We start from the raw sequence: 72089 nt of genomic DNA on the forward strand, positions 1-72089 counted from the left end.
GCATCAAGCAGGAGACAATACAATAGGGCATTACAATAATAAGTGGCTTTGGTACCAATTTAAAAAACAACATGAAATATAGAGAAGAAAATAGAGCAAGTGAAGAACTCTTTGAGTCTATTATTAACAACATAAATAATGCACATTTATTCATAAACTACAACCAACTACTCTCTTGTATAATTGGACAAAACTCAACATCTAGTTGTACCTAATTGACAACAAGCCTAACCTTATTGAAAAAAAACTTAGTCCTATTGACAACAAACTAAAACTATGAACAAATTGACCATTTCTTTACAGAATCCCATTCAAACTCAAACTATCAATCAATTGTTGATTTTTTTTTAACAATAAATTCCCACTCTTTAGGTAGAGATATTCATGCCTTATCTTCCTCTCACATCTTCAACACATAGTGGTGGGGATGGCAACAAATCTTCAACACCACATAATCCCTTGAATATTGCCCATTTTGATATCATATCACAGATTAACACTGAATCATAAAGTTATGTGAATCTAAGTTAAAAATATATAGACTAGATAATGGTCACCATGTACTTAAAAATAATATTCATGAGATTAACCAAATAACAAACAATAGCTTGAATAGAGTAACAAACTATAAGAAATAAAATAACAAACAATCACATAGGTGTAATGAAGCAATATTCACTAGAGAGAAAATTAGATGTGGCTTGAAACCAAAGTAATCATTGGCCTTCCATCAAATCTAATTCACTTAAAGTTGTGAAAAAAAAAATTGAATGGAAATTATAAAACTTGGCTTCCCCATTGTAACCTAAGAGATTCAAACTAGAACCGTGGGAAACTCATAAGTCAAAACTATTTTGATCAATTATAATTTGAGAGATGATTTTTGAAAGGTGAAACCATTAGATCAAACATTCTCTAGGAATTTACAAGGAAGAATTGAACTGTTTAGACCAAACAAGCTAAAAATTGGAGCTTGTAAAGAGACGATTTTAGAAAAAAGCAAGGGTTTCATTAAGAATAAGGAGGACTTAGTATGTGTGTTGCAATATTTTATGGAAATATAGTTGTTTAATTGATTTATTCAAAGTCTCCAATAGGAGAAATAAATGCAGATTTCCTTGTGAGACATATTTTGAAGGATAAAGATATTCATAATTAATCCAAGTGTTTTCTCTTCTTTGAGGGATGATCAAATGGAAGAGGATTGGCTCAGGGAGATGTAGTTTAAAAGAAGCTAGCCACTTCAAGAGGGGCAAGGTCAAGAAATCAAGTGAAGAACAATATTGATAATACTTCAAGAGATAACATTTCCAAAAATGATTGCAAGATTCACCTAAAAAGAGAGAGTTATATCTAGTCATTCTTGTCTAGTTAAATTATTTAAGGTGTACATGTGGAAATAAGTTTTTAGAAGATGATCAGACTAAATGAGTTGTCATCTTTGAATTTTCTCATTAGTTAGCCTACCATTGAATTTTCTCATTGGCTAATGTGAGAATATTCTATTTTATTGCATTAAATTTAATAATATGTATTCAGTGTTTGTAGCAACCCTAATTAGGGTTTCCATTAAAAATATATTTGTCATTCATAATATTTGGGGCTCTTGTATAAACCACATTCCTCTCATTTGTATGCCAATTTTTTAAGAGAAATGTCATAATGAACCCAAGATTGTAATAAATCTTTGAAGTATGTTAATTTGGTGAAGATTTTAGAAGTATTGTGTGGTTCTTTGATCTCTAAAATTTATTTAAGGATCTATTTTAAGTATTTAGTCTATAATTTGATTTGATAAATTTAGTTGGATGACAACAATTATTGATGAACCAATATGAAACTTTCCAAATTGAGACAACTTGTGGCTCACTAATTGTAAGTAACTTTGCATGTTTAGCTTAATTGAAATGCAAGTTTAACTTCAATTTTTATTTACTCATTGATACACATCTATTGATGTTGTTGGTATTATAATAATGATTTAAACATTTATTCCTCACCTAGAAGACAACACTAGCTTGGTGGAAGTTGATGACAAACCTAAGCCTAATAGAGTTCGGAAATCCAATTATTGGTCTCTTGCATTCTAGGAGTAGAATAAGTTCTCTAACCTATTCTCTTTGCAAATTTATTTCAAATTCTTGTTAGACATAGGATAATGTATTTCATTGTCATATCATTTGTGAAGTAGAATTAATATCTAATTGAGTAAATAACATAAAATCTCCTTGGATTACCAACATATATCAAGCAAAACAAGATTAGATCCATATTAAAATTATAATTATGCAATCAAAACCTTGGAGTCACCTCTATGATCTTTTGGCACTCCTAGCATAGGTGGTGTCTTTGATCAAGAAAGGATGGAGTGTCTTTGGGACTTCATAAATTGTTTGATGTGATGATAAAATAGTCAATAATAAAACCCTAGGAGGTTTTTGAGCTAAGAATGAGAATTCTAATACAAGTAGACTTAAGGGGTCTTATTAAACTACCCAAATCCATAGTCTCTCACTCACAATAATACTTGAATCAAAAAATCAAACTATAACTTCTTACCAAATACCTCATTGTTGTTACTTGTAATTGGGTGTAAGAAAACATATTTTTTAATTATATAGTATGATGGTTCCCTATCGTTCATCTGTCAAAGGTAATAGGTTTTCCCTAAAACTATTTCTTTTGTATGTTTGCAACAAGTTAGTAAGGACACACATATCCCAACTTTAGAAAAGTAGATGTGTGCATGTTTGAGCTAATTACAGTTAAAAGCAAAAAATTATAACTATAAAAGTCTAAAAATATATTCAACAAGTTGATGAAAATATTGTAATTACATTTAAATGGAAATGATTTGTGTTGGATGATAACTATGCTTGGAATTATTTCTCTAAAGATTAGTTGTAAGAAATTTCTAAGCCCTAAAGATTATATACATGTTCGAATTTGAATGTGTTAAACAATTGTTGATGAAAAATGTTAGATAATTGCCATAAGAGGAATCGTTTTGCAAAATGTTGAGGTGTACATAAGATATAATGAGTACTGAGTGAATCTTTGCGGAATGTAACAATTTTTCTTGATTGTTGTCTAAAATGGTTGGTTTTGCAATTGTATTAATAAAGGACATTACCTTTATTAAATGTGTGAGAGGAAGTTTTTGTGTTGTCACATGGAACATAGTATATGGTTTTTAATTCAATAGTTGTTGTAACGCCCCACCAAGGGATCCAAAAGAATTAACCTAAAGTTTTACTAAGTTTGCTAAATTTTTTTTTTTTTAAAAGTAAGAAAGTATAACATACACATCAAACACATAGTAGCAGAACCAATAACATGTAATCATCAACAAACATACATAACAAGTTACATTCCTTAAAGATCCCAAGACGTTGAGTCACATTTAAATTTAATTAATTTCAAGTCTAACAACTACCACATCCGCATGAAAGGATAATCAGAAAGTCCAATGTCCATATAATATACATTTGTTCCAAATGCCTCTTGGAAAATTAATTTGGAATGCTCAATCATCCACTGTACATGTCACAGGGTATGGAAGGCTTAAAATAATATACATATGTAGAAATAAAGATACTCATCCTCAAATCCATGATACAGAATATAGTAAAATAAATGAAATCATTCACCATACATGATACATCCATATATCCGTAATGATAAAACATCCATCATAAAATCTAACCATCCATCATAATAATCCACGAACAGAATTAAGGTAAATGCCAACCAAGAAAGCTCCAGCCACGGTGACCACGGACGAATCTGAATGGTAAGAGTAAAAAAGCACTACCACCCGACCATGTGGAACCTAAATGGTCCACTCCCACCGTGCTGAGGAGATAGTCTCAAGTCCCAAAGAGGATATCAAAACACAAAACACAGATACTCTCTAAGTCTAGGAAATCCTAAAAGTATACTAACTCAAAGGTTCCAACATAGATAGACATCTAGACCCAAAGGCACACAAGACACATAGGAAACCTACTATGTAAGTGGGAAAGTGTCATCACATGAATCACATTGGAAGTTACCCAAGCAATCCCTCAGGAATCTCGGGTCCCCAATAATCCTGCGGCCACTAGTATCCTCTCGTACTGACGAGGCATACTATGGAATGCAAGGTCGCAACCAAGCATTCTATCTACCCCGTCGTAGTCTATACTAGCACTCAAGGCATGGGAGAGAACATACAATTATCTTATTAGGTTCATTTAAGTCAGTATTTAGGTGAGATGTTTGTGAGGAAACTTGGCAACAAAGAATATAACCGTTTCCACATAACCCATAATAAATCTGAAATAATCACAGAATTAAAATCCACATGCAAGAGAATAGACAACATACCCATAAAATGTGACACAAGATATACCCTGAGAAACCCTCATTGAGGGAAAAACCCAGCCTCCAAAAGCATCCATCACCATGTATTATTCAGCAAAAAATACCATTGCCATACAACCATGGAAGCCTTCATGGTCATAGCCACAACTGAACAAACTATGTGAACAAGCATGAATCCACACATCCCATGCCATGCTTTCAACCTTCACAAATGCTCCCTTGGCTAACCTGTCAAGCCTTGTCCCGCTCGACTCTTGCCTTTTGTCTTCTCCTTGTCACTCTCTCTCTATACAACAACTACCCTTGTGGCTGCTTATATAGTAGCAAGTCCCACAAAACCACTAAGTGGTATTACATAAACCATGTGCTAAAACCATGTGCTACCTAACCCACTGACCCCACATTTAATATTGGGCATTTAATTATTTTCCCCAATATTAAATAATTACATGAAATATTTTCACAATGTTACAATACAACTCATCAAGAATATTTCATGGGAATCTTTACATGTTGCATGTCCATCTCGACACAACATTACATAATAAAATAATATAATAAAATAACAATATTATGCAATGTGTGCAACACCCATTATCTCAACAATCTTCCACTTGTTGTATACATTGCATAGGGTCAATCCGTAGCCACATAAATGAACAAGGGAACAATCCCTCCTAGCACATCCACCATCATGGATCAAAATACACCAAGTGCTCCATCCTGGTACCCGCAACAAAATCAAAGTATCCAGCATCTCAAACATGAATGATCTCACCTCCTATTATGCCACTACCACTGGACATACATAGAAGCCATCCAAAGAGAAAGCCACCCAACCTGTCACATTAGAAGATCATAAAATCCTATACCAACTGAAATGCCAAGCACAAAAACCTAATCCAAAGGTAATCACATGTATCCGTAGTTGTCAAAATATCCATAGCTGAAATAGCACCCACAACAAAGTGCCAAACCCATCCAACTATCCATACCTCAAAGGTATAACAAGTGAATCTCATATCACCGACATATCCAATCTACAACCTGCAATCACAAGCCTCAAGAGCAATACCTGCCACATATATACCAAGAAGCTCCCACTGCAAAAGATAATGTCACATCTATAACCAATCCACTCAACAACATCTCAAAGAAGTGAATCCATATAGTATCAAGGACATCCACAATACATAAACTAATATCCTACAAGAATAACTCTCATAACAAGTCTCCAATGATCTCCCAAGTTCACCACAACCAACAGAGGAAAGAGATAAAGGAATAACCATGTCATCTCTCACACGACATACATGAGCACAAACCAGTGATCACAATCTCTAACCAATCTCAAATCCAATGTAAGCAAAACTGAACATCCAGGAAGATAACCAAGACGAGAGAAACCATGCAAATCATAACCTGTATCATGTCCTTCTACACACACCTCTAGATGTAAACTGTGCAAGTTAGATCTCCTCCATAAAACCCCAACAAGAAGCCTCAACAACACCCAAACCATACCATATAACTAATCATGGATGTAAGTCTCTCACAAGAAGATCAAACTCATAAAACCATTCCTAAACCAAGGAATAACCATTCCTAATCCAAGGAATATGCCCAATAAAACCATCTCCCAAACTCAACTAGCATAACAACATATGCACATGGAGATAACCAATGCTAAACCATCTCTCAAATGAACTCTTTAGAACTAACTCATGTACCATAGCTCGAGATCCATATCCATGAAAGACAAACATAAATATAATGCAACTGAGAGAAAACAATGGGCTATACCTCTCAAGTAGCAAACTGCTGAGTAGACCAAGAGTGGGGAATGAGAATGCTCATCAAGATACCCAAGTCTCCAACCAAGACTCATCTAAGAACAATCTCCTATCAAGTCCATATCAGGTGACTTCCCCTTGGACTTTCTACTGAAACCATCAACCATCTCAACAAATACTTCTCTAATCCAAGAGAAATCAGCGTCACCACCGTCTCTAAGTATCCATGAGCACCTGTAACCAATCAATCCATGCCAAATCCAAATGCAACATAGCAATATCATGAAGTATCCAGCTTATGATCAGTGTACTCAATACCAAGAAACTAAATCAAGATCAATGTCAAAGTTCCAACCATGGCCTCAGGAACATAAACATGACAACATGATCTAACCATCTCAACTAAAGAGATAACATGCTCCATATGAACACACCATAACATGTCACAACTCTAAACACGTATCAAGAGTATACCATGACATAATAATGAAACCATCCTCATACCAAGGATAACATGCCAAATAAAAGCATAAACCACACCTTTACCAAGAACCCTGTGAGCCCTCAAGATGCAACCATCTCCACACACCATGAAGAAAACCATCTCCACACACCATGAAGAAAACCATCTCCACATACCAGAAAGAACCATCTCCATACACCATGAAGATAACCAAGAACTCCATGAGTCCTCAAGATCTAACCATCTTCAAACACCATGAAGATAACAAGTGCACCATGCAAATATCAAAGACGCTTCTGCAACAACAGGATCTAAGAAAAACCTCCAACATCTGAAAACACTCAATAAATATATCAATGCCAACAACTCCCACTCAACTGTGGTACCAAGTCACCTATGGCATCATAAAATCCATCTCCTACACGAAGATCCAAACCAAACCAGAAACTAATCCTGCACTGTCACCCTATCACTGTCACAAGCTCCCACTAAACCGTGTATCCAAGCTATCCATGAAATCATGATGAAAATACCATCCTCTAACCATGAGAATCAACCAAGGCATCAAACCATCAAAGAACTCAAAGTGCACATCATGAGCTCCTCAAAAGAAACCAAATAACTATGATCCTCAACCAAGAAGATATACCACCATAACTAAATCAGAAATTCAAGCTAATGAACATCAAGGATGTACCTGTATAACCAATCATGTCATGCCAAAATCCATGGCACCATGATCACATCCATGAACCGAGCATCTATCTCTCAAAGTGTCCAACCTGTCAGCATAGTCAACCACAAACCTCCACCATGACTATACCTGGTAACAACATCTCATCCCTTCTACATGAAGAAAATAGTAAATCATGTGACTTAGGGCATAGACAACCCAAATCCAAGCCACCAATCTGAATATGCATCGATAATGAAAGATCAATGGTTAAAGACAACCCATAACCAAGCTATAAATGCAACCTGTAAGTATAGACCACTTACAACACTGCACAACTTGTAGACCCAACAAGTCATCATGCCTATCCAAACCAAACACTGATAACCATATCATCATGAGACCAATCTAAAATATGAACTGAGTATACAATGACATCAAAACTTAAATCTCCAATGTCATAAATTCACAATGTTACCATAGTCAAAATATACTTATAAACTATTCAGATCAATATATCAATAAATAAATCATGCCAAACCTGCATCAAATCTAAACCATTTTGTAGAGCTCTCCAAGAGCTTTTCGTTGACTACTTGAAATCCAAAATCCGACTCCGTATGCCCAAGTTATGCCCTAATCCGTGCTCAAAATAAATAACATCTGACTTTAGGGCTCTTAAAACTTGACAAAGTTTCAAAATCACAAAACCAAACCTATACCATGTTGTAGTGCTTTGAATTAGCTTTCCAACGCCTGTAAGAACTCTGAAATTCGATATTCTGAGAGAAAGTTATGGTCATTTTACTAAGACAGTCTTTTTACCATTTTCAGTACGATTTTTCATTTTTAAATTTTTTTTTTCAGTGACGAAAATTCCGATGGGATTAAATTTGACGGCCATCATGGGCTGAAACCAAAAAACTCTTTCATTTCCTCTGAACATGGCCAAACTAGAGCATATTATATATCAAAATTTATGGAAATGTTGACCCGGATCCAATGGTGAGGTCTGTTTTTACCTAGGAGGTCATTTCTGCATGCTACCCCCTAAAACCCTCATTTAAATGAAACATCCAAAAAATCTTTTTGCCCAACAATTTCACATGCCCAAATATTTTAACATCCCATCATAACAGCAAACCCAAAACCCTCAGATCTGCAATAAATCATTCATATATCTTGCCCTTTCTTTTATCCTCTCATGCATTCCCATGGATTCAATCTAGGGTTACAAACAATAAAACCATAGCTTTGATACCACTTGTGAGGAAACATGGCAACAAAGAATATAACCGTTTCCACATAACCCATAATAAATCTGAAATAATCACAGAATTAAAATCCACATGCAAGAGAATAGACAACATACCCATAAAATGTGACACAAGATATACCCTGGGAAACCCTCATTGAGGGAAAAACCCAGCCTCCAAAAGCATCCATCACCATGTATTATTCAACAAAAAATACCATTGCCATACAACCATGGAAGCCTTCATGGCCATAGCCACAACCGAGCAAACTATGTGAACAAGCATGAATCCACACATCCCATGCCATGCTTTCAACCTTCACAAATGCTCCCTTGGCTAACCTGTCAAGCCTTGTCCCGCTTGACTCTTGCCTTTTGTCTTCTCCTTGTCACTCTCTCTCTCTATACAACAACTACCCTTGTGGCTACTTATATAGTAGCAAGTCCCACAAAACCACTAAGTGGTATTACATAAACCATGTGCTACCTAACCCACTGACCCCACATTTAATATTGGGCAACCGGAAGTAATCCAACAATACTGATCAATGAATCATAATGGTTATTCAGGCATCTCATAGCATACATTCCACTATTTCACAAAGACACTGAAAACATAGTAATCAACAAAACAAACATACTCATCATAAACATACCATCACATACATGGTTGAGCAATAATGATCAAGATCGAGTCAACATGATACCACACTCACAAAACCCCCAAGCCTCTGGTAGACATCCTATAACTGGTCAACAATTTAGTCAACTCCAAACACATATAGCATAAAGAAACAAGGTGTAAGTTTCACATTTTGGTTTGAGTTAAATGTATGGTTTTAGTCTCCATTTCAGTGTATGTTTTAAGTAAAAAGATTCTTCGATTACCCTATAGTTTAACTCCTCTTTTAATCATTTTAAATATAGAATTACCCCATTTTATTTTAAGTCAATTACCTAAATTATTCTAGGGAATAGTTATATTCTCCTTTGGAAAATCAATTAAAATATTTCTCATCGAATTGCAATATTTGCCATAAATTAAAAATACATTCCTAACCTTATAACAATTTTTAAAAAATAAATAAATTATTAAATAATCAAATCTAATTTAATTTAATTAAACTAAAATATCATTTAATTAATTATTTTTAAAAAATTAATTGATTAATAAATTCTATTAATAATTTATAATATATAATTTTTTTATAAATAATAATTAAACTTTTAAATGATATTAACTTTACTCATTTAAAAATAAATAAATTACAAAACGTTTAAAGCTCGCCGGCTGTATTAAAGGCCTGCGACCCTCCTGTGATGCAAGGATTGCTATTGCAGTCGTCCTGCATCAGCAGTCGTTGCCGTGCGCAGAGGTGCATAGATCTGAAAATGGGGTAGGGGGTGGTTTAATCCGCCCCTCCCCATTAATTTTTTTAATAATTTAAAAAAAAAAAACTTGTTTCCCAATTCGAATTTGACTATGACGTTTCTCCAAACAATTAAAATCAACGTTTTATAAAAACATTTTTTAATATACTTTGCCAAAAGAAATTTTCTTTTAATAATTTTGGAGATAATGAATTTGATTCAACTAAATTTATTTTAAATGAATATATATATATATATATATATATATATTCTTTTACCAAAATTCAGAAATAAATCTGATAGACGAATACTAGGTACCCATTCTTTATTTCCTTATCATTATTTTAAAGAAGATTTTGTAGTAAAATTCTAGCCTTTCCGATAAACTTTCTCAAACTATAATCTGCTGGAGAGAAATTATATTGAACAATTAAAACATTCCATGTACAGAATAATTTCCCAATATCCAAAATTCACAACATGATATATATATTCTTTACCAGAATTATCCAGACAATCATCTAACAAACACAAAGAAGACAGGAATGACACTGATGCTAATTTGCTACGCTCCAGAAATTTGTAGAGAACAATTCCTCTTTTAGAACTTTCTCCTTCTCTAAAAATTTCCTTCCTCTCCTCCAAAATTCCCCAGCCTCTTGAAAAATGAACCCCCAATTTGTGAAAAAGGAGTTCTCTCCCTAAAATCGGGGCACTAATTGTGCATTCACCTCAGAGAACTCTTTGCTCAAACCTTTTTAACTTTTTATTAACTTTTATTTATCTTTCTTTTATCTTTTTCATGCACATACAATAATCCATTAAATTAATTTATTTAATTTTTACTTGACCTCTTTTAAATTGATTTATTTAATTTAGTCTCATGCACGTATTATGCAATCATAAAACTTTTTAATAATTAAATATCTTTTTCACTTTTTAAGTTATTTTAGAAACTTAATTGATAAAATATCTATTAACTTAAATAACAATAATATTTAGCATTTATTTAAAAATGAACTCTAAATATATTAATATTAAATTGAATAAATATTATCACGTTCTAAAATTTATCCTTACAACTTTAATCTCCAAATTTAATTCTTTTTATTAATTAATTTCTCAATTAACTAAATACCATTAACTATTAAAGTGTCATAATAATTTCCATTAAATTAAATCATTAATTTAATCTTTTTAATTAAACTTAATTAATAGAAAATACACCAAGAACTCATGAAACAACATACAAAAATTCAACATAGAAAAACACATACTAAATTAAACAGAAGGGTTATAATCACAAAATTACATCATTTGATGCATTCAAAGGGTACTCAACTCAGATACTTGTCCTAATTATCAATTAGGACAAATGGCTAAAGGGTTTAGGATTTGGACTTAAGATTTATCTCCCCTCTCTTACCATTGAGATAATGCGATAGGGTACGCTCACTCTGGCAATTCAGGGAAGTCGATACCCGTACCTGCAACCTGCATAAAATCTATGCATGTATAGACACAATATTCTAAGCTAAACAAGCAATGGCAGGAAGTGGTGCATCGTGTAGATCCCGACTAGCAGGTGACTACGACTCCCTTCCTTAACCACATCAGAAATGCAATACATAAAGAAAACAAACACGCACACCATACACATGCAGTATGGGGTAAGTATCCATAAGAAAACACATGTGGTAATAGATCATCTAACTAATTATCATCGATGACTGAAAATACTGAATAATCATCATACATGCATGAAATATAGAGTACCAAGTAATCTCATCATATAATCAACTAAATCTGAAACAATATCTAAAAATTTGAAGGTAATGCCACTAAACAGATCAAGTATAAAATTGGCCAAAAAGAGTTTGGCAATGAAAACTGAAATGCGACTTAGGGGTAGGCACTATAGTTTTGGTTATCCTACTCTCTTGGGTTGTAAATTCATTAATTAGTAGATGAAATATTTATTTCTCAATCCAAATACATCAAAGAGTTGTTGAAAAAGTCCAGATTGAAGGATTGTAAGGTCAATACTCCAATGGAAATCAGTTGTAAGCTAAGCATAGAAGATGTATATAAGGCTTCAAAAAGTGCTACATTATAGAAATTTAAATGTAAAAGAAGAAGGTAACAACATTCTTATTGTGGTTGTTTATGTAGATGACTTGATTTTCGGACATGATTACACTAGAATGACAATGAAATTTGTTGCTTGTGTTACCCGAGTAAAAGCTTTATGCAAACTGCTCAAAGTTCAAAGTTCAAAGTTCATTTCCTGTGTCCATATGTTTGTCTGAGTTTGGTGAAGTCAATGTTATTTGTTGAATTCTGGGCATCTTTGAAATTGAACCTTGGGTAATCATTTGTTTGAGTTCATAGTTCAATGGTCACATTTTCCTTCCTGATGTCATGATGGTTTCATATGCCAAAATTCGTATAGTTATCAGCTTTGAACCTAAAGTCTTGAACTTCAAAATAGTTCAAGAGTTCAATTCGCTAGCCCAAAATATTCTTGAAGGATGACAAGTGGCAATATGGAGATTTTTTCAAAATCTTTCTAAAAAGGTTGAAGTAACACTTTTAATTAATGATTGGTATGAAGGGTGGTAGAAAGATTTATTATGTGCAAAGGCAAATGCACTCATTAATGATTAAACATTCCTGTCAAATTGGTACCTTCCATATTGAATCATGATGGGATTACATATATAAGGTTGTTTTAATATGTCTTTCTTTTTCATTATGTCATTTGATGAACAAGGAAAACATTCATATTTTCTATGGAGTCATAAGCGATCTACAATAGGGTTTGTCTGTGGAAGTACATTGTCATTTATCCTTATGGTGAGTCCTTTTTCTCTCTTCATTGGTTTCTATTACATTTTCATCTCTAAGCAGGGTAGCCCATTATACCTTTTCAATTCAATTTCCTCTTATCGATTTAAAAAGGGATTATTTTAGTTATTTTCCCATGGTTGGGTCTTGCCCAAAATTACCTAAAGAAAAGCCCACCACATCTCTTACCCATTTTCTACCCACACTAAAAAGACACTTTTCTAGCTGACGAGGAAGTTGACAAGCTACTAACTAGGTTTTCAAAACCAAATACTGGCTCTATCACAAAGAAGATAGCCAAGAGTGGTTTGTTGTAGGATGTTGGTTTTCCAAAATTAGTTCTTTTCCCTGAGCTTGTGTTATAATGTAGATATGGGTATGATGCCACCCAAAAATGTATTTGTTAGAGTGGGGTTGTCGTTGCACCAAAAGATCGATCTGTCAATGCTCGATACAACCACTCAACTTATAGTACATAGGAGGCGGTTAAGCCCTTGTCATGAATCCAAAGGGGAGCACTAAAAGAATTTCCAACAGTATTAAGGAATACCTAGGAGAAGTTCTGGTGTACGTGAACATAGTCACAATCATGGGTGCCTTAAGGATTCCACTGCACGAAGAATATGAAGCATGGACAATTGATCTTTCAAATGAAAAATTTGCATCAGACCCGAACACATTCAATAATTCCATTACCAAAAATTGGTTAATCAAGCCAGAGAAAAGAGGGTCATGTCTTCCTTTCCCTTTAACCAGAGAACACATGATTCCTGAACTAAAGGATGTACTAAGACTACTAAACAGGGTCAAAGGAAACCAAAAACCCTTCCACTAGGAAAATTGGATGTTTTTCCTTATTCAAGCTATCCTGAGTGATAATAAGCACATTGACTAGGGATAAATAATCAAAGAAAGGTTTCATGATGAAATTTCCCAAGTATCTGGAGTGTTTGGCTTTTACATGAGCTTGTATTTGTTCTACATATTGGCATGTTGCAAAGAATTGGTCAGACTCCCTTATGCAATGTGGGTTAATAACATGCCCATATTTGAATATTTCTCTTCCTTGCAAAGATAAAAGAATTAGAGTGATTTTAAGAGAGTAATAGATACTTTCCTTGCTAAATTGGTTTTTGGGCTACATGCGAAAGAACATAAAATATTAGTTAAAGAAGCTGCTCAATTTGTATCTATCTATGGTAGTTTCTTAATTCATTTCTCAAAATTTACATAGATTTGAGTTGGTCATTATGAAGGAAAGCCTCTTAAATTGCCTAGACAGATAGTGGAAGTGGATAAGAGTTGTAAAGCCAAAAGGGATTCTGGTTCTACCTTTCCCATATAACTTGGTCATTACCGGTGTAAAACTATACAAGATTCTTTTGCCCTGGAACATGAACTAAAGATGATGAACCTAGGAACATATACAGTTTGTCTTGACTTTGATACCAAGGATTTTTCTCAACCCATGTTCGAATTGCGTCCTGCATTCTCACCTGTTCCTCATTTAGAATATTTTTGGGTTGATTGTGAAGATGATTATGAAGTAAGAAAGAGATGGTGGTCTATGCTTACTTTAAAACAGATAAAGGAATATAAATTTCAAGTGAACATAAAAAGTGTGAAAGAAGACAGAGATGAGGAAGTAGTTGACCCTTTTTATATAGCCCAAGTTGAAGCTTTCCCTTTATCAGAAATAGATTGGAATTCCCTTGAAGAATATGAATTACAAGCCAGGACAGACCCAGTTATTGAAAAAACTAAAAATTGGTTTAAAAAGAAAAGGAAGTCTAAGATGAGAGATTTAGAGCAAGCCCTACAAAAAACTTTCATTAGTTCTAGTTCACTTCTGCCTATTCATAGTACTGATAAAGGTGTCACCTTTCCCTTTGTAGGTATTTTGAACTTTGAAGTTGAACTTGAACCCAAAGTTCAAAGTTTGATTCAACATTCAAGATCAGCAAGGCAGACCCACTCTCACACTAAGAAGGAAAAGTCCCAAAGAGCTATTGTGGAGAGCACTAATACAGATCCAATAGAAGTCAAGGTTGAGACTGAATCCTCAAGGGAAAGAGTGCAAGAAATCATGGATCAAGGTGATCAGAAATCAACAAGTGATGTCAACACTACTAGATTGATGATTTCTAGTACTACTTCGGGTGATCCCACAATAATGGGTTCCACTTTTTGACCAATTTTGACACTGAAATCAATATTTTTGAAACAAAACTCACGTTCAAGTGACTATATCTCTAAAACTATGAATAATTTCAAGATAACATAAACTAGTGATTTCTAGTACTTTGTTCCTACTTTGTAACCATATTTTTTAATTTAAAAAATAATATATATTTATATCAATTTTTTCTTCTCCTTCGAAAAGTGGTATATATTAAAATTCAATTTTTAAAAGAGTGACAATCTGTTTGACACACATAACTTTTTTTTCTAGAAAAGATAATGATGTAATTCTTTTGGCGTTGGATTTGTAACATCAAAATCTAGAGGATTCATTTGGTTTGATTCAATGTGGTTGAATATTGTATAGTTTTTGAAGTTTTGAAGTGACACTAATCATAATTCAGACATATGTTCATTTTGACATAGATAACTTGAACTCAATTTATCATAAATCTTTTTTTTTTTTTTTTTTGAATAGAAAGCTATCTCAATAACCTATTTCCTAGATATTTGTCAAATTTTTTTTGACCTAATTTACTAATTTTTCTGAAGTGTTGAAGTTAGTTGATGTTCAATCGATAATGAACCTATAATGAGTTAAACTCATATTTGAAAGTCTTAATGAATATAATATGTATTACAATTATAGTCATTGGAAAGCTTGCTCCAAGAAGCACAAATTGACATTTTTTATTTTACAGTAGGAGATCAACCATTTTCAATTTTGGGTGTCAAAAGAGGCCATTTTTTTTAAAAGAAAAGAGAGTCAAAAATTTGTAATTTGACATGTTAATTGCAAACATACATAATGGGTTTGCAGCGAACGTGTATTCTTGTGAACACACATCCTTAAGTTTTGTGAACATATTAATGAGGTATGTTCAAACTGAACATGCCTACTATATGTGAAATATGTTCGCTACAAACATGGTTAATATGTTCTGGCGAACAATTGATAAACACAATTTGTTTATTTTGTAATTTTTTTGGATTTTCTTTTTCCCACAAAAGTGGAGCTCATTATTGTGGGTTCACCCCTTCCTCTATTTTACAAACCCTTCCATCGAAGGGCACTTAATCAGTGTTGAATTGGTTTGACCTATCAGTGAATACGAAAAGAAGTATAGTGTCGGTAAGCATCTCAATGGAAGAAATGGTTGGGAAGTGTTTAGGGAAAATGCCTAAAACCAAGAAGCCAAAGATAGAAACCATACTGGGGGTTGATGGGTAGATAGGGGACTAGGTTGCCAATGTGTTTAAAATTGCCAATGATAAGACTTTAGATAACATCACACCTCAAGATTACACTATAGAGAAGAATGTTGTTGGACCAAATTCTAGGGCCATGGATATGAAAATCTTGGATGCGCGAAATGCTAAAGTCACCAATCCCATTTGTAAAGACTAGAAGGAGAAGAAAGATTCAAAACAATCTATTTGTCTACTAGCAAAGTGCATCTACACCTTACAAAATGTAGAAGTTAAATGCTAACCTCAAGTCATTTCTATGGTCGATGTGACTTCTCCAACTAACCATCAATTTATTGACCAAGTAAAAAGGGATACATAAGTCTCCAGGGCATTTGACGGATGGCTTGAATTTTTCATTTCTCATGAAGTCAACTATATCATTCACTTAGTTGAGACAAAGGTAAAAGAGAAATAAATGATTGTCAATCTGGAATCTAAGCTTGGCGCTTGGGTGGAGGAAAAGGAAACATTATCATAGAAGTTCAAGAGTATAGGATGGACAAGTTCCTAATGGAAAAATAGAACTTTGGCATTGACACATACTTCTTGTATGTCTCTAGAACCAATCTAGAGTGAAGAAACATGGTCATGGAGCAATGCTTAGAAGAATGTTTGAAGCTGATCAAAGAGCTTGATTTTCTGAAGTTGATCCTAGATAATGATGTGAAATGCATTGATGTTGAAATCTTAGGCAACAAGGATCAACCTAACAAGAACCTAAAGGAGATAGAAGCAACTCGGCAAGATAAGCCACGAGTCCTGAAAGACACCAAGGAGGTCATTGTTGCAAACTTCACTGTCACCGCTTGAACATATTCGATAATCATAATTAGTGATGATCATCTAATTATGTGGAATAAGAAGCTAGAGCATGCTTGCTGAGTCATCACCATCTGGCAACTAAGGATAGAACAAGTAGGAATCCCACAACAAAAAGAGAGTTTTTATTGAAGTCACCTACAAAGAATGAAAAGATGCGAGAGGCAACATGTCTATTGGGCAAGGATAGCCTAAAAATCCAATCAATGCCATGACTACTTAACTTAGGATTAGGGCTTCAACCATTTAATATTTCATATTCCTAAGTTAATTTCTTTACAGTTCTAGGATTAAAATTTATCAACTCTAGGTGGATTTAGTTTTGTTAGAATTCTTTAGAATAACTAAGAGGGGGGGGGGGGGTGGGTGAATAAGTTATTCAAGGTCCAATAATGTCTAATCAAAACTTTCTAATAAAATGAGAGTGAATAAGAAGTACTATCCTTTTTACTTTCTTATCATTCATGCAATTAAACATTAAACAATCATGAAAAGTAAACATGCATCACACCATAACACAAAGGATTTTGGTAACCCAGAAACCCTCCAAGAATAAGAAGGTAAAACTAGGGTGGGGATGACACCCACAAAATAATTGTGCAATTGATTTCAACCACTTCTGATGGTTTTCCCTATTAAAGGCTTTATACACTATAAGATGTGACCCTGTTAAAGGATTTCTACACCCTGTTAGGAGTGTGCCCTGTTAGAGGACTTAAGAACATTCAACTTAGAATACCACCCTATTAAAGGATTTACATTGAGTTGTTAGGCTCACCCAAGTCCATGGGATTTATAGTTACCTTCTCAAAAGAATCTTTTATCCCTCTCTAAGGATCTCTTATCCTCTTGCTAAGGATATCCTATCCTTCTTCTAAGGATCTCTTTATCCTTCTCCCAAGGATCTCTTTATCCTTCTCCTGGGGATCTTCTATCCTTTAACTGAGGTTTATCCACCTAGCTGTTAAGCTAACCTAGCAACATAGGATTTCAATATCTAATACAATGGTAAGAAAGTATTAGAAGGGTTTTGACCTAATAAAGATTGCAACCCTATCCTTGTAGATTTTAGATCACTCTTCAGTTCTTTTCTTTTCTTGGCTTTTCTTCCTTGCAGTGCTGATAGCTAGTTCACCCTTCAAGATCTATCTCCTTGAGTTCTTCCACTTGTAATGCCAATGCACTCTTATGGTCACTTGATCAACTTAGAGTCTTGATGCTTTGTTCTTACTCCTTACCGTGTCCTCTTCTTGACACTTCACACTAGCCTTCTCTTGGCTTCTTTGCATGACCACACTTATGACCAACTCCCTCATGCACTCTCTTGATCTCTGACCTGTAACTCCTTACAAAGAAGTTCTATTCTTCATTTCCCACTCAAATATTAATTTGATATGAGAAAATGATACTGTTTTCCCTCCAAGTTGTTTCTTCTAGAAACTTCATGATAAATCCATTAGCATTTTCCTTGAATTGGTTTGTATGGTTCACATGAAATTTTGTGAAATCTACTCATCATCCTTATCATCCAACTAATTCACAAATTTTAATGTAACAAACTTATCATTACTGATCTGGCAAATCTTTGACTTAACAAATAATGCAGCAACTTGACATCATTGGTATACTGATGCTTGGTACCTTCTGTGTTACTCGACTCCTACTATATTTACTGATGCTTGACACTTGAAGAAACTTGCTCAACATCCATTACCTTTTTTTGATACTTAGAACCTGAAGGATTTTGTGTTACTCGGCACCTGAATAATCACTCGGCTCACACTGAAGTTGATCTTGCTCAACTTCAACTAAGAATCTACTCGACTCTAACTAGCTTCCTCGGCTTTCTCCAATGAACTTAGTTAGGCTTTACAAATGACTTAGTTAAACCTTACATCTTTGATGTGTCTCAGTGTGTCCATCCTCTTAGAGTATGTCATCAATACACTATTTCATCAATGGCTTAGCTAATCGTTATACTTCATTACAACATCATAACTTTAACCTTTCTCTAGGTGCTCTAGTTACATCTTATTGATCGCCTCCTCCTTGTTAATCAAACAATTGATAGTATTTGGATCACTTAAGCAATTGTCATTCCTACAAGTAGCAAGTTTGACATCAATGACAAAACAATGATTGAAAACATTCTTTACCAGTTCCATTATTCTTCATTCATGATCTTTTCAATCATTTCCAAAAAGTTTTATAACAATTTTTCAATGCCTTTTATGGATATATATTGTATGACTTTTAATGTTTTTGGTATCAATACTCTGGTGATTTTGCTATAAGAATTTAAGTTATTAAGGTAGGTTTGGACTAAACCATTTTGTGGTGTAATTAATTTGGATGATAAAATATAAACATAAATCTTTTAGTTTCTGTAACATATCATTTTTCATTTAAAATCATATGGTTTTGGTTATCTTGATTCATTTCATAAGGAATGGTTTCTTGGTTGTAATTAATGATTGCATGCTCTATTCTATAAATGGTTTTTGATTTATCTTGTTTAGTTGAATCGATCACCTCTTGTTCTAAATAAATATTATCTATTTGATTAAGTCTTTGGGATTAGCATTGAATCAATAGTAATTTTGCAACACTTTTTCATAGAGATGGAAAAGTGTTTTATAACCTTAGTTCTTTCTAGTTAAAAGACCTCATGTGTTCAATTCTTTTGAAATAAAGGAAATTATTGTTCATCATTCAAGGAGGGAGGTGTGCAAAAAATACAAAGTTTTAATAAGAGAACTCAGTTGTGGTGGAAGTTTTTCTTATTATTCATTTCTCATACCCCATTTCTAAGAAGGAAAAACTGTTCGCTAACAGCTAGTATGAAGAACTAGTTTGAAACGTCTATGGTGGGGGAGCTATCCTACTCTCTTGGGCTGTAAATTCATCAATTAGTAGATGGAATTTTTTTCCCTCAATCCAAAGACATTAGAGAATTGTTGAAAAATTTCAAATTGAAGAATTGTAAGGTCATCACTCCAATGGAAACAAATTGTAAGCTAAGCATAGAAGATGTATCTCCATGTGTTGATCAAAATTTTATCAAGTTAGTGGTAAGAATTTTATTGTTTGTTATAGCTACTAGCCCTGACATCATGAAATTTGTTGGTTAAGTTGCGTGATATCAAGCCAAACCTAAGGAAACTCATGTTTAGGTTGTTAAAAGGAATTTCAAATATTCAATAGGAACAATTAATATTGGTTTGTGGTACTCAAAATATTCCAATTTTACCTTAATAATGTATATTGATTTGGATTGGGGTAATTTAGTTGAAGATAAGAAAAGCACTAGTGGTGGTGTCTTTTTCCTTGGTGACTACCTTCTTGTTTCATGGTTAAGTAAAAAATAGTCATGCTCTTCATTTTTCACCACTGACACTGAGTATATTGTAACAGTGTCATGTTGCATGTAGGTAATTTAAATGAAAAAATACCTTGATTTTAAAGTTGAGTTTTCTGATCCTATTTCTATCTATTGTGGCAATACCATTGGTATAGACTTTTCCAAGAATCCTAAATTATGCATTCATGTACTAGGCCCATTATAATCAAATTTCATTCATCGAAAGAGAAAGTTACTAATCAAGTTCATAAGATGGAATATGTTTGTACTAAAGATCATGTGGCTAACATATTTACCAAACTATTACCTTAAGAATGATTTGAATATTTGAGAAACAAGCTTGGTATACTAGTATCTCATTGAGTGGCTTACTTTTTTTAAGGGGGATTGCTTAGTCGTTTGATCTTTTGCCCTATTCTTTTAGTTTTGTTTCATGATCATTGATGTCAAAGGGGGGAGTAGTATACCATTCGGGGAAAGCATATGGGATTTCTATCAATGAGAAATAAGGGGACATTGTTGATATTCTTCCTTGATGGTGTGTTGATTTGGAGACATCAAGTGTCATGTGTGTTTATGTAATGTGAGCTGGCATGTTTGGTTGGTATACTCTTGTCAACACTGCTATGTCTTCTTGCCACCAATGATTAGATATAAGGTTGTAATTCTTTAGATTCAATAATGATTTGTATAAGGTTGTGATTCAAACTATTGTATGAAGTATGGTGATTAATTAGTGACTTTTGAAGTATGTAAACAATTTATAATGTCAATTTAAAATGATTATCATTCTACCTATGAAAAAATGACATTGGAATCTTTCTCACCAAATATCTTGTTGTAGTTTCTTGTAATTAGGTGTAAGAAATATGTCTTTATTATAATTATTTAGCATATTGGTTCCTAGGTGTTCATCTGTTAGAGGTAATGGATTTGCACTAAAACTATTTCTACTATATGTTTGCAACAAGTTAGTAATGACACATGCATCTTAGTCTTAGAAAAATAACAATATACATGTTTGAGCTAACAAAAAAATGTAACCATTGAAAATATGTAAATACATTTAGCAAGCTAGTTCAAGAAAGAGGTGAACTATGATAAGGAAGAATATTATCAATAACTAAGATCAAAACAGTTAAAAAAGCTCTTGTTAACTAACAACATTTAATGCTTGATACAAATATTTGTTGAACACCTATTCTACTACATATGAGGATATCTATCACATTATTATCATATTAATTCAAGAGATATTGTTCAAACAAAGATCAAGTGTGATTTATGGTCTAGTTAGATATTCGTCATACATAAATAAATTTGAAACTATCAAATTGATTTGGCTGCAAGACCAGTTTTACAATTTTTTTTTGAGAAAATTGAAGAAGTTTGGAATGCCTATAAACACAACTCACAAAATTATCATGGTTGCAAGCACAAACCCCTAGTGATGATCATGAAGATACAAGAATGTAAACCTGAATACTAGCTACACCCACTGAAAGCCATAGAAATAAACAAGAGTAAAAGTACAAACTTGTTTTGCCCTTTTATAAAGGAAAAAGGTAACAAAAGTAAAAATGTTCAACTTCTATAACATAAAAGTTATATTATTGTATAAATTTTGGAAATGAAGTTAACTAATGAAATGTCTAATTAAAATACTATAAAATCTATATGAGCATATTCTTGACTTTGAGCTCTACAAATTAGTATTTTTATATTATTGAAAAAATAACATTAAAAAGAGTAAGAATTATTGAAATATCACTTTTTGGAAATAATTTTATTTTTTTAGTAATTGGACACAAATTGATGCAAGAGCATCTTGGGGAAGTTGGCAATCCTACATGTTGGAGTGTTTTTGACCTTGGAGTTGGAGAACTCCATCAAAGAAGAGGTGTTGCTCGATCATTATTGGAGTAGTTCTTGGTTGTTGTGTTGGTTGAGGTGCTCAGTCACTGAAGGAGCTGAAAAAATCTTATGGTGTTGAATAGTACCTATTCTTGGTGATGCTTGTGGGAGTTGGCTCAATAATGTTTTCCTTGCTCGATAATGCTTGGGAGTTCGATTGGAGTGCTTGCTCAATAGTTTTGCTGACACTTGAGAGTTCGACTTACCAAATAGAGTTCTTGTGGATTTGATCAGTCAGCTTGGTGCATTTAATGCAAGTAGCTTGTGATCATGAAATGGATCAATCTAGGGATGTGTGTGGACCTATTTGGGTCTTGGATCTTTATCCTAGGTGCATTTAATGGGTGTTGTAAGATGACTAAGTCATTTTGTATTTAATTTGTTTTCTCGAGGGTTCTAATTGCAACATGCTAACTTGTAGTTGTGTGAGTATATAAGGTCTTGGGTAGAGTTGTAGACATAGATTCAGAGAGTGGAGTCTAGTGGGTGGATACAATGGAAAGATGAGATTTGAGTAGAATGTGGAGTTGTGAATCATAGCCGAGCTAGTAGCTACAACTTAGAGACAAGGAGATTTCTTGGTGGCTTGTGAACATAATTTTAGATCTTGATATAGGTTTCTACTAGATTGTTGTGTTGTTATAGATCTCTAGAGCTAGGGTTTGGGTTCAATCTTGAGGAATCTTGAAGAACTATTACTTGCTTTGTATTTGGTTGTAATCGAGAAGGCCTTACAACCTGACACATTGTATGTAATTGGTTATTTTATGAATAAAGCATTGAGATTGGTATTAGAGCTTGTATTTGGATTGTGTTTTTAGCTGTGGTTATTGTTAGGGTCTTAGACATCTCGTTTGGGGATTATCTCAGCCTTGCACTACATGGTGGCATCAGAGCCTAGTTTGATCTGGTGAGGGATTGTTTGAGTGTGATTGTAGATAGTCATGTAATTTATATTGTAGATTCATGTTCTTGGACTTATGATTGATTCCTAGTTGTTCATGCAATGATGTAAGAGCATCCTTGGTTGGCAATCAATCCTACAAGATGGTGTGGTTTGACCTTGCAGTTGGAGGACTTGGTTAGGAAGATGCATAACTCCATCATTACTAAATAGTTTGTAGTTGTGGTGTTAATTGAGTGACTCGATTAATGAAGGCATTTTGGTGATGCTTGTAGCACTTGACGTACATTGGGAGCTTTGTTCGTACTATATGGGTTAGTTATTTTTGGTTGTAGTGTTGACCAAGTAGCTTGATCAATGAATGGAATCGGTTATTTCTAGAGGAGTTGGCATATTTTGGTGCTCGATCAATAAAGGAGCTCAGTTATGTCTAGTGGAGTGCTGACACTCTGATGCTGGAGCATCGAGATTAGATTTTGGTGGAGCTATGATTTTCATGGTTAGGGATGTGTTGGATACACATTGGGGAACCTTTCCTCATGATTTCATAGAGATTGGATGGATTGAGTTGAAGTTTGAACTATTTGAACCTTGCTACTGGAACTATGTTTTTTTTTTGGTTTCTGGGTGCATGTTGCAGAGCATATAAATAATTATCCTTAATGAATGAGAGATTTCACACTTTAGGGATTGAAGAGGGCCTAGATTAATTCCTTTTATCAAGAGGTGAAAATTATAATTCATTATAGGTTGGGAGATATGGAAATTCTCTTGGAGTATCAATTTTTGGTAGTTTCGCACCACAGTCTGCTATGTGTGACTTTCAAGATGGATGCATGCTTTCCCTTGGGGAATTAGCCTTTGAAAATTTAAGGAGTTGTAGAGGACCTAGATTTATACCTATTATTCAAAGAACACTTTCTAATTCAATAGGATCTAGGAGATATCATGATTTTACTTGGATATCGATTTATGGACATTTAATTGTTGTTGCAAGTCAACTTGTGGCATTTAATTTATGTATTTGTATTTAATTTGTGTTCTTGGATGACTTGTGGCTTAGAATGGTATAAGTAGGGGTTGTGGGGAAGTCTTTTGTAATTATTCATCCATTATGGAGAAGAGGAGGTGGTAGAGGAGTGAATTTGGAGAGGAGCTAGTATTTGGGGCTTGGAAAACAAGGAGATTTCTTGGTGGGCTTGCAAGCACAAGTCGAGATCTTCCTTTGGGATTTCTATTAGAGTGTGGATCTGGAATAGCTAGTGTTTGATTGGATCTTGAGGGATCTTGAAAAAACTATTACTTTCTTTGTATTTGGACATAACTAGGAAGGCCTTATAGCCTGACACATTGAATGTAATTAATTATATTTTATGAATAAATTATTGTAATTTGGTATCAGATCTTGCATTGTTGTTTCGTGGTGTTGTGTTTCTATTGTGTTTTAATATAGCTGAGAGCTAGGACATTTCATTTGGGGATTCTCTTACCTTGCACTATGTTAGATGGTATCAGAGTGAAGGTTTTACCTAAGTGTGTAGACAGATTGCCGAAGCTAAGCTAGTTTTCTCTAGGATTTGGGTGGAGAAGTAGATATAATTTGATCTTGATCTAGTGGTGGATTTTCTTTCTGGAGTCCTAGATTTCTTAGTTGCAAGGTGGAAAATTGTGGTTCTAACTTGCAATTTTAGAGGGCTTTTAGGTGGATCGATGGATTCAAAGATGGAAGACTGATGGTGTTGAGGCATGATCGTAGAGAGTTTGTGCATTGCAGATCCGTGGTCCTAGACTTGTGATGTGGTTCTTGATTATTCATGTGAGGTGGTAGGTTGCGATTTGACTTGCCAAAAATTTGAGGTTGTCAGAAGGAGCATGCAAAGGATTTGTTGCAAAGGGTTTACAAAGATCTTGGAAGATGGCTCCAAGAGAATTAGACCCTGAGATGATTGTGAATATCCATGGTGTGGTGGAGAGGAATTTTTCTAAGATGTTTGCTCGATTTGAAGCTAGTTTGGCTGATCAAACTAAGAAGGTGGTTGCTTAGTTTGAAACTAGTTCGGCTGATCAAGATAAGGATAGGATGAGGGAGGCATTTTGTAGATGTTTGTGGAGTTGGAGTATACCAATTTGGAGGAGAGTTGTCTGGTCAATTAAGAGACTTTTCATGAGAGAAGATGGCACGACAAGGTCAAGGTGGAAGAGGTTGGTTTTGTTGATCAGATTGTGGAGTTTGATGCAAAACTTGTAAATCAGCTAGAGATTGTTGCTAAAGATATTCCAAACCTTGTTGATGCTAGGGCCAAGATTAGTTTTCATGATCAGTTGGTTGGATCTGACATGGAAATTATAGAGCATTTGGTCATAGATGATTCAATTGTTGTTGGTGATGAGTTGTGTGTTGCAGAGCATTTTGTTGTGAGAAATGAGGTTGGTAGTGATGAAAGTTTGGCATATGTTGCTAAGGAGTTACATGTTGCTATTTATGTGGAGTTTTTTGCTACTAATGTGGGGTTTGTTGCTACTGGTATGGATTCACTAGTTATTGATGTGGATGAGGGTTTTCTAATGAAGCATTATGTTTAGTTTGTTCTTAGGTGTGAGCATGCTGATTGGGTTGTTGATATGTATTTGATTCTTTTGTTTCAGTGGATGAAGTAGAGATGGTTTATTTTTAGATTTTTTTCATTGACTTTGATGAGGTGGAAGCCTTTGGTAAAGATGAAGTTGGTTGTAGATCTTTCTTTGGGCATCAAAGTATGGGACATACTTTTCTATTTACCTAGGGAGTCTGATGTAGGAGCATCGAGATTGGATTTTGGTGGAGCTATGATTTTAATGGTTAGGGATGTGTTGGATACAAATTTGGGAACCTTTCCTCATGATTTCATAGAGATTGGATGGATTGAGTTGAAGTTTGAACTATTTGAACCTTGTTGTTGGAACTGTGTTTTTTTCTAGTTTCTAGGTGCTTGTTGCAGAGTATATAACTAATTATCATTAATGAGTGAGAGACTGATAACTTCAAGGATTGAAGAGGGCCTATATTAATTCCTTTTATCAAGAGTGCAAGTTCTACTTCATTATAGGTTGGTAGATATGGAAATTCTCCTGGAGTATCAATTTTTGGCAGTTTTGCGCGATAGTCTACTGTGTGTGACTTTCAGGAAGGATGTGCACTTTTCCTTAGGGAATCAAACTTTGAAAGTTTAATGGGTTGTATAGGACCTATATTTATACCTAAAATTTGAAGCACAAGTTATAATTCAATGGGAGCTAGGAGATATCATGATTTTACTTTGATATCAATTTATGGACATTTAATTGCTATTACAGGCTGACTTGTGGCATTTAATTTATGTATTTGTATTTAATTTGTGTTCTGGGCTCACTTGTGGCTTAGGTTGGTATAATTAGGGGTTTTGGAAAAGTTTTTTTGTAATTATTCATCCATCATTGAGAAGAGGAGGTGGTGGAGGAGCAAATTTGGAGAAGAGCTAGTAGTTGCGGCTTGGAAAACAAGGAGATTGCTTGGTGGACTTGCGAGCACAAGTTGAGATAGATTCTTTGGTGGTTTCTACTAGAGTGTGAATCTAGACTAGCTAGTTTTTGATTAGATCTTGAGGGATCTTTCAAAACTATTAATTTCTTTATATTTGACCATAACTAGGAAGGCCTTACAGCCTAACACATTGCATCTAATCAATTATATTTTATGAATAAATTATTGTAATTTGGTATCCGATCTTGCATTTTTGTTTCTTTGTGTTGTGTTTCCACTATGTGGTTATATAGATGGGGGCTAGGACATATCCTTGGGGGATTCTCCTACCTTGCACTACATTGCAATCGGTGTGGTTTTTCTCTAATGCTCTATTTGGTCTTGGTTCTGTGTTACCCAAGCTATCCATGGTCAACAAACTTATGCATTTAATTTAGGTTGTAGGTATTTAATTTCTATTTTAGATGACTTGTGCCTTATGTATATATTTAATGTAAAGGTTTATTTTAATTTTTAATGGGCTAGGCCAACTTGTGTCTTAGTTGCATATAAGTAGGGAGGCCTTGTGGAGTCTTATGTCGTGATTCATCTAGCTTGGGGAAGAGGATGTGGTAGAAGAGAAAATTTTGAGAAGGCCTAGTAGCTGAGGTTGGGAAATAAGGAGATTTCTTAGTGGGCTTCCGAGAACAAGTTTAGATCTTCCTTGGAGATTTCTACCAAAGTGTGTATCTAGACTAGCTAGTGTTTGGGATTGGATCTTGAGAGATCTTGCAAAACTATTTTTGTAATTGCTATTGTATTTGGCCAAAACTTGGAAGGCCTTACAAGTGGGCATATTGCATGTAAAAAATTATTTTTATGAATAAAGAGTTGCACTTGGCATCAAATTGTGTCTCTTGTTGTTGTGTTTTTTTTGTGTGGTTATTCACAAGGATCTAGATTCCTCCAATAGGGGTACCCTTAGACTCTCACTACATCAAGTGGTATCAGAGCACAATTGTTTCTGGGTGTGTAGATCGAGTGCCAAAGTTGAGGTAGTTTTCATTAGGACTTGGGTGAAGGCTAGAAGAGAAGGTTGATCTTGTAGAGCCAATTGATCTTCTAAATTTTTTGATTTATTTATTTGGGATTGTGAAGATCTTGGGAGATGCCTCTGAGAAGATTGGATCATAGAGTGATTGACAATCTCTATGATGCTATGGAAGTGAGACTCTTAGAGAAGATGACATTGATGAAGAGCAATATGATCACTAAGATCATAAGTGCTATAGGTGGTGTACCTCAACATGTGGGTACTAAAATTTTTATGAAGAGGTTGCTAAAGAATTTGAAGTTACTGGATCAAGTGGTGAGGAAAAAATTGATCATGTGGAGAGACCTATGGGAAATATAGCTGGTCAATTTGGTAGACGTGGATCTTAGTTGAAGTTTAAGCATAAGATGGATGTTTCTAATTTCTTACATACTTTGAATCTTGAAGAACTAATTTATTGGATGTTTGAATTGGAAGACTACATTGAGCTTGATGATATTGAGGATCGACTCAGAGTAGGGCTGGCACAAACTACATTGAAAGGACATGTTGCTCTTTGGTGGAAAGAATTTCAAAGAGATAGAGAGTAGGTAGGTGTAATGAAGATCACTAGGTAGAGGTTGATGGAACTCAAAGGCTAAGTTCATTCCTATTTATTATGAACTTGAGTTATTTAAGAGGCTAGAAAATTTGAAGCAGAAGGATATGTTTGTGAAAGATTATATCGAGGATTTCTACAAGTTGACTATTTGGTCTAGACATAAAGAATTGTCAAAGGAAAAGGCAACTTAGTATATTAATGGTTTGAGATTCAATATCCTAGATGAGGTTGGTATGTTGAAGGTTGATTTAGTTGAGGATGATTATTAATATGATTTGAGATCATAAGAGAAGTTGAAGAGGAAAAGTTAGGATAATTCCAAAGGGAAGGAGAAGTTGGACTACTCTACAAAAGCTAAACCGAGTGTAGAAGATGAACCAAAATGTGTTGGAGGTAAGTTTAAGGGTACTTGCTACAGATGTATTGAAGTAGGACATAATGAATGTTTGCAAAAGGCTTGTGACAAAAGAATTATTGTTGTGAATGAGGTTGAAAACCCTACTAGTGAGCCTGAGAAAGGAGAGAATTTACTAGCTCAACCAGTACTGATTGGTTAAAGGACACTGGAATCTTGTTAGACGAGTAATTTGTTTAGGACTTAGTGTAAGTCTAGTGGTAAAGTTTGCAAGGTGATTGTGGATGGTGGTAGTATTGACAACCTTGTTGCTAAGGAGATGGTTCAAAAACTTGGTTTGAGAAGAATGAGACATCCTTGTCCTTATAGGTTGGTTGGTTGCAAGGTGAGCATGCTTTGGAAGAGAGGCAGCAATGCCTTATTGATTTCTTGATTGGGCAGTATAAGGATAAAGTGTTCTGTGATATTGTGGACATGAACAATTGTCACTCATTGCTTGGTAGACCTTGGCAGTATGATTGTAGGGTTGTGCATGATTGTTTCAAGAATGTGTTTACTGTTGAGAAAGGTGGCATGAATCATTCTTAATTCCTTTGCAAAATGAATAACTCAATAGGAGGAACCTGAGTATTAGCAGTCGAGTTGAGTTGGTAGATTCTGAGAAGGTTAGAGATTAGCATGTAAAGAAGACCTAGCACATTGAGGATGGATGTGATGAAGCAAAAGTGGAATAAGGAAAGGAGTGTACAAGTTGAGGACTTGGAGGACATGTATGTGAAGACCCATTTTGGGATTTATATTTTGAATCCCAGAAGATGTTCTTCCAACTATAAGGAACATCATTTTGAACTTGGGGTGTCTATTGCAAGAGCATCCTTGGTTGGCTAGAAATCTTGCAAGATGGTGTGGTTTGAACTTGAAGTTGGAGGACCTGGTCAAGAAGATGTATGGGGGTGATCCCACAATAATGGGTTCTGCTCTTTGACCAATTTTGACACTGAAATCAATATTTTTGAAACAAACCTCACCCGCGAGTGACTATATCTTTAAAACTATGAATAATTTCAAGATGACATAAATTAGTGATTTGTAGTAGTCTGTTCCTACTTTGTAACCATATTTTTAAATTTATTTATGTCAATTTTTTCTTCTCCTCCGAAAAGTGGTACATGTTAAAATTCAATATCTTTAATGAGTGACAATCTGTTTGACACACATAACTTTTTTTTCTAGAAAATAAAATGAGGTAATTCTTTTGGCATTGGATTTATGACATCAATATATAGAGGATGCATTTGGTTTGATTCAATTTGGTTGAATATTGTATAGTTTATGAAGTTTTGAAGTGACACCAAGCATAATTCAGACAAATGTTCATTTTGACACAGGTAACTTGAACTCAATTTATCATAAATCTAAATTTTTATTTTTGAATAGAAAGCTATCTCAATAACCTATTTCCTAGATAATTTTCAAAATTTTTTTGACCTAATTTACTAATTTTCTCGAAGTGTTGAAGTCAGTTGATGTTCAATCGATAATGAACTATAATGAGTTAAACTCATATTTGAAAGTCTTAATGAATATAATATGTATTATAATTATAATCATTGGAAAGCTTGCTCCAAGCAACACAAATTGGCATTTTTAATTTTATAGTAGGAGATCAATCATTTTAAATTTTGGGCATCAAAAGAGCCAATTTTATTTTTTCAAAAAAGAGGGTAAAAAATTTGTAATTTGACATGTTTGCTAGGAACATGGTGTTTGTAGCAAACATATTTTATGAGTTTGCCGTGAACACATGTTCGAAGCGAACTTACACAACTAAGTTTTTCGGTTGCTAGAAATTCAATTTAGCATGTTTGTGTGAACATGTCACATTGTTTATGTTCATGTGAACATTCAAAAAATGCTGATATCACCAGAAGATAGGTCAGTTTTAAAATACTTGCGAAGCCATACTTGCAAAGTCATACCAAGCAACATGTTTATATAGTTATTGCATGAAATTTATCTTGAGGCAAGGGGTAATTTTTTTTTAATGATTTTATAATGGGAAACAAGAAAGGAAGGCGAAGAAAATGTGAAAGGAAGAGATTTGACGAAGCATAACAAAGAAATCTTTAGAAGACTGTTGCACGTTATCATCGAATTAAACAAAGTATGCAATTATATATATATATATATATATATATATATATATATATATATATATATATATATATCTTAAATTTAATTTTGTTTTAATCTTTTTTATTATTATCTAATTTCATTTATTTATAAATTTGTTGCAGACAATCAACAAGGTGAAGGAAACATTGAAGAAGGCTCAACCGAAGTAGAAGAAGTGCATATGGGAGAAAGGTTAGGAACACTCCCTATAGAATCTAAAACAATGAATGTTGAAGAAGGTTCAAGATCACTCCCTACAAAGGTTCAAATAATAGAAGTCAGAGAATGGTTAGAATCTTTTGCTGTAGAATCTCAAAAAATGAATGTTGGAGAAGGCTCAAGATCGCTCCCTGTAGAAATTCCAGTAATAGAAGTCAGAGAAGGGTTGGGATCAGGTGTAGGAACTGTTATGGAAAAACTCCTAAATATTTCCCAATCTATAAATAATGGTATTTCTCATAAAAATTTAGATCATTTACTTATAATGAATGTGGATAAATTGAGAAGACTTGTAGATACTATTCAACCCTTAAGTTTGTCTAAGAAAAGGTCAATGAATAAGAAGATAAGATAAATTATGACTAAATTTTATAACACTGAAACACTTGTACAAGCTCAATTGCTTTCACTTTTTCTTACATATAAGAAGTTGCAAGAGGCATTGAAATTGTTAGGTGTAGACAAACATCAAAGAAGAGAATATTTCTAAAATGCAAACTAATGTGATTGAAAATGTTAAACAAGGTTTGAGAAACATAGGAAAACACTCTGGAACTAAAGATAAGTCCATGGCAAGAAAAGTGATGTTGATGTCTATTGCAAATAAAAATATGACCCAAAATAGACAAATATCTTCAATTTTGTTTGAAATGGGTTTTAGTAGGAAAACAACGAGAGAATATGTTAAGAGAAGATTAATTGTGGATGAAAGTACTACAGAGGGTGATTGGGAAATCATGTGCAGAGAATCTCATTCTGATAGGATTGAAGAGTTATCAAAAAATTTAGTCATATCATTTTTGATTGATAACACTTGTCCTTCATCAAATAGTAGAGATGTTATCAGGCATAGGATTGCATCTGGTCAATATGAACATCATAGAAAACATTGGTTGGACACAACACAACATGAGTTATATGTGTCATTTTGTAGTGAACATCCTAATGTAAAATTTGGGCAAACGTTGTTTGAAAAATTGAAGCCATACTTTGTGAGGTCAAACAAAGTGTTTGAAGCATGTTGTTGTTGTCATCATATTGAGTTTGATCTCCACTATGAGGTATTTCAAAAGTTTGTAGAAGACACATATGGTTTTCATGTTGCTCCTCCTAGTAGGAGAAGTGCGTTTATATCATCCATTCTATGTGACAAAATAGATGATCCAGTTGGTCAAATAAAATGCATCAAAGGATTATGTGAAACATGTGGTGAATTGGCTCTATTTCCTTTGAAAATTGAAAATATTGATGTTACAAAAAAATTGAATTTCAAAAGTTACAAGTATGTGAAGAATGAAACAAATTTGGGGAGAGAGACAAAAATGTTGGAATATGTTGAAGAGGAGTTACCCATTCTAACATTTATGGATAGATTTAAGAATTTGATTCAACCTTATATTTATCATGCATTTTTTGCAAAGTGGCAAGTACAACAATTCAAACTTTGAGAGATAATTTCCCACTTGGAACGATTGTATCAGTTGTTGATTTTGTAGAGAACTATTCCTTTGTTCATCAGAAAGCAATTCAATTAGATTATTACTTTTCTAAGTAGGTCACTATTATGGTACGTGTTTGTTATAGATATACACAGTTAGATTTTGATAGTTTTTAGAGTAAATTTCAAGCACAAGTAATTAAAAAGCAATATCATTTTTATATAACTGATGATAAAGAACATGACATTCACTATGTAGAACATTGCTTCAATATGTTCTTTTCTTATTTGAAAAAAAGAGAATGAAATGTTGATAAACATTATGTTTGGTCTGATGGATGTGCCACACAGTTCAAATCATCTAGATAATTTTATGCATTATGTAGATATCATCGCAATGAGAATATAAAACACACATGGAATTTCTTCAAGAGTGGCCATGGAAAAGATGAACATGATGGTGCTGGAGCTTGCCTCAAACATTCTATGTGAAAGTATCAAATGAATTATCAGGGAGTTCATGTAAATGATGCACATGATGTTGTTGAATGGTGTAAGATACATTTTTCATTAGACGAGGTTGGGACATCATCAACAAAAAGTTGATAGGTACCATATAGAGTCTTTTGGGAGATAATAGGTATGGATGTGTACATCTATTTAAATTTTATGAAATTAAGTTATAAAATTTTATTGTTAAGTTTTATCTTTCAATTCATTGAAGTTTAAATTTAATTTGTCCATATTTTCAATTTAATGAACTTTCAGATGTTAATAGAAAAAACAAGCATGGTTGCAAGAGGATAGAAAAGACACGTTCCTTACATTTAGTCATGAGTACAAATAATTACAATTAGACATTGAAGACAAGAGAATACTCATGTTTTTGTGATAGTTGCACTAATGAAGACTATCAAGAATGCATCAATCAAAGACATGGATATACAGGTGCATGGATTTTGGTACCACTTAATGTTACCGATACATTTGATAAAGATGATGAAATTTTTGATGATATTCCATTGATTTCTAATGATTATAATCATATCTCTGGATTGGTAAAAGTGGGTAAGTATCATAAAAATTAATCTCAACTTGTCAGTTAATTTCAACTTGTTATTTAATTATCAATTTGAACTATCTTATATATACTATACACATGTATGTATACTTGTTATGTAGGAGATGTCTTTGCAATGATTGCTAAGCCTGGAAATCATGAAGGTGTTAGTTATTATTTATTGTGATGTACTACAGAGAGAAAAAAAGTTATATGATCCTAAAGAAAGTGATGGAATGTTGTTCCCCTAGGTATTATACATACATGTGTGCATGTACATGTTGGCATTAAGTTATTATTTCCATTAGTGACAACACTTATTTGTATCAGTATAGCTACCGAGCTCATCACTCAGTCTGCGATGTATACCGAGCATTTATTGGTTACCTTGTACATTCATCACTTAAGTAGTTTACACTAAGCTTCATAGTTTACATCGAGCATTCAAGTGTTAACCAAGCTGAGTATAGCTATCGAGTGAATGTGGAATCGAACAGTGCCTACCGAGTGATGGAAGCACAGTGTCTACCGAGTGATGGAAGCACAATGCCTACCAAGTGATGGAAGCATAGTGCCTACCGAGTGATGGAAGCACAGTGCCTATCGAGTGATGGAAGCACAGTGCCTACCGAGTGATGAAAGCATAGTGTCTACTGAGTGATGAAAGCACAATGCCTACTGAGTGATGCAAGTGTAGTGTTTACCGAGTGAAAGCAAGGTAAATGAAGGATTTAGTTTTTATCGAGTGATACTATATCCACCAAGTCTCCAATGGTTATCGAGTTCAAAACTATGTTAGGTGATTAGTATGAATCGAGCCTTCACTTCTATCAAGCGCATGACGATGCCGAGTAATGTAGTGGATGTTGAGTATCATAAGGTCACCAAGTCAGTTCAGTGAACTCGAGTTATTTACTGTTTGGCCGACTCAATAATATATTTTTCACTTGTGTTTTAAGTCAACCTTGCAATTGTAATTATTGGAATGGTATATATGTAATGTATTATATCATTTGCAATATATATGTGTGGATAAGAGTATCAAGAGAGACATGTAATGTTTTGAGAAGTAAATGCTAATCATAAGAAGAATAGAATATTCAACAAGGTCTACAAGGAGAAGTAAAGATTTATCAGTCACAAGAGGTGATCTATACATCAAGGATCTAATCAAAAAATCAAGATTGTAAGTAGATCCACTATTTTATCCTAACAGGTGAATCAGTTTTGTAAATCCTTTAACAGGGTAGACTTAATAGTCTTTGTATAAATCTGCTAACAGAGTGCATACTTCAATGTATGTTTGCAAATCCTCTAACAAGGTGGACCTAGCAGTCCTTTATGCTCCTAATAGGGAAGATCACCAAAAGTGGTCAATGTAAGCCTTAACAGGCCAACTTCATATTGTAGTAATGAAGTTTTGTGGGTATCATCCACACCCCAGTTTTACTTTCTATTTGGAAGGTTTTTGGGTCACCAAATCACTTTGTACATGTGTTATGGATGTTTGATTTCTCATATATGCAGTAGATTATATGAATCAATGATGAATGGTTAAAGTGCTGAATTTTTTAAAGTTTTGAAGTTATTGATTCACCCCTCCCCTCTCAGTAACCTATCATATCTTGAATATTTCCAACAACACACACACACACACACACACACACACACACACACACACACACACACACACACACACACACACACACACACACACACACACACACACACACACACACAACTTTATATCTATCAAATTTTAAGATATTTAAATTTGTGGTGTAGGTTCTATTGTGTTAGAGGGAATATATTTGAAGCAAGTCAAAATAGTCCAACATGGAATACACTTTGTTGATTATCAACCTGAGAACAAGGTTTTACAATATAGCCACCCAGTCGTTGCTACTAGGCTTTGTCTACATCTAGTCAAACTTAAGCATGTACATCACAAGTGGAGACTAGAAAGTGAAGATCATGAGAAGATATTACATGTTATAAGTGTACATCATGGTTGAATTGACCTTTGATATTTATTTTATAATAATTTGAATTAATTTAAAGTTGTTAGTTTACTGTACAGGGTCATAACTCTTAGTTTATTAGTTTATTAATGTGTTTTTAAATGTACATACATTTTAATAATATTAATTACCACAGTTCATATTGGGATCCATTCTCTTGGAAATAAGGTTAATATATTGTTCTGTGAACTATCTTATCTTATTGCCTTGTGTTCTTGGATTTATTTATGACCATATTTGGTTCAAATTAGATTGACTAATGCATGTGTTTGGAATAAAAACCTTTATCATAGTTGAGATATTTATACTTGATGGGATCTTGAGGTTCTTTTACTCTTGGTATGTGACCACTTGAGTTCTTCTAATATTGTGGTTGTTGGGACTCAAAATCGAAGCCTTGATTTTGAGTACCATTGAAAAATAAGCACTATAAGTGCCTTTTGATACATTTGTACCCGGTCATCCATTTGAGGCCTAAGAGGTGTTTAATGTTTCTAATACCTTGGATTTAGTGCATCTATGTGTTTCATGCTGATAAATTGTCATTCCGAGCCATTTCGTGAAGTCCCGTTTTGAGCAATTTCCAATTCTGCAGTTTTGCTTCTCAAGTGTCAAACAACAATAGGAGGATTTGTTTGCAATTGAATATCTCACACCCAATAATGTGTCATGACTCACTGCTTTGGGAATGTTTAGTGTCCATACTAGAGAACCTTTTTTTTACATTTCAAGTCGTTTCAAATCTGTTTGACTAGGTTTTGAATCCCTCAAAGTTAGTCATTTATTGATGTCATGCTGATGTGAATTATTCTAAATTTTGGAAAGCCCTATTTGACTTGTTATAACTTTGACCCAGTTGACCAAAATGCTAAAATTCCTTTTGCATTGCATTTTAGAGGTCAAAGAATTGCTATGTTTCAATTTTAAGCCTATGAAAAATCTATTTGATCAATTTTCAAACGTGATTCCAAATGCAATTTGTAACTTTTTACTGGTGTCAAGAAGTGCAGATTTGTTAGAACCCTTGTTCGTGATGTCATATCTTGAAATCTATGATAGATGAGATCAAATAGATTGTACCACTGTGTGCCAATTTTCAAGTCTTCACGAATCCATTTGCACACTTTTCCAGGTCAATTCCATTTGCAAAAAATGCTTTTCTGCCATTGTTTCCAAGACACAAATTTTGAGTAGCCTACTTTGACCCCTTGCCATTTATGCCCAATTATTTGTCATGAGATGAAATTGCATATTTATATTTTACTAATGAAAGTGAACCAATGCCCTAGTTTGTGTTTTCCCAAGTGTTAGTTTACCCAGTTTTAATAGCCAAATTGGAACACGATTTATGGTTTTCTGACATGTTTTCATGCAGGTAATTCTAAGAAGGCAATTTTGACAGTTAATATCTTTTGATTGAGAATTTTTCATGAGACGAGACTCAACAGGGTAAGAGATTGCAGAACAAAGAATTAGTTTGTATGGTTTTAGAGCCTGGTCAAGTGTTTTGATCAGTTTTTAAGGCCAATCAATAGATCTCTTGGAATTAACTTGATAGTTGGCAAAAAGAGGTAAAGTGATTTTCAAAAGTTGAATCAATGATGCAAATTGATTCCAACTATAATCAGGCATTCATTAGATCAATTTGGAAATTCAATTGTATGAAAATGAAAATTTATTAGTTGGAACCACTTTGGGCTTGACTAATTTCATCAGATTTATGACATTTGTGAGGATTAAGGATTGTTTTAAAAGAAATGATTATAATGATATTGACTTTATAAGGTCTTGATGTATGCATATTGTCATGCAGAGTCAAATGGATATGTGGGGGATTTACATATCTTTATGATTATTGTATTATTTTTCTTTGTGCCTTTTTTTGATAATAAGATGAGCTTGGTTGGTGTTTGGGTAATGGAGTGGAGTATCCGTCCATGCTATCCTAGAATACATATGGGTCATCATGAAAGTTAGAAGTCTAAATGAAGTAAAAATTAAATAAATATATAGGGTAAAAAATTAATAAGAATTAATATGACTACCTAGTAATATGAGGACATTGATTGAATGTAAGTCAATGTATGCAAATTTGAAGACATTGATCAAAAGTATTGCTCCTAGTCATCTAGTAACTTGAATTGAAGGTGTGGTATCTATCTCTTTCTATATGTTGATTGAAGATATACAATGATTCTAATAATTTTCAAATGTTGATCATTGAATTAATGCTACATGGGCCTCCACATTCTTGTCCTAAAACTCAATTCTTGATTACCTACACCAAACCATTTATAGTATTGAGTAGTAACCCTAGTGTACTATGATTTTATTGCATTGGTATTGCATTATGGGTGTTTGGCAAGTCTAGAGTATTCTCCATATGTTATTGACTATTTTAATTGATTTCATTAATTGGCATGAGTGTATACCTATATTCCCTTGTGTGATTTATTCCTTATTTAGGTTGTGAAACTATCTTTGTAAGCATGGTAGGGTGAGCATGTGGGTCCCACATGGTTAGGTGACACGGTCAGCAAATATTAGGGAACAATGCATAGATGATGAACTTTATTGAGAGACTTTGTGTGAAATGGATCATTATTTCTTCCCTTTCTCTCTCTTCCTCTCTCTTTTCTAATTATATACCCATATTGTAATTCTAATTAGCAAATTATGTTTATATAATGTTTATAGATGAAATTAAGTGTAATTCACCTTGATTTTGTTTATTTGACACTCCTTGGTGTAGATATAGGTTACACATAATTAGTATTAGTACTTAGATTTATGTATTTTGCCTCAAATTAGATAGAACTACACATATGGTTATTTCCCCATGCATATATCTAATCTTGCTATGCACGAAACCCTTATCTATATGCATATGTCCTTTTATTATGTGCATTCCAACTAGTGAACTACTCTAAGCTTGCACATTTGGAATAGAATGCACTTGGTTAGGGTAACTTGTGTATTAATGAATGTTACATTTGATCTCCCTACATTCTCAAGAGTATTTTCATGTGTTTAATTTCACCTTTAACATGTTAATTAATTTCACCTTTTACATTTTACTATTAATTACATTAATAATAATATTAATTATATTAATAATAATATTAATTACCATGGTGAAATTAATCACATGAAATACATTATTTGATTATTTTATAATGATCACAATAATTACTAAAATCTAAAGTTTAAATATGCTTACAATAAAGTTTTATAATGATCATGTAATAAAATCTAAAGTTTAAAATCTATAATCTAATTGGTGAAGAATGTTCAACTAATTTTTTTAAAAATACACATACATGTACATCTAATATAGACTAGATACTGAAATGCATAAATATGAAAATTGTAAGTCTCAAATAAATATGTATACATGTAACAAAATATAAAAAGTCATATACATGTGACCATCCAACTACTGAAGTACTAAATAGTCAAATAGATAGTGAAACATGTATGTATGCCATCGAGGTACTAAAATAGACATGTGTAACATGTAAGTCTCTAGAATATATACAAAGTCTCCAATATATAAATGCATGCATCTAATGTATAAATCTACTACTACTAGAGGGACCCCTCAAGATGCATATGAATAGAACAACCCTCTGATCGAGTCTCCTGTACATCCTATGGCTGAGGTGCATCAACCGAGCCCTACACGCACACACACACATTAGAACTATCTAGAAACATTAAAATATATATATATATATATATATATATATATATAGACACATGTGTGTACATGTTCAAATTAAATACGAGTGCATATATATCTAGTTTGAAACATAAATAACTTTACAAACTATTTAAAACTCATACCTGAGCACTACTGGGTGCCTCAATATAATCATCTCTTTGATGTACTTGCCTTGAACCAACACTAGATGTAATCATGTGCTTGGTCACATGTGCCTAGATGATTTATTATAGTTATTAAATTAAATATCTATCCAAGCTGAATTTTTCAATTTCATATAATTAAATTTAAAAATAAATTATGTGTGTGTGTGTGTGTGTGTGTGTGTGTGTGTGTGTGTGTGTGTGTGTGTACCTAGGTCTCCAAAGGTGAAGGATGATCTAAAGCAGACTCCATCATATCATTTATCAATGCACCTCTACTGCCTAAAACATCAATGTATCCTAATACTCTAGCATCATCTTCTGAAACTCTGACATGTACTGAACCACCCTCAACACCACAATCTCCAACTGCTAGTAATGATGAGTGAAGTGGACTGTGTAACTGGATAGGTAATGGTGTAGAATCAGTGCTAGGTCCGAATAACATGTCCATGTATGATGATAATCCAATGCTCAGACTAGTATCAATCTCAGAAAGCCCTCATAACTACTCACCAAAATCATCAAGGTCCTTAGCTGTGACCCTAACATCTCCAAATCATATGCCCAAGCCATCTGTAGAGTGTCGTGAGCCTAGTCCAGAATGCTATGAGCTATGCACAAGTGTATTGACTATCACTAGTGTAGTCTATGCTTGTGGAACTATGGGGCTCTGATGGTGTCTAATGGCATCCATCACTAAGTGAACTGGCATCCCCTATGTATTAGAAATATAATTGATATTGTGCAACAGATCCTCGAAAAAACACATTGCTAAATCCATATGCATATGCTATCCTAAAAGAGCATGGACATTGCCTGGTACTAGTAATCTAGTAGCTCTATATGCATCATTAGAGGAGGTGCCTAAAGTGCTACTAGATTCCTCTAAAGATGGTCGACTTGGATGACTCTGTTGATGATGAATATAATGACCAAGAGAATCAAATGTGATACTAGCAATCATAGATGCAATGTGTCCAATATTGTCAATTGCTCCCCTCTGATAAGCAATGAAAACTCTATCTGCAATAGGTGCATATGCTAGAGCCACTAGAGGAAGTCTCTATCCAACAAACTATCTCACATCTGGAGGTGGTAGACCTGTGCACTACAATACTGGTCATGATCTGTGATCTGACCACGTCCTTGTCTGCAATAATCTGCAATGTCTAAGTAGTTTGCATTGAGCCCTATGCATAACTCAACATACAATTGCTATGCAAAATAAAGTGATATCTGGTCATTATTAGGATAATGACCATGTGCAACTAAAAAAAAAGGATAGATCATGCTAGCAATAATAGGATCTCTTCATCGTGTGACTTGGTAGCCTCTCACTCTACCTTGTGCACCCTCATATGATGGAAATAGATCTCATTTGATGATATCTTTGGGGGCCACCCTCTTGACATCATAAAAAGATGCATCTCATGAAATCTCAGCCCTAAGCTCCCTAGATATGGAAGCTAATATGTCAAGGGTAAATGAATAGTGGGAAAATGTAGCAGTCAATTCCTTTGAACTCCTACATATAGTAGCACATATGTCTTTGTATAGACCATCATCAGAGGACAATATAGACTGTTGTAGTGTAGCAACCTATTGCTCTAAAAATGCAAATTATGCATTGATATCGATGCATGGAGGTGGTGTAGTAGGACCTCCAGCAGGACTTGTAGGTGTAGGACCTCTAATAGGAGCTCTAGGTGTAGGACCTCTAATAGGAGCCACGTTAGGACCTACACCACCTATAGCTGCACCAGAACTTGCAACATGAGCCCCATGATGAGCCCTACGATGAGGTACAATAGGAGCCCCACCACGAGCTATATCATGAGCCTGACCATGTGCAACATGATTAACTACATGAGGAGCCAAAACAAGAACTACATCAGGTGCTACAACAGGAACTGCATTAGGTGCCACAATAGGAACCACAGTAGGAGCTATAGCAGGAGTCGTAGTAGGATCCATAGTAGGAGCTGTAGCAAGATGATGAGCAAGCTAATCATGTGAAGTCATATTTTTACAACATTTGATGGAGCTACTTTATATAAAATTTGTAAATTATATATATAATACATATTAACTAACATGTATGTGTATGTCTGTCTAAGTCTAGTACAAACAATTTTTTATTTAAATTAAAAGATATATGTAATCACATACATCATGTGTCTAGATAATCTATAACACATGTACATATCAATAAAATTTATATGATCACATACATATATGAGAGTTAGAGTTAGAGTTAAAGAACTTGAGTTTTCAGGACTTTAGTCCAATTAAAGATTAGTACCTAGGTTTGACTTAAAGGGTTTGAAATGAGTTAGATCAGGGTTTCATTAGGATTTCATTTAGATTAAAAAGGGTTTGAGTTTTCAGTTCTAGATTACATTAGAGTTTGAGTTAAAGAAATTATGGTTAAATGAGTTTTCAATTACATGAAATCTTACATGTTAGAGTTAGAGTTAGATCAAAGGGTGACATTTCTAGATAGATAAGGGTTTGAGTTTTCAGTAAGGATTGTAACATTAGATCTAGTTTGAGAACTTAGATTATAGTTTGAGTTTGAAGTTAGGATATAATATTTATTAGGGTTTGAAAATGATTTAGAAATACAATTTAAGGCTCACAACTAAAAAGTGTAGAACTGACATAAAGTAAAGTTATCAAAAATATATAGACAATAATAGTTTTTTGTTGTCTATAAAATAGGTCCTTGAATATAATTTATTTGAATAAGTTGACACTTGCATCACATATACATGTCTTACAAGTTCATACTGGACTGCTCAAGTTTCTAGTGGAAGCAAGGGAACAAACTATGAACATAATTTAAATATATGTATATATAGATAACTTAATTAAAAATAATCTATTGTAATCCTATTAATATTTAAATTAATAGGAGAGTTTTTATCATTCTTATTGAACTGAGATTGGATTTTTAGGAAGAGTGGGTCAATATTGGAAAAATGCTCAAAGAATTATAGGCCTTAACCTAGGTAAGATCCTAATTTTCCTTATAGTTCCATCATCAATATATAGGGGGAATGAAAGTGAAATTTAAGGAAGGATAGTCAATGTCTTTTGAAGAATCCTAGGCTAAGAACAAAACAAAGAGATACTATTATGAAACTTGTTCTATATAAAAACATAGAAAATAGGATCTTATTAGCTAATTTCTAACCAAAACAATTATCTAGAGTATGGAAAATGGAAGTCCACGAAGATCAAAATACTTGATATCAAAAGATATCACAATTATACTTGACACATCAAGAGTATTGAAAGAATTGCAACCTATGTATTGTAAGAGTTTCACATCAATATTTAAGAATCTTTATATAGGTGATCTTGCATGTCTCATTTGATTAAATGAAATGAAGTTTTTTGGCTACCTTGATGTAATTGGGTCATTATATGTTGTGAATTATTTCCAAATGGGATCAAATTTTTATTTGGTTTTTCCAACTAGCCACCTTGGGTGGTGAACCAAAAATTGGGTATAGGGTCCATGTATTAACCAACATGAACCCTTGAAGTTAGGGTGCACACATTTTGTCTCTTCTCCCCTAGCATGGTTTGAATGTTAGATCTAATGTGAACATGCATAAAAATAGAACTTTTTGATTTTATTTTATTATTCATAAATTGAATCCAAAAGATAATGTCTTTAAATTGATGAATGTGGTAAAATAATAAATTTGATAGTATAATATTTCTAATATATCAATACAATTATTGAATTAGTATATATCTAGATGTAAAGTGGTTTTAAATGAGTATCACCTAGGTGAAACCTACAAGTTACTGCTCAAGGTGAAATAATTGAGTGCTCATTCATTTTCATACAATAAAAACTCTAGTAGTGGATCAAGTTTATATGTAGAAAAAAAATGTTATATATATATATATATATATATATATATATCTTTTTGGGGTCCTGGTTGGTCCATTTATGCACCACTACTAGAGATTTATGAACCAATACTTGGACATTTGTCCATAACAATTGGTGATGATTGAAATGGTTTTTGGTGAAATGGAGGTTTTGTATTAGTTGACATATTTTTAAATCATGTTTTGACCCTTTTGTGTATAACATCTCCTATAGAGTAGGTCATTATTGGCTAGAAGCTAAAACCTTAACTTTAATAAGTTATGTTGCCATTACTAGTACCTTTCCCCTAGATAAAATGAATGGTAATTTTTCCATTTCCTCTCATGAGAGTTGGGTTGTTGTGAACATCTACTCATGAAACATGACTTAACAAGTTTTTCTTATAGGCCACCAAGTTTAATCCTAACAAAAATATCATAATTTGAATATCACAAATTGACTTGTTGTAAGTAACACCTACTTAACTATGGTTGTATGTGGTAGTAATTATTTTAAATATATGTTATTGCTTCCACTATTTTTGAAAACATATGATATTTTAAATACCTAGCAATTTTAGAAAAGATTTTATTTAAATTTCACTAACGACACTTGCATTGTTAAGATGGTTATGTTTCTTCTTGCATTTAATGACTTCTATATGGATATTTTCTCAATGAAGTATTATGATGCATATAAAACTTAATGTTAGTGTACTTTAGTGATATTATTAAAATGTCAAACCATTTTAAGATGTTAATTCATAGTTATACACCAAGTTTAATAGAACGAACAAGCCATTAAAATCTCCATTATTTAAAATTTGATTTTTTCCAACTAATTTATTTGTTTTTCTTTACTAATATTTATTTATTACATTAATAAAAAATATGCACATTAAACTCAATAGTGGTGAATTAAAATGTATTTTTCAAATGACTAAGTATATTTTTTAAATTTTAATTCAACACATAAGTAACATTTTCATGCATTGACATGACTTGGTATTTAAATTATATTTCATTACAACTTTATATTACTGCTTGAGCTCTCTTTCATATCTCCAAGTGAAATGATCAGAAATAATATCTTTTGAATATAAATAATAAACTTCTCTAAGACATCAAAATCCTTGCAAAGACCTTTGAATGTGAATAGTTTTGAGCATTATCTACTTCTACATTTGTCTTGATAGAGAAATTTTTTAAAGGGAGTCAATATTATGAAAGATATCATAGTGACTTGAAAGGTGTTAAGGATATATATTTTCCTTCTTCCTTCTTACATATTTGTCTTCTAAAGCTATTCTATTGTTTGGAGGGAGTAGGAAAAATATTTTGGAATCCGTTAGATCACCATGGTTAATGACAATTATATTTTTGGAATGTCATGCAACATGAATCTATTTGAAGTTTTTTTGTTCATTTATATCTTACATTTTAAATTAAATTTTTTTTTCGTACACTTTAAAGTGAAATTTTAGTGAATCTTTGGGTTGTAAAAGGGATAGCTCAAGTCACCTTCTCTTACAACCACTATATGAAGAGGTCTAATCTTCACTTGTTAACATTATAAAGGATTTAGCAAGTATACTCAATGGTAAAATTACTTAGATAAAGGGTTTGATTATGGTTAAAATGGTTTAGATTAAAGGGTTTTCTGAAAGTTAAAGATTACCTCACACATGATTCTAGGGTTTGATAAATAGAGATCTATCTAGGGGTTTGGTTACCTGGTTTGATTTATAGGGAACTTATGTGGTTAGATTAATAGGGTTTGTGTTAGATTCAGATTTGATTAGGATTTCATTTTAGGGTTTGAGCTAGGGTAACTTGAGTTATATTAGGGCTTCAATTTGAGTTAGGGTTTAAAGATTAGGATTTAGTTACGGTTAGGGTTAGGTTCTAGGGTTATCTAGTTATCTATTAAGATTAGGATTTGAGTTAAAGATTAGGGTTTGATCTAAAGGGTTCAAATGATTTCTAAATTAGGGTTTGAGTGAACTAGCTTTTAAAGGGTTTGGTTGGGGTTATAGTTGTACATTATTTACTTAAACTTGGTTTGAGTTAGGGTTTGATTTAAAGGGAACTTTCAATTTAGATTATTAATTTAGGGTTTGAGTTAAAGATTAGGGTTTGGTTAGCGTTTGATTTAAAAAGAAATTCTAGGGTAAATGAGTAAATATTAGTATTTGAGTTTTCAGTTAGTAAATTAGATCTAAAGGTTTGATTTAGATTAGGGTTTGAGTTAGAGATCTAAGGGTTTCAGTTAAATTTGGTTCGGACTAGATTATGGTTACGATTCAACCTAGGGTTACATTAGCTCATTTCAGTTATAGAACTCTAGGGTTAAAGAGTTTTCAAATTAGGGTTAGACTTTGAGTTAGGGTCAGGGTTATGGCTAGTGTTATTTTTAGGGTTATAATAAGTTTTAGGGTTATGTCCAAATCTAGCTTGTTCTAATATTTTTTAATTTTCTACACTAATTTTTTTTCCTAATATTTTTCTAATAATTCAAGTTTAATGTTTTTTCTAATATTTTGTAATGTTTTTTCAAATATTTTATAATGTTTTTCTAATATAAAATGTTTTTTTCTAATATTTTGTATGTTATATATACTAATTTATTTTCTTTAATGTTAAATACTAATATTTCCTAATGTTATAATACTAATTCATTTTTCTAATATTGTACAAGAAATTAATATTTTTTTGATATTTCACTTAGTAATGTTCTCCTAATAATTCTACACTATTTTTAAAAATATTTTTATAATATTTTCTAATTTTGAAGAAGTTAATATTTTTAAAAATATTTTCTAATATTTTCTAATATTTTTTCTAATATTTTTCCTATTATTTTTCTAATATTTTCTAATGTTTTTTCTAATATTTTCTTATAGTTTTAAAATATTTTTCAAACTAATATTTTTAAATATATTTTCTAATGTTTTTCTAATACTTAAAAATGTAATATTTTTTTTTTAATGTTTTTCTAATAAAATTAATATTTTTCTAAATTTGTTTTTTCTAATGTTTATATAATAAAACTAATATTTTCCTAAAAAAGTTGTTTCTAATTGAACTAATTTCCTTTTGTAATAAAACTAATATTTTTCTAAATTTTATTTTCTAATATTCTACACTATTGGTTTTTAATATTTTATAATGTTTTTCTAATATTTTCTAATTTTCAGGACTAACGTTTTTAAAAATATTTTCTAATGTTTTTCCTAATATTTTCTCATAGTTTTCTAATATTTTCCAAATTGATATTTTTAAAAATATATTTTCTAACATGTTTTTCTAATATTTAGATGTAATGTTTTTATAAGAAAAACTAATATTTGAATGAAATGTTTTTTCTATAATATTTTATGTAATGTTTTTTTCTAATGTTCTGATATTATAAATTAACGTTTTTAAATATATTTAATGTTTTTCTAATATTCTAAACTATTGTTTTTCTAATATTTATCTAATTTAACACTAATTTTTTTCTAAATTTGTTTTCTAATGCTATATTAATATTTTTCTAATACATAGCGAACATATACAAATTTTTTTATAAATGTTAAATTAATAGAATTAAGTAACGTAAATAAACAATAAACATATTATATTAACATTAAAATATGCTTTGAAAACACAAAAAAAATTCAAATAATAACATATAGACATACCTGAAATAGTGCAATAACGAGAATCTGGAGGAGAATGACAGGACACGCTAACTCGGTCAAGCATGTTCACTCCAACGTATAAGTCAAATTCAACGGGCCATAAAAATGAACAGTAAATTAAGAAAATGACATTTCAAACTATCACAGTTGTCATAAAATATGTTCACAACGAACATATTAATTAGGTATGTTCACTGCGAACATAGCTAATAAATGTACAATATGTTTTCCGAAAACACTGTTACAACATATGTTCGCTACGAACATACTTAATATGTTTGCGTAAACAAATGATAAATGCGATTAGTGCATTTTGGAAAGTTTTTGGATTTTCTTCATCCTACAAAAGTGGAACCCATCATTGTGGGTTCACCCCATCCATTTGATACAATTTAAAACCTTTATGTGCTACATATGCTAGTAAATTCTTAACACCTTCTTATCTTGCAATGGGAGCAAAAGTTCCACCATAGTCAATACGTTCCTCTTGAGAATAACCTTTACAAACTAACCTTGCTTTGTTTCTTGAAACTTCTCTATCTTCATTCAACTTATTTCTAAAAACTCATTTTGTGCCAATCACATTCTTATCCTTGGGTCTTGGAACAATAGTCTAGGTCTTGTTCCTTTCTATCTATTCTATCTCTCATTCATTGCTTCAATCCAAGTTTCATTAGCCAAAGAATCTTTAACATTTCTAGGTTCAAATTTAGTAAGCAAACATGTACCTTTCAATTTCTTCTTGTCATTATACCATCATATTTGTCTCCAATGATCTGATCAGGTGCATGATTCCTTCTGACGTATCTCGCTAATACAGGTACTTTGGATTTAGAACTTTTTTCACATAGCTTGGTATGATCTTCAAACTTGGGTCCCACTATCTATGACTTGGGTCCTTCTGATGACTTGAGCTACACTGGCTACAACTCGGTAGCTTTTGACTACAAATTAGGTCCTTCAAACTATGACTCAAGCTGTACTGGTTGCAACTCGAGTACTTTTGGAGATTTTGAGGATTTAGGAGATGAAGTTTCATGACTTCCAATTAGATTGGGCAATGTATTAGGTTCATTATACAAAAATCTTTTGTAATTCTCAGGTTTTTTTTTGCTTTCTTCTTCACTCTTTTCTGCAAAATCATCAATTCTCACATGTGCACTTTCTATGATTTTTTGAGTAGTTAGATTCAAACACTTATATGCTTTACTTCTGTAGGAGTAACCTAGGAATATGCCTTCATCACTTTTCACATCAAGTTTTCCTTTCCTAGATTCCTTCAAGATATAACATTTACTACCAAATACTTTCAAGTAACTTACATTGGGTTTGTAGCGATAACATAGCTCATAAGGTGTTTGATTTGAGTCTTTCTTCGACTATAATTTGTTCAAGGTATGCATTGTTGTGCTGATTGCTTCCTTCCAATATTTGATTGCAACATTCTTTTATATCATCAAGGTTCTTGCGCAATCCATGATAGATATGTTCCTTCTTTCTACCATACCATTTTGTTATGGTGTACTAGGCATTGATACTTGTCTTTTAAATTCATTCGAGATGAACTCACCTCCTATGTCTAACCTAAGAAATTTCAATTTCTTTCCTTTCTCTTTCTCAAATCTAACTAGATACCATTTAAACTTTTGAAAAGCTTCAGATTTTTCTTTTAGATACATTATAGTCATCATTTTGGAATTGTCATCAACAAATAAAATAAAATACTTATCTCCACTGTAGCTCTCTATTCCAATATGCCTACAAAGGTTTGTATGAACTAGCTCCAAGACTTCTTCTGGATGATAGTTCTTGCTTTTGAAACTAGTCTTTTCTATCTTTCCAGTTTGACAATTTTTACATAGGCCCATATCAGGTTTCCTCAAACTAGGAATACCTCTTACTCTTATGTTTTTACTTATCTTGACCAGATTGTCAAAGTTCACATGACACAACCTTTTATGCCATAACCAACTTTCTTCTATTGAGTAATGAAACATGAACTTTCACTGAGATCTAGGTAGAATAGTTTACCTTTTGTCTGATTTCCAGACCCAACTAGATATCCTTTTCCATCTAGCAACTTGGCCTTCCCATTCATGAATTCACTTGGCCTTCCCAATGTTATTCATCTATGCCACCCTTAGTATATTATGCTTCATTTCCTCAACCCAATAGGCATTGTCACATCTAAGTTCATTGGTTAGTGAAATACAACCTTTTCCTTTTATGCAATAAGGTTCATTAATTCTAAATCTAACACTTCCACCGTCATAATGTTCCATATGTTCAAAATTTGATTTGTTACTAGTCATATGATGAGAGCAACCACTATTAATAATAAATGTATCATTCTTACTAATATGAGAATTAAGTGTCATCTTATCTAATTCATCTTTTATAGCTATATAAACCATTTCATCATTATCAATGCTATTAGAATCTTTAGCCAACTTACTAATTTTCTTTTCATCTTTGCCTTATCTATTTGGGCACCTCAGAACAATTTGACCAACTTCTTCACATGAAAAATAGATTGGAGGAATCTTACCTTTATACTTTCCTCTACCTTTGGAATATTTTCTTGCAAGTAGTGCTTCAAGAACTTCAAGATCACTGTTAGAACTTTCTTCCTCTTCTTCACTTTTTGATTGCTTGTCTTTTGATTTTCCACCTTTCTTTATAAGTGAAAGCTTGGTTTCAAATGCAAACTCAATACCTTTGGAACTAGGGATATAGTTATCATAGCTATCCAATTCAAAAGCTGTCAATCTTCCCATTAGAGAATCCATATTTATCTTATTATTTGGATCACATCTCATCTCTTGAATAGAAAATACTCTAATTACATAGATAGGAAGAAGGGTACTGAGTACCTTTCTTACAATTATTTTATCATCAATGTCTTCACTAGATGCTTTCATTGCACTCACACTTTCTTTAATTCACTCAACATATTTTGCAATGTTTTCATCCTCTCTCATCTTTATTTGATCAAACTAGCCTCTAAGACTTTTTGCCTTGGTTCTCCTTACATTGTCATCACCTCCATAGATATCCTTTAGTTTGGTCCACATTTCATGAGTAGTAGTGCAACCTTTGATGTCATCAAAGTCAACATAATTATGAGAAGAAGCAAAATCAATCATCATGATGTTATGATTTTCTTTTTAAAAATCTCTTCAACTGGAAATATTCCAGTAGGAGCCATGTATTGATTATCAAGATATTTCACACCTAAATCAATGATAGTTGCCAAATGCATCTCATAAGTTCTTGCCATACTAAAAAGTTTTCTTTGTTTAACTTGGGAATCTCTCTTCTATAAGACATCTTGATCTTTAGCTTACGTACTTGAAACCTTCTTTGGAAGAACCAAAAGCTTTGATACCAATTTTTGGAAATATAAGTAAAGGATTTGAGAGGGGAGGGGTGAATTAGTTACCACAAAAATAAATCATAGATCCCTTAGATGTCAATACAAATCAAAACATAAACTCTGATTAAGTTGTATTCTATTGTAACTTGGCAAACACACAGGCACTTGGTTAACACAAGAAAATACTGATCTTAATGTGATTAACTATGATTAACCTTATTTTAACTTAGTTGCATATACATAAAAGAAATAGCATGAACACAAGTGACACCAAGATTTAACGTGGAAACTCAATTTGGGAAAAACCACCAATTGCAACTAGTTACAGATTTTCACTCTTCTAAAGTGAGCCCTGTTAGAAGCCAACCATGTTAAGGGTTACAAAACACACTGTTAGGTGTGAACCTATTAAAGGGTTTAATCACCCTATTAGGAGTGGCCTTGTTAGAGGTATTCAAGACACTTCAAGTAGAAATTCCATCTTGTTAGAGGATTTACAAATAGTTGTTAGCCAACTCTATTAAGAGATTTAGATCACTGCTACATCAATTAGAGAGTAACAATGAGATGCCCTGAATGCAACTGAATTGCTGATTATAGATCTAAATTTTTGCTTCAATACTTGATCCTTCTTGATCAGTTGTATTTTTGTAGCTCCATAAGCATATTTTTCTTATCCTTTAAATTTTTTTCCTTTTAGCATTCTTCTTCTTCACACACATTCTCTTCTCAAATCCCACAACTTGAACTTATATTTATATCGTACACATTATCAAGTCGACTTGAATATAAATTAGAATAATTAATATTCATCTCCTCAGTCAGCTAGAACCACAAACATATTCATTTAACTCAATAAGATAAAATAAGAAAAATCCTTCATTAGCCAACCTAGCTCAGTAGACACTAACCAAAATAGTTTTTCATTCTTTAACCAAGTAACCTTGGTTAATATTGGTTTTCATGCCAACTTTCTTTGTCTCTCGAGTGAACTCGGTAGACACTATCTTCTGTAAATTCTCTTTGGTAACTGAGTGAGCTTGTTTAACACTCATTATCTTCCAACTTTCCTTTGTCTCCCAAGTGAACTTAGTAGACACTAACTTCTAAACTTGGCATATGCAGGAATGCTCAACAAAATAGAGAACTATCTTCATTTGAGTGAGCTCAACAAACACTAACTTCTAAATGTATGAGATTTTTTGTAATATCAAAGACAATATAAAATTGATCAATTGTTTTTAGCATAAACATGTAGAGAGACATCAACTAAGGTTTATAAAAAATACAGGTCCAAATGTGGAAAATCCACCAACTGTGGTCTGCATTGCTAATGATTAGCATGGGAAAAGCCCCCATACTAGCTATATTCTTAAACAAAAAACAAAAATAAAAGACCTAGGTGAGCCCTTTAAAACTAGCAACAACCACCTGGTCACAAGAGGGAAGGAAATAAAGAGAGGGAGACAAAATCATCCTTAGATTTCCCAAAAAAAAACCTTAAGCAATAGGTGGCATGTTCTTCTTTCACCCTTATAGTTATAGGTCCATCGCTAATAGCACCACCACTTTAGGTCAACCTTCCCAAGAAATTCCCCCCTACCTCACAAACTCCCTTCCCACCTCAATAGAGAAGGGGTACTCCCCATAGAATAGTATGGGCCCACCCATTTGAATAGCAGGGAAAAGAATGAATAAAGAGTGAGGTTCAATTTGAACCAATACCAATTATAGAAAAAAGGGCTTTTGAAAATGAATAATTAGCAAGTAGAGAAAAAGAGGATTGGGGGAGCAACAAGAGTAGGAGATATTCAAAATCCAATTATGGGGGAGAGAAACTCCCAAACATTTTCACTATCTCTAATGATAGACCAAGTACCTCCCTCTTTAATACTAACCCACACCACCAAAAACACAAGAATGAACTCCATCTCTTAGAGTTAATCTCCCAGTCAAGATCATGGAAGAATCAACTAACAAAATCCAAGTCCACTTTGGTGGAACACCCCAAACCCATAAAATAATAATAACAAAAGTAGTCCTCCTAGAATATCTTCCTTCGACCTTAAGAACAAAGAATCCCACATAGATAGGGATAATGAGGAAGGAGATAAACCTTGAAAACACCTTCTTCTGAAACCACTTCACCTTCTAAGCATCAACCAAATGAGGAGGTTTGTTCAACCTACTATCAACAACATCCAGATAATATATCTCCACCTCTATAGATGACATCTCTACCTCAATAAGAGTTGTGCACATTACAAACAATAATTTGAGCTAGTCTTTAAACCCAAAATCTAGTCGAAGGTACCTTTGAAACCAAAGGTGAGAGTTCATCTCTATAGAAATAAAAATCACCTGATAGCTATCATGAAGACCAAAAAATAGAGCCCACTTAAGGAACTAGGTAATATGCACTTACAAAAGCATGAAAGAAGAACCAAAGCTTGATAAGGAGGTAAAATGGAGAGATCCATGATTGCAAACTACTAAAATAACAAAGAACCCCAAATGTAGTAATCCCATAAGCAAAACGCTCCTTGATGTATCAAGAAGGGACACAAATAAGGCTTCCCATAAGAAAAAATAGCTTCAAGGAAGTTTCCCCACTATTTCAAAGGGAGCACCAAAAACTCTTAAGGAAATCACTAAAAAGGTAGAATGAAGATACCCAAAATTTCCAACCAATAAAATAGAACAGGGCCCCCATATTTGGATAAACCAACAACAAAACACCCCTAGATGCATCATGGAGATGTATATATCCCTCCAAAAAGAAGTGAATTGGGGAAAAGGACATCCCTTGGCCTAAAGAACTAGAAGGGAAATGACAACCAAACCCCCCACTTGGTGGCTGAATCCACCCACAATTCACAACAACAGATAACAAGCCAATGGGGCACAGGCATAGGGGAGGCCCTCCTTTCGTCTATCTCAATATCTTTGAGTTCCCCATCATCTCCATCATTGAATTCCACATAATTTGAAACCCTATCCACATGCAAAACCTTTCTTGCACTCCCACTCATCATCCATTAGATTCAACAAAGGTGAAATAGTTCTTGAGATAATCAACCATCTTTTTCTAGGGCATCAATTTTTAATCCTTTGTTCGATATTCATTAATTTTTTTGATTGATGATAAGTTGAGTATCCAAAGATGTACAATTAAATTATATTGCATTCAATAGCATGATTAATGTCATTCTTTAAATCCTCATATTCAATAATATTATTAGTGTAAGGAAATGAAAACTTGTAATCTTTAGGTATGGTATACACTTGAGGTGTAATGAATAGGATGCTAGCACGTGCATGATTGTTTGTATAAGAACCATCAAAGAACATTTTACAAGTATGCTCTATCATGTACATGATGATTGAATCAAGAAAATCAATCTATATAGCCACATTCTCTTATAAAGGAAAATCTGGTAATTGATCAACAAAATCTTGCCCCTTGATAGTGTTACAGTCGATGTAATCAATGTCAAATTTTGAGAGAATCATCATCCATTTAGATGATTGATCGGTACATGTAGCTTTAATTTATAGGTATTTCAATGGATTAATCTTAGGTACAAGATGTGTAGTATGTATAAGCATATAGTGTCTAAGTTTTTGGGACACAAACACTATTGCAAGGCAAACCTTTACAATGTTATTATTGTTGATCTCATAAGCCATACATGTCTTTTTGCTATAGTAGATGGCTTTTTTCTTTCTTGTCTCATATTGTTGTCCTAATAATACCCCCAAGGGTATTTTTTAGCTAAAATGTATAGATTAAGAGGTTTTATCAAGATATGAAGCATCAAAATAGGATTATTTTCCAAGTATTCGTTAATATGTTCAAGTTGTGTATTTGTTTTCTTAGATTTAGCCAAGGCACCATCTACAAAATATTTCATAGTTTTGTGCATCATGTCATGAAATATGGTGGTCATATCTCGTTGATATGTACTTCTATGATTTTTAAGTCTAAATGGCATGACATTCTAACAAAAGGTTGCATATGTACACGTGAAGGTTGTTTCCTCTCAATCTTTAGGAGCTATCTTGATTTGGTTAGCCAAGAATCCATCTATTAAAGAGTACATCTCATAGCCCAGAGTCATGTTTACTATCATATCAATATTAGGAAGTGGAAAATCATCCTTAGGGAAAGCATTTTTTAGATATCATAAATCAATGTAAAAATGAATGGATTTATCATGTTTATAAATAGGGACAATGTTGGAAATCCATTCAATATTGATTAATAGCTTGTCTATATCTAGTAGTAAGGATCCTTTCTTGTTCTACTTTAAGCAATAGAGCTACATGTGGATACATCTTTCTCAATTTATATTTAGCAAGTTTGATACTAGGAGCTACAGATAAGTGATTCATGATAAGGGTAGTGTCAATCCCTTGCATGTCTGGATAAGTCCAAGAAAAAATTATCTTTTTCTCCATTAAGAATTTATTGAATTTTTCCTTTTCCTCTACTAACAAAGATTGAATTAAATGTATGATACGAGGCATCTCTTTTGTTTTGATTTTCATTGGCTTAGTAGGCTCTACCAAAAGTAATGTTTTTATTTTAAAGTAGTTGGGAAAACTACCAAGTATCTTACCCTCAGTCACTTCAGGAAGGTTTTCAATCTTGGATGCCTTTTCCTTTTTACTATTATTTACTCTGACACTGCCACAAAGTGTTTCTTCCATTAAAATGCCTATTATTATTTTATTTTATTTTGTGACTAAGGTACTTTATATATGATTTTGTCATATTTGTAGCTAGTTTATTGGTGTAAGAGACTACAATTTTAATAGAATTTGGGCAACAAGCAATTCCATAGTTAATTTGGAAGGTAATAGCTCAGGTTGTTGATGAGGTTGGGGTGCATGAGCGAAAAGGATGTGGAAGATTTCAAGAAGTTGATATGGTGAGAATCATCTCTAGTGATAAGTAACTCAAAGCCTATTGTATATGTGAAAATGAGGCCTCTGATCTTTCACCTACACTTTGACATGGTCATTGTATGCAGATTCATCCTAGAATGAACATGGAAGAGTTCATCCAAGAGGTCTGACAATGCAATCTGTTGCCTTCTAACTAGAAGGATTTTGCCTATGTGCTCTCAGAATGAGATGTAAGCAACTAGACCTTTCTAGAATGAAGGATCTATGCAAAGTATGAGTGTGCAAGTAATCTATATGATGTCGTAGAATTATCCTCAGAATGAGCTTGATCCTTAGGAGTCAAGGTTTAAACTGTCTCGATACCTGTCCATCGAACTCTAATAAAGAATGTGATCAGTTGATGAAAAGATGATATTAGATAGAGGGGAACAAAATGCCCCTAGTGATGAGATGCCCTGAGTGATAAGGACATAATATGAGAACAAGATGGCCCGAGTCAAAATTCAAATTCAATGATGTAATCATCCTACCCCTTCGAGAGCGAAATCAAAAGATGACACACCATAAATATGAGGTAAAGTAATATAGAGAGAGATATAGAAGAAAATGAAGAGTCAATAGGATATAGAAGAAATTAGAAAGATCAGAAGAAAATTTGGAGTCAATTCAGCATGATTTCGAGCTCTAGAAGACCAAGTTTGACCAAAACTGGACCATGTTTGACTAGAGTTGACTTTTTTCAAATTAAATTTTGAAAATTTGAAGAAATTTGAGTTTAAAAGGTTCCAAGATTCTCAAAGTAATAGAAGAATTTGGACTGCACAAGCATTCAATCACGTCGGTCCCAAAATTTTAAAATGCATTCTTGAGCCACTTAAGTGTGTCAACTTTCAAATTCAATCCCAAAAATGGATTTTGAATAGTCAAATTAGCCAAGGGATGATTTTTTGCACAAATTGGAGCACTTTGAAAAATTAGGTCAAAACATATATAAGGGCCCAAGGGGTCATTTTCAAATCATTTGTGTATTTTGTCTTTAGTGGAGAAGAGAGCTCTAAGAGAGATATGGCAATCCTAGTGCATTTACACTGTTTCTAGCGCTCCAAATGACACAGCTGGTTGATAGACTATGGACCTCCGATAAGTAGCTGATAAAATTGCTACACATTGAATTTTTCATGCATTTCAATGTACTTTTTGCACATTTTTATCATGTTTTAGAATAGGTCAATCAATTTTCATGCGAGGGTGTCCTTCCTCGCACGAGCCCAATCTTTCTTCGTGTGAAGATCCACAAACCCAATGTCGGTGTGGAATCTTGCACAGGAGATACCCACCTTTTGCGTGAGATGTGCGAGATATTGGTCACTTTTTTCTTAGACTCTCGTTGTTTCTTGCATTAGATTGTGTTTCTTCATGCGAGGACTTGTTTTCTCGCATGAGAACATGTTTTCTTGTGTGAGAGCATGAATCGTCATGTGAAAAACTGATGTCTTAAAATTCCATTTTTTATTTTTTTGCCTTAAATATGTAGTTGTTTTGCTGTCTTTTTGACTTGTCAAGGGAGTATTGATTGTTTGGGTGTTGTTTTTGTTCATGTGTGTAGATGGTCTTCGATGACATCACATTCAGATCACACTATCCACTGTATGGAGCTTTGTTACAGAGCCTAGATGATGTTGATATGGCACACATTGATAGATTGGGACTTACCTCTCTATGTCGGATCCCAAAAAATGTTGGTTAATCATGGCCTTTTGACAGCATTGGTGGAGCATTTCTATTCAGAGATGAACACCTTTCATCTTCCGTAGGGGGAGATGACTATCACACCAGATGATATCTATAGGATACTATGGATACCGTTCCACAAGCCACGAGTAGTTTATGATATGGTGCCATGAGAAGGGATGGAGGCATTGCGAGCTATCTTCCAGCAGGAGTTAGCGATAAGGTGAACCATCACATGGGATGAGCTCATCCATACATATGGGACTATGCACAGGTTGGCATCAATGTTATCCATTTTCATTAGCTATTTCTTGGTGCTGGATAGAAGAAAACATGGGCTAGAGTGTGGGTGGGGTGTCATGCTTCAGAGGATGCTCGATTTTGTCGAATGATTCAGATGGGGTCAGTGCATGCTTGCACACATGTTCTATGAGATGCACAAGATATTGTATCATGAGAGGAAGAGCATGGCCTCTGGGGTCTATGTTCTTCAGATCTAGGCATGGGAGCACCTGCCCATGACACAACCAATTTTTGAGGATGCTCGAGAGCCGATAGAGCCCTACATATGTAGATATAGGGGGTAGCTTACCTAGGTAGGCCTAGGTAAGACAAAGTATCAAACGATTTGTCTCGATGACCTAGTCTCCATCGTATGGCAGCCCTGGAGAGAGACAAAGGATTGGGATGGATCCCCGAGAGCTTAGTTGGATGTTCTCCTTGCAGCCACTATTAGGCTAGGCCACACATATTATAGAGTGATTTCCCATCACACAGGTGTGGTGACAATATAGGTGGCCACATGACATCTTGCAAGAGTATTGCACCTATGCTAGGTTAGCCTGGGACTTGGCATAAGGATGGCCAGTGAGGTTAGATCCCAAGAGATCTATGATTGATGTGCACAACTTAGTTGTAGCACAGTGGGACTACCTCCCAGACATTGTAGATGTAGGGATGATGCCTGCATACCAGGCATATTTTTTTAGTTACCCCTTTCCTCGATTCATAGATCCAATGGGGATGGCAGCACAAGGACCACAGCAAGCACCCGTATAGGGTCTAGTCTAGCAGCCATCACAACAACAAAAATCACTGCAGGGTCCACCATAGCAAGTGTCATAGAGGGCACGACAGGTGTAGATTCCCCCATGCCAAATGGGGTTTGATCTAGGTGCTGGTGGTAGTGGTGGGTAGCAGGGTTAGCGACAGAGACCACGGGTAGAGGAGCAGGCACCTACGGAGTAGCAACCTGAGATGCTAGATGAGGAGATGTAGGAGAAGCCTGCTACTGGGCCCAATGAGACCTTGACGAGGGTGAGAGAGTGGGTTAGACAGGCCTCCCAATAGCTAGGAGAGTTGTAGATACAAGTGGTAGTGAAGGATGCATAGATAGCAGAGTGTGATCAGGAGATCTATTGACTGTAAGAGTAGGTTTTGGCATCTAAGTGGAGGGTAGAGATGTTGCAAGATGAGATCAGACTTCAGTCGGCCTAAGTGGCCTACCATTTTGTAGCATACTCCATAGTAGTGCCTAATGAGGCTCAACAGGTGCCACATTTTTCTCAGTATGCACAGGATTCTAGAGGTGCACGCCTGCCAGCTAGGCTAGACATGCTGCTTCCTCCTCCTCCTCCAAGAGGTGAGGGTAGTGGATAGAGTTAGATCTTTGATGCTCTTTTCTCTAATTTTTTGATTTTGACTATGTAGCAATTGGTGTGCCTGCACCATTTTGTACCATTTTTGATTAATAGTGCTTGAGCAGTGCTCATTTTTTGTACTGACACATTCTTCAATATATATATATATATATATGAGATTTTGGAGCTAAGCATCATTGTGTTTAGGTTATTTTTAGTGTTTTTCTTTTACTTTTATTTACATGAGATTTTTTATGCTGTGATTATGAGATGGAAAATATGAGGTTAATGTATGGATGCACATTTGATTTGAGTTGTTTATGTAGATGGAATGATTTTATGGATGTAGGAAATGAAATGCATAGGTGAATGGGCTGACATATCATGTAGTGTTCCATGTTTTTGCTTGATAGTGACAGGTATGTTAGAAAGGAGTGCAAGGGGATGAACTAAAAAATCAAATTCTTGTGCAACCACGAAGAATCAGGATATGTTGAAGAGACTAAGAATCCTTCATCATAGAAGATGAAAGTAGATTTGCAAATGAAGGATATGCTAAACCGAGTAATGCAATCCTATGTAATATGCAACCCTAAACTAGATGCAACCCTTAGTTTGGTTACCAAGTCTCAACAATTTATCATCACTGAGCATTGAAAAAAATTCCACATGTCATACAATTCCCATTGACATTGCAATCATGGAAATATGAATAGGACATATATTATAGGTTTGTCAGGATGAAATGTAAGCATTGGAGGCACAAGAAGCCAGAATGACCAGAACATTTATCCCTTTTGATGTAGCAAGTTAACATAAAAATTAAAACAGAAATGTTAGGATGACTAGAATGTTGCTTGCATGGCAGACACACCAAACACACTAGAGATCTGTCTCATGCTAAGTATTTAGTAAGTATTCTGTCCACAATGACCATTATATTCTAAACCTAAGATAGAAGTGTGCTAGATATAATCGCAGTGACCCATACATTCAATTAATAGGACGAGTATCAATATGTACTATAGCATGAAGAGTTCACTCCAACAGACAAGGAGAAGAACCAACATTATTGATGTATCCATATAAAAGGAGTTGAGGTACACTTAGCCATCCAATATGAGATGAAAGATCTTATAGTGGACACCCCTCTTATAGGAATACGTCAACTTATTAGAACTAAACTACAAATAGAAAGAAAAGAAAAGATCATGCCCCCAGTCACTACTTCTCTAGTTAGAAATGACATCATGGGGTTGCTCGAGGAGACATGAAGAAAGAAAAAGCAAAACAAACAAAGAAAATGCTTAGCATATCCAAACAAGTATGTTATTTTGAATTCAATGTTTGTCATAGGATTGATGTCAAGTGTCAGTGTCTAGAACATGGATGAAAGAAATCTCTTCAGTAGGGTGACAATAGTAGGCAGATGTAGTCAGAACGACTGGTGATTGAAGTCAAAGAAGAATCTTCAAGGTGAAGAATCTAGAGAGGACTGAGCGATAATAGATAGATAAAGCTAGAATGACTGGTGAATGATGCAAGAGAAATTCTCCCTAAAGGAATCTCAAAACATGACACGAGCAATAGTAGGCAGACATAGCTAAAAAAACTAGTGACTATTCCAAAAGAGATTCTATGAGGAGAATCTTGACAAAGAGCAACAATAGCGACAGTAGGTAGACGTAGTTGAAACAATTGGTGACTTTCTCGCATAATAGATTCTATAAGGAGAATCTCAAAAAGTAGTGACACTAGCTGTAGAACAAGATTTAGTATGCAAAGAATATTAACAAATAAAGTAAACATTCACAAACCAAAAACTAAATTCACATATATGCTTAGACAAAGAAAGCAAACAAAAAGTGCAAACCTCACAAGAGAAAACACTCCATGCTTTCTTGATTCTGTAGATGTGTCCTTTTGCTGTGGATGTATGCTCAAGATGCTCAAAAGTTGCTTCAATGGAGATGGGTAATGGAAAATTGGTAGCTTTGTGAGCTCTCAATTTGGCATTATAAGGGTAATATTGATGGCTTTGGTTCTCAAAATAACATGGTAACTTTAGCTCAAAGATTGTTGATGAAATGGCTTGGGATGGGATTCAATTTATAGGCTAAGGGGTAGAGGGATGGAGGGCTTAGATGCAAGGATGGATGAAGGCTTAAGGAGGGCTAGGATGCACTCAAAGGAAAGCACATGGATTGTGCTTGTTTAGCACCAATGGGAAGGTGACACTTGTCACAAGGAGGATGAGTGTGAGAGGGTAGGGTAAAGGGTTGGTTAAAGGCATGATGAGTGGGGTTGAGTATGTAAGAGGGATGTAAGAGGAATGAGTGTGGAAGAGGGAAGAGTGTGGAAGATGGGTGTAAGAGTCATGAGTGGGCTTGTAAGAGTCTTTTATGTTTTGTAAGAGCACTCATGACTTAGTGGTTGGGTTTTTTGAGGGGTGACTTTGGTTTGGATTAGGAAAGTCTTAAACTTGTTTAAGGAATGTGACAACATTAGGGGGTGGATTAGGCTTGGGTTTAGGATTAGATTAGGAATGTTAGAGATGTGCAAGTGGATGGCATTAATGAAGGTGGGTGAGTTAGTGGCTAAGCTTGGTTAGTATGGGTGGATGGGGTGGATTAGGCTAAACGGAGGATTAGAGATAGGTTAGGGGTTTTTGAATTTGAAGATTTCATTTATCAAATAGATTTATTTAATAAATGGGGATTTTTGGAATTAGATAGGAGAAAAGGATTTAATTGATAAATAATAGATTATTTGATTTATCAATTAGGACTATAGATGATTAATTAAATTAATCAACTAGGGATGGAAAAGGATTAATTAAATAAGAATTTAATTAATGATGCCTTTAGAGATGGCTAAATTATATTACCAAAGCAGTGTAATCAAATTTAGGTGTCTACATTTTGCCCCTCTTTGACATTGTGTTGAGACAACACTATTTCAAAGAAGTTTGAATGAAGACAACACGAGGAAGATGTTTTAGCAACAAGGTTGCCCCAGTCTCGAATAAGAAGAGGAGAGACTAGACTTAGATGATGCCCCCTCAAGAAGGCGGCGGGGAGAGAAATGAGGCTTGATGACTTCTTGAAAAGTACAAGAAATTGAGACAAGCTGAGACGCAGGTTGGCAAAGAGAAGGGGCTAAATTAGCTCAAACTCTCACTACGAGAGAATGATAAAGGGAAATCAGAGGCACAATAGTAAAGCAAGCTTAAGAATTTCCAGGATTGGGGGGGGGGAGATGGAGGAGCGAAGCACTATAAAAGGGAATCCATGGTTGGGAGATGGATGATAGAATGATAAAGCTGATGCAACAGGATTTCAAAGAGTCAGATTGGCGGAAGATGGGTTTCGGGGATCCCTAGGACTAGGATTGTGGATCTCGAAAGATGAGGCTTGGTGGATTGATTTGATTGGTGGATCCCTAAGACTAGGATTGTGGATCCCTAAAGCTAAGCGTGAGGAGTGATTCAAAGAGATACTAATGCATAAGCTGGGGTAGGAGCGACAGATGTAGGATATGGATGGGGGAAAATGGAGATGAAGGGAATCCATTGAAGCTTTTTGAGCGGGGGGATACTTCAAAGAGAAGTACCACCATGTAGTTGAGCACTAGATTTGCTATAGGACTGTTGGTTAATTGCCAAGGTTACCAAGAACATCAAGGCCTTTTCACCAACCGTCCAGAGGACTGACAAACTGACTCGAAACAAACACGCAAGGATTGCCCCAGTATCACACATGAATCCCAGAGGAAGTAGCGTGGAAATGACACTAGGTAACCCACAAGCAGAAAAAGAAAAAAAGCAAAAGACCTGATCAAGACCTTACGCTCTAATTGCCCCATTCGCAGCATACCATGATATGAAAGATCATGGCAACCTTGAGGAGGGAACAAGGAGATTGCTTGGAAAAGATATTTCAAGACCCAAAAGGGAAGATCCCAAATCAAAAGAAAGCAAAAATCCAAAAGAGAACTATTTGCCAACGAGATGGGTAGGACAAGGTACTAATGGACCAAGATCAGACATGAGGAAAGCTATATCCCGCAAGGATCTATCAGAGAGCACCTAAGCTGATGGATCTGGATGAGTGATGCGTCTGGCAAGCTGAACTAAGAAGGATAACACTTTGGTGATAGGAGATCTAGCTAAAGGATGCATTAGAATATCTAACCAAGGTGTACGATGTGTGCAAGATGTTGAGCAAGGATGAACTAACACGAAAGCCCGATAGATACAATGATACTAAGATAAAGAGGATGTACAAGTTGACAGACCAAGATATGTTACAAATGTACAAGTTTGTTCATGTTTTTTTTTTTTGTGAGATGGAAATGTTTGTGAAGGATGGGATGTCTATAACAGTTGATAGGTGGATAGGTAGATGGTTTGTGAAAAGCTTAAGGAAAATGGGATTCTGTGTGTGCATGTGATAGGATACAGGCTAGGATACAAGATTATTTACAAGCTGGAATATGGTACAAGCTTTGCAAAAGATTCGGATATATACAAGGTATGGTACAAGATTTACAAGGTATAATACAAGCTTTGGTACAAGATTTACAAGCTGTATATGAGGTATTGACAAGCTCCATCAGATTTTGGATATTTGATTGGAACACCAAGGGAACAAGCAGGTGTTTTATGGGATGGTGGGTGGATGGATGAGGGATAGGATAGTGATAGATAATGGATTAGTCTTTAGCACACAAGGCACCTGAATTACCAGGTTTTCACCAAGGTACCTATCCAAGGTGCTTGAATTGCCAAGTTTTCACCATTGGACGCTTATTTCTCTTTACTATTTTTTTTTGTATTTTTCAAAAGCTGGGTATACCAAGGATCTTCAAGCATAGAACTTCTTGAGATGAATGATGTTAGTGGGATCATTCAAGAGTTCTCCTTCTGGTGTAGATAATTGATAGGCTCCGAAGCCAAAGGAGGCAGTAACCACATAGGGACCAAGCCATGTAGGTTCAAACTTGCCTTTCTTTTCTCGATCTGCTTGGACTTTCATATTTTCTTTGAGGACCATGTCACCTGGCTGAAAGTGTCATGGGAGCACCTTCTTGTTGAAATTCATTTTGAGATGAGTTTGATAGACTGTGAGATGGTCATAGGCTTGTTGTCTCTTCTCGTCTAAGAGATCTAGCTGGGTGAGTCGAGCTACTCTATATTCTTCATCTGAGATTTTCCCTCGCAAAGATATGCGTAGTGAGGGAAGTTAAAATTCTATAGGTAATACCGCTTCGGCACCATAGACTAGGGAGTATGGAGTTGTGCCTGTGGATGTACGGAAGGAAGTTCGATAGGCCCATAGAGCCAGATTTATTTGAAGGTGCCAATCACGGCCGGAATCATTGACAACTTTTTTTAGGATTTTGAGGAGGGTTTTATTAGTTGCCTCTGCCTGGCCGTTACCTTGTGGGAAATATGGGCTAGAAAAGCGATGATGGATGCGGAGAGAAGTGCATAATTCTTCCATGTTGAGATTTTCAAAGTTACCTCCGTGGTTAGTGAAGATGGTGGATGGGATGCCGAAGCGGCAAACAATGTGGTACAAGATGAACTTGGAGACTTGAACTCCTGTAGCTGAGACTAGGGGGACTGCTTCCACCCACTTAGTGAAATAGTCTGTAGCTGTTATTATCCATTTATGTCCATCAGATGAGAGAGGGGTGATAGTTCCAACTAGATCAAGGCCCCAACAAGCGAAAAGCCAAGGTGGTGCAATAGGCTGTAGATATTGTGCTGGAGCGTGCACAAGATTTGCATGCTGCTAACATGGGAGACACTTTCTAACAAAGTCACAAGAGTCTTCTTCAATGGTAGACCAATAGTAGCCTGCTCTAAGGATTTGTCGTGCTAGGACAATACCACTCATGTGGGCACCGCAAAGTCCGGAATGTACTTTTTTTAATGCCATCGCGGCCTCATTTTCATCTAAACATCGAGAGAGAGTATCGTGATAACCCCGACGATATAGGGTATTGGCTATGATAACATAGTGGGATGATTTTTGAATGAGGTTCTGGCGTTGGGTACGTGTGAGGTGAGGGGATATGATACCATCGTTAAGGTAAGCGTGAATTTCATGGTACCAAGGGGATTGGGGACCAACCAAGATACAAACATGATTTGAATCCTCATTCGCATAGGCAGGTGTGAGGAGCTGCTCAACTAAAAACTCATACTGCATAGCTTCTTGGGGAATTTCCAAGAGCGAGCCGATAGTGGCCATGGCATCTGCTGCCTTGTTCTGCATTCGAGGCACTTGTGTAAACTGAAGCTTTGTAAAATGCTGGGTTAGCTGATCAACTAGCTCTTTGTAGGGTAATAGCTTTTCATCTTTGGTTTGATATTCATTTAAGACTTGTTTGATGATGAGTTGGGAATCACCAAAGACTTGTAACTCAGTGATATTCCATTCTGCAGCTATCTTTAATCCTACTACAAGAGCTTCATATTCTGCTATATTGTTGGTGCTAGGGAATTGTAGCTTGAAGGCTTTTGGAATGTAATCTCCTTGAGGTGTAACTAATAATATTCCTACCCCTGATCCATTAGAGGTGTATGAGCCATCAAAATAAAGCTTCCATGGGGGCTGTTCTTCAATTAGGCAGATATGCTCATCTAGAAATTTTGTGAGCAAAGGATATGCATCTACTAGAGGTGCATCAGCTAGGTGATCTGCTATAGCTTGCCCCTTGATTGCCTTTCTGTCCACATACTGGATGTCAAACTCACTTATTAGCATAACCCATTTGGCCAAATGGCCTGTAAGTGCTGTTCTGGAGAGCATATACTTGAGAGGGTCAATCTTGGAGACTAGTTGGATGGTATGACTTAGCATGTAGTGGCGAAGCTTTTGAGTTGAGAAAACAACTGCCAAACAAGCTTTTTCCATAGGAGTGTAATTGAGTTCATAACCAACTAGGGTTCTACTGATATAGTAGATGGCTCTCTCTCTGCTATAATCATCATGTTGTGCTAGAAGTGCCCCTAGAGCAGTAGGTGTTACTGATATATACAAGATCAAGGGACGACCAGGAACTGGTGGAACCAAGATAGGGGGATTGGTGAGGTACTGCTTGAGTTGATCGAAGCTGCGCTGACATAAGAGATCCCACTTGAAGTTCTCATTCTTCTTTAGCAAGTGTGAAAACGATGTACACTTATCTGCAAGTTGGGAGATGAAGCGCCAAACAAATTGAAGTTTTCCCTGAAGAGAGCGAAGCTGTCGCAGTGTCTGGGGAGGAGGCATGTTTAAGATAGCCTTGACCTTTTTGGGGTCGATCTCTATACCTTGTTTAGAAACTATGAAGCCTAGAAGCTTGCCAGATGTGACCCCAAAGACACACTTCTTGGGATTTAGCATGAGATGATATTGGGCCAACCTATCAAAGACTTTTTCCAAGTCAGCAAGATGATCCATGAAGGTGTGAGATTTGACTAGGATATCGTCCACATAATCCTCCAAAATGCTATGGATAAGATCATGGAAAATGGCTGTCATAGCTCTTTGATAGGTAGCCCCAACATTCTTTAGGCCAAAAGGCATCATGGTGTAGCAAAAGGTTCCCCAAGGGGTAGTGAATGCTGTCTTATGCTGGTCCTCTTCTGCAATCTTGATCTGATTATACCCAGAAAATCCATCCATAAGGGACAGAATTTCATGTCCAGCTGTAAGATCTACAATCATATCTATGTTGGGCAAGGGAAAATCATCCTTTGGACAAGCTTTGTTAAGATCTCTAAAATCAGTGCAGATTCTGATGTCACCAGAAGGCTTAGTGACAGGGACCATGTTGGAGATCCATTCTGAGTAGTCGATAGGTCGGATAACCTTAGCAGCTAACATTCTTTCTAGTTCAGCTTTGACTAGTAATGCCACCTTGGGGTGCATTTTTCTAAGCTTTTGTCTGACGGGCTTGATCTTTGGATCGACTGCAAGATGATGAACTACAAGCTTTGGATCAAGTCCTGGCATGTCCTGATATGACCATGCAAATCGGCCAATGTTCTCTCGTAAAACCTCAAAGAGGAGGTCAGCTTGGTCTTGTGATAGGGATGCAGCAATGTGAACAATTCTAGGGATCTCTGAAGAACCAATGTTGACTTCTCTAGTATCCTCTATTAGAATAGAAGATACCTCTGGTCGATTATCTTGAGGAGGCAATACTAAATCCTCATGTTCTGCTTGTGGCTCTGGATTTTCTTGCTAAGGGGTTCTCTTCACTGCCTTAGCTAGTCCCAGATTTACCTTAGTTCCAGTTTTGGGTGTATCGAAACTAGGTTGGGGATTTTCTCCAAAATACCCCTTAGGATCTAGCTTGTAGATGTAGGTAGAATCTGGCTTTGTCTTCTTATGAGGAGTTTCAGCTCCCATGAATCTTAGAAGCACTTCCTCTGATGCGAACTCATCAATATGTATGACACTTGGTTGGTCCCAATCTATGAGTTGTGGATGAGCAAGTGGTAGGTCAATGAGATGGATGGATAGTTCTCGGAGAACAGGGTCTCCTAGGAAGATTTGGTCTGGGATATCGTCGTAGGCTCTCTTTTCAACTTCCTCAGGAATGTCTTCGATTTTGACCAGGTCACGGTGGATGTTCGAAAAAGAGTGACCGTTCTCGTTGGTGCCCCCAATTGTGGGTATGCCAAAGCCAAGACCTGACTTTATTTCCCAATTATGTGCTTCGATGGGACATTGCATGCCCCTTTCTTCTGGTCCTAGTCCACCTCCTTGATAGTTCCATTTTTTAGTGATGAGCTTATGTTGTTGGGGATACTTCTGGCTGAAGTGATCAAGGCATGCTTGATTTCTTTGAGGTGCATCCTTATGTAGCCAATTGTTGATATCTGGAGTGAGCTCCTCATGAAGAGGGGTTTTTTAGGACACAAAGGTGTTTGGGCCAAATAGTTTGTATCGAGGAGGTGGAATCTCCCTAGCTTTGTGATATGTCGGTCGTCCATGGGTATGTGGATCAAGTGGGATTGCTCCGACAGAAAATGCATCTGACAGACTATATTCTCCACAACCTTTGTTGTTGATCTTTACGGTAGATAGGGAGGAGGCGAGGATGGTTTCTGCGTCATTACAAGTGTGGGATGAGCTGGCGATGGCTGTGCCGATGTCTATTCCAGGGCAACGGTTTGTATATGAAGCTTCAACTGCATTACAGTAAGCAAAGGGTTCTGGATCGGCATGGATGGTTACCTCAGTGCCCTGATGCAAAAATTTGATGCACTGATGGTAGGTGGATGGAACGGCCTTCATAGCATGAATCCATGGGCGACCGAGGAGGATGTTAAATGGTAGGTTTAGATCAACAACATGGCAAACTATCTCTTGAATGACTGGCCCAACCTTGATTGGTAGCAAAATAGTCCCTTCTGTGGTCCTTTCCAAGTTGTCATAAGCTTTGATGGTGATAACCTCACTGATCATATCTGCCTCAGTATACCCAGCTTGTTTTATGAATTTTAGGGTGCAAATGTTCAAGGCTGATCCATTATCTATCATTACTCTTTTCACGGCAAAATTGGATACCATGATGGCTATGCGAATCGGAAGGGTGTGATCTGGCTCAACTGCGGGTATGTCGGTGGGTTTGAAAGATAGGGCACATGAGGATGAAAGGTGTCCAAATAGATTACGAAAATTAGTAGCATTGATATCAGAAGGGACACGGGATTCTATGAGAGCACTGTCAAGGATGTCTTTGTACACAAGACTAGTGCGGAGAAGGTCTAAAATGGATATTTGGGCTGGCATGTTTCCAAGGTGTTCCAAGATATTGTACCGACTTTTTGATGGAGCTGATGGTGTTGATGAAATTGGTGGGCCTGCGATGTTAAATCGTGCTCTTCGAGTGGTGACCGCACACTCATTGTCTGGTCCTCAGATATTGATAACATTGACAGAAGGCTCTTTCTCATATATACAACCTATAAGGCTACCATAGTCTATATAGGATGAAGTGTGGTCATTGTTCTTCCCATGCTGTTGGTTTGGTTGGCAGTTGTTGGTGTTGTTTTGGATAGGTTCTTTTCTAGGATTTTGGTTGTTGTGTGGAGGAAAAGCATTTTGATAAATCTGTAAGCCTGCATTGGGAGAGGTTTGGGCACCAACAGTGATTTCCTTCCGATCAATGAGGTCTTGCACATAGTCTTTCAGTTTCATGCATCTGAGGGTGGTGTGACCGTTTACCCTATGGAACTTGCAATACTCATTGTCCTTGTACCATGTAGCTATGGATTGGCTTGGATCAATTTGCTGGGTAGGAGAAAATTTGATGAGGTTTTCCTTAGCCAATTTCTCAAAAATAACATCCAATGGCTCACCAAGGGGTGTATAGTTTCTAGGTGCAGGTTGGAATCTGGGCTTTTTCCTTGCAGCTACATTGATGGCATTAGCTTGATTGTTAGACCCTTGAAAGTTGGGTCTTGTATTGTGGTTTTGATAGCTTTGGTTATTTCGTTGTTGGTAATTGATAGCTTGTTGGTTGTTTTTTTGATATGGTGGGTTAGACTGGTTTTGAGAAGGACCAACGATATTCACATGTCTGGTGTCAGTAACCCCATCTGTTGCAACATGCTTGTTTTTGTTCCAATACTTAGACTTGTCATTGGAATGTGATTGATTTTGGTTGGCCTCTTTGTAAATCTTTACCACACCATATTTGATTAGTCCTTGCTCAAGGATCATTCCTTTCTCTTTGATATCCTTATAGGTCTGCAAAAAGTTCATGGTCATGTGGTGGGCCAAGCTGGGATGTGCATTATCAATAAACATTTTCACCACATGGCATTCTGGCAAGGTGCAGGATATGCAGGTGGTAAGGGTTTGCCATCTTTGCAGGTATTCGGCAAGGCTTTCTCCACCTTTTTGCTTGGTGTGGACAAGATCAACTATTGATAGCTCCGTTTCAATAAGATGGGCATATTGCGCTACAAATGCCTCAGATAATTCAGCAAAGTTTTTAATTGTGCCATAGGGGATTCTATAAAACCATTCAAGAGCTGGTCTAGCCAAGCTTTTGGGAAAAAGGCGCAAGAGGAAGACATCATTGTATGCCACGTCCTGGAAATGCATGTAAAATTCTTTGATATGTGTGACAGGGTCTCGTTTTCCTCTGAATTTGTCAAATTTAGGTACCTCAAAGTGTTAGGGAAATGGTGTCATGTTAATGGCTCTGTCAAATGGGTAAGGACACACATTCTCAAACTTGAATGTCTTTGGATCATTCCCTTCTTGGATGGCTTTCAGAGCTGTCTTCATTTGCTCCCACTCTGAATTGATAGGTGATGGTTGGGGTGCCCCCAATGTAGGAGTGCCTTGAGGTAGGTATGTGCTAGATGGGGCCACCAAATATGGATGGCTGTGAGGGATTTGCTGATAGGGATTGTACATTATTTGGGCAACTGCATGGTGGATGACGGGTTGTTGAGGGGGAGGTGGCGCATATTGCTGCATGTGCTGCGAGGCTTGTTGTTGATATGGGATTTGAGGTTGGGATTGAGGAACATAAGCTGGCTGTGGGATAAATGGATTTCTTTGTGGAGGTAAGGTATAAGATGGTTGTGAGGCTTGGGAAAAGGATCGAAGGGCTTGTGGGGTTTGACCAATATATGTGGGTTGTGCCCCCATTTGGGATGGTATCTGCAAATAATTGGTGGTTGGCTGGGGTGGTGGATTACCTCGTAGAAGTGGCATTGAAAAGTAGTTGGTAATTGGAGGTAATGGATTAGTTGGTGGTGGAGGTGGTGGGAATTGAAAGCTTGGGAATGGAACTGATGGGGTTTGATAGCTTTGTGGCTAGATTTGGAAGCTTGGTAGAGTGGTGGCGGGAGCTGGGGTCACTTGGGAGCTTGGTAGAAGATTGGCAGTAGCTTGTGGGTTTTGATAGCTTTGTGGAGTGAAGGTAGTAGCTTGTGGATTTCTAGCTGGTGGTATTGAGCTCCCAAGACTTAATGGAAATGATGGGATTATACTTTGGGCTATGGTGAACAAGCTGGGGGTGATGAAAGGTTGATTACTTGGCCCCATGGGTGGCATCCCTGTTGTATATTGCTGAGGTTGATCAAAGATGCTAGCACTAATTTGGGAGATGGGTGGATTTGGAAGGCTAGGTGTGGGAGCAGCAGCAATAGTGAAGGGGGTGAACGGTGAGGTGTTTTGAGTAAAGGGGGTTTGGAGCAGAGAGGTGTGAACCAAGGATGGAGTGGTGGTGGCTGGGTTGGCTTGCGGCATGGAGATTTCAACTTGGGTGGATGATGGTATGTTTGGGTCTGTTGGGTCATATGGATTGGCTGGAGGCTCTTCTTTTGGAATATATTGAGGATAATTTGGATCATAAGAGCCTATGGGTGGTGGCAGCTGCCCAAACAATGGGTGAGATGGATCTGATAATGGAGGGGGTCTTCCAAAGTCAAAGGTTCCTACATTGTCCCTTCGAAAATTAGCCATGATTGTCTCTTTGTTTTTGTCTATAATGGCGTTTACCAATACTACATTTCCTGGTTGGTTCATGAAAGCTTCAATGTCAGTAGGTGATGGCATAGCTTGCTCTGGACTGAAGGATGGCTGAGTGCTCAAGGGGGGTGAGGTTGTTCGATCCAAATGATAGGGCTCCATTGTTTCTTTCTTCTTGGCTAAGCGAGTGACGGGTGGCATGAAAAATGCTCCTAGGAATGAGATGCAATAATGCTGATGGATGCAAAAGGGGGAATGCTTTTCTATGCAAATGATTTCCTAGGTTGAGGCAAAGCTATATGAGAAAACCTAAGGAGGATTGGGTTGGGGATTCTAACTTCAAAGATATGTTGTCAAAGCACAAAAGGTCTGCTTTCCTATGTGCAAGCTTGGTGGTGATTGTGTCAACTTAAGGATAGACTGATGATCCTTTAGGAAGAACACGAGATTGACCACTTGTGGATCCCAACCTTTAGCTCAAGGTGATGAGGGATAACAAGTGACAAAGCTAGATTACCCTAGACAAAGCTCTGTCAAAGGGATAACCTTGGTGAGATTGGTGGATTTGGAAGATTTTAGGAATGGCAAACTTTTAGCAAGGTGACAACAATTTTGAAAACTTAGATGTGCAGATTTTGGATTGCTGGCTAGATGGTTTGATTCTAAATGAGATGGATGAGCTAATAATGCTTAAGGGGACAACCTAAGATGGCTGGCTTTTCTACAAAGATGACTCTAAAGTGAAGCTTATCCAAGAAGATGTGGAGAAACAAGGGTGTCTAATCATAGAAATCATGCCTAGTTGGTAAGGCATAAGCAGGATTAACTCCTGGATGTTGGCTAAATTTGATGGTGTGCTCTAACCAGGCCTCTTGAAGTGCTTCGTCGGTAGCTT

This window comes from Cupressus sempervirens, chromosome 5 (genome assembly GCF_028749045.1).
Source record: "Cupressus sempervirens isolate cs-2001-9-10 chromosome 5, ASM2874904v1, whole genome shotgun sequence".
In the NCBI taxonomy this organism is placed as follows: Eukaryota; Viridiplantae; Streptophyta; class Pinopsida; order Cupressales; family Cupressaceae; genus Cupressus; species Cupressus sempervirens.